This window comes from Vitis riparia, chromosome 12 (assembly GCF_004353265.1).
Source record: "Vitis riparia cultivar Riparia Gloire de Montpellier isolate 1030 chromosome 12, EGFV_Vit.rip_1.0, whole genome shotgun sequence".
NCBI lineage: Eukaryota > Viridiplantae > Streptophyta > Magnoliopsida > Vitales > Vitaceae > Vitis > Vitis riparia.
Genome location: NC_048442.1, coordinates 10,788,596 through 10,860,684, shown reverse-complemented (window position 1 = coordinate 10,860,684; position 72,089 = coordinate 10,788,596). Strand labels below are relative to the sequence as shown.

At 34.2% G+C, this 72,089-nt stretch overlaps 1 pseudogene; it reads right to left on the bottom strand.

The window, feature by feature from the left end:
* Positions 1–22,502: 22,502 nt before the first annotated feature.
* Positions 22,503–57,618, bottom strand: LOC117926713 (annotated as a pseudogene).
* Between the last annotated feature and the right edge of the window lie 14,471 nt (positions 57,619–72,089).

Sequence of the window (72,089 nt, the reverse complement as noted above, 5' to 3'; positions counted from 1 at the left end):
TTCAATTAAATATGGTTGGGGACCACAATTAATCCTTGATGCTATAGGAAGATCAACATGAGAACGTAAACCTTAACATGAATGGGACAAAGCCAATAATAAAGGCAGTGAAGCCAATGCTAGGGCTTTATTTAGTATTTTTAATGGAGTTTGTCCACATGAGTTTTGCAAGATAGCAAATTGCAAATATTCAAAGAAAGCATGGGATATTCTTCAAGCCATTCATGAAGGTACATGATTACTACCAAAAAGTGCTATTTTGTAGGCCTAATTATAATGGTTTTAAGCACCTTTGGGTAGTAATCATATTCATTTAACCCAATTAATTCATTAAGGTCCTTAGTAATTGGTTTTAACCATTTTGTGGCAAGTTTACATGTTTATATCAGCTTATGAATCAATTCAAGCATGCCAAATGATGGAGGAGCTACTTAGACAAGCCAACCAAAGAAGAAAAGCAAAGAAAAGCAAAGAAAAGCAAAGAGAAGCAAAGAAAAGCAAAAGAGAAGCAAAGAGAAGCAAGGAGGAAAACAGAGGACAGCAGCTGTAGTCTTCTTTGGCACTTTTGGAGCACTTCCCGAAGTCCATTTTCTACATGCTATATACCATTTCAAAGCTCAAGAAGTCAAGAATCCAACGCTTTAAACCGTGTACGATTTGGAGCTGAAACAAGGAAGTTATGGCCTTCGGAAGAAAACTGCTCCAGGTGTGCGAAAATTTCGCACACCTTCTGAATGGTGTGCGAATTTCGCACACCCCTCCAATGGTGTGCGAATTTCGCACACCCCTCCCCTGTTTTGCCGACTCCACACGAGATCTTTTATTTTGGATATTTTTGTATAAATTTCCATTCTTCTCCTTGTAATCCACCAATCATAAGATTTCTTAGCTAGGAAGGATGGAAAAGCTTCTCTATTTATACTCCTTTGCATCCGTTGAAACATATGGAGAAATTTATGTAATATACCCATATATATTAAAAATATACCACAGAGCCTTGCTCTGTTTCTCCTTCTCTTCTCTTTCTTATTTTCTTAGTAGCCAAACATCCTTGGTGGATGAAATCCCCAAGGATGAGAGGCTAAAACCTTTTAAGTTTCTCAAAGTATGGATGTTATGTGATGGCTTGGATGCATTCCCATGGAAATTTCTCGCACCCGGAAGGTAAGGTAGTCGTTTTTCATTAATGGTTCATTAATGCAAAGTTTAGTTTTTATTTCCATTAGACAACTTCCAATGGCCAATACTTGATAAGCTTTTGGATTTCTATCCATTAGTTATCTCCTACGAGCTATTGGAAGGTGAGGTTTTCAATTCCAAGTTTTGCATTAATCCATTAGAACCAATTTCAATGGCCATTGAAAGGTGAGTTTATCACTTGGAATGACTTTGAGTTGCCAATATTTGGTAAGCTTTTGGCTTTAGACCATTAGTTATCTCTTACGAGCCATTCAAAGGAAGTCTAAGGTGAATAACCATTGATGAAATTCACTACCATCTGTTTAGCCATTTTAAAGGATTAAAACTTGATTTGCTAAATCCATACCGGTTCGGGAAGCAAGCATCACCATAGTTGCAACCCCAATGCGAGGAGCCTATCCTGAGATTTCCAATTTGCATAAGAGCCAAAGCATAGCTATCCTATCTTTGAGAAACTTGTTTTTACACCCTTTCATTTTAGTCTTTAATGTTAGCTTAAATTAGTTTAAATCTTTCTAAAACATTTACTTCTTTTAAAGCTAACATCCATAAGAAAATCACCTATTTTCCTAATTTGAATATCACTTGTGTTTGCGAAAACCCTTCCCAGTGAACGATCCTAGAACCACTATGCTATAGTAGCTTGGCTACTTTAGTAATAGTATCTAAGGTATAAATTTTGTTGATACGCCTTTAAAGCTAAGCTACCATGAGTCGCATCAAATGGCTCCGTTGCCGGGGAATGAATCAAATGGCGCTGTTGCTCGAGTCGTATCAAATGGCGTCGTTGCCGGGGAAGGTGCCACAAGCACAGTGAAGCAACCATTAAGGGTAACTTGTGATCTTCATCACAAGTTTGGTGAGTTTTCTTATAATTTTTTTTAGTTTAGTTTTTATTTAGTTAAATTTTTTATTCTCTTTTCCTTTTATTTTTGTTTTAATTTCAATTTGTGCATTCCTTGTTGGATTCGAGACCAAGAGGGAACCCTGGTACAAGTTGAAGAAAAGAGCCTTAGTTGAATATCATTTTTTTTTAGAAATGGAAATTCCACATGAAGATCAAAGCTCTCATTATGATCATGAGAAGGACAAATTTGCATACTTATCCATGAGGGATCGGATTGAATTGGGGAAAAGGCAAGTTCAACAAAGCCAATGGGGTAGTGATCAAAGTTCTCAACATCAACCGAAGGACAAATTCGCATACCTATCCATGAGGAATCGGATTGAATTAGAGAAAAGGCAAAGTCAACAAAGCCAATGGGGTAGTAAGTATGCTTTGAATGGAGATGATTCATATGAGCATACGGTAGGGGAGTGCCCTACCATTCCAACTATGAGAGACATGTGCGGTTACCAAAGCTCCTACACCTCAAGCTGGAATAACCATCCCAACCTTACAACCCAACCTCAACCTCAACCATCAATGAGTACATCTTCATTGGAGCAAGCCATTTTGAAGATAAGCAAAGTCATGGAGGACTTTGTAGGTGAGCAACAAAAGATCAACTCTCATCTTAATGAAAAGATTGATAATTTGGAGAGTTCAATAAATGTAAGAATGGAGGAGGTTTATAATGATCTATCACTAAGGATAGAAAAAGTTCAAGACTCCATTGAGAAGCTCACCAATCTCGACATAGCAAGGGGGAAAAGGAAGCTTTCTCCTCAACCCCACCATAACCTTCAAGGAACCAATGCAAAAAGATCAAGGAAAGTGTTGAAGATCGACACTTTGGTGGGGGATTGCTATGACAACTCTATGGACCAACCTTCCATTGAAAATCATAAGGTTCAAGATGATAAAGGGTTACTTGAATCCTTTAAAGCATCCACTTCTTTAGGGAAGAGAAGAGAAACGAATTCCCTTGGACCAAATGGGAAGGATGCCAATTTTGTTTGGGATCCAGGGGGATTTCAGCATGAAGTGGGTGTGTGAGGATGAGCTAAATAGTTCATCTTCTTTTTGGGGTACATGCTATTAGCTTCATTTAAATTCTATGCTTTCTTTAAATTTATGCATATTTTAGTTTGAATTCTTAGCTTTAATTTAGTTTTAAATGTTTTTGAGATGAGTTTTGAAGTGTTCATGTAGGTAGGAAGGCTTGAAGAATGGAGTCTTGGTGGAAACAGGGGAAAACAGGGGAGAAAAAATCAAGTTTCAGCAAATTTCGCACACCCCCTTTTGAGGTGTGCGAATTTCGCACACCTCCCCTACCGGGTGCGAATTCATTTTTGCTCCACTTTTCAAAATTGCATACTCTCTGTCCCTTGTGCGAATTTCACAGGTATGCGAACCTGGTGCAAACCCGGTGCGAATTTTCTTTTTCACCAATTTTCAAAAAAAAATGCTCTCTGTCTTGGAGAACCACAGGAATGCGAAAATTTCGCACACCCCTATTTGAGGTGTGCGAAATTCGCACACCCCCCCCCCCTCCCCTGTGCGAAAAACTTCCCAAAGTTCATTTCATGCGTACTATATCTCGTTTCAAAGCTTGGGAAGTCAGGATTCCATAGCTTCAAACGGTGTGCGATTTGGATTTGAAACGAAGAAGTTATGGCCATTTGAAGGAGCCACACTTTTGCATTTGCGCGGGTGAATAGTGCCCTGTGCGAAAATTTCGCACAGTTTCGCACACCCCTTGCATGGTGCGAAATTTTCAACTTCTTCATCCCTACCCTCCCCAAACCTAAGCCTCTAAGCCTCATTTCTTTACTTCATCATGCCTAAGACCCGGGGAGGCTATGCCACAGCTCCCCAGAGCAGTCAAAGAGCCCCGCGCACCCTGGGATCACACACATGAAGCCTCTCACTCCATTTCTAACCTCCTTAAACCATCAAAGCCCATAGCTCCAACTGAGAGCTCCAGTTCAGGAGACTATGCCATCCAAGGAGAATACCAGAATAGAGGCCAAAGTCTTGATCCAACCCACTCAAAAGGCCACCACAGATACATCAGCTCCACAGGACCCTTCCATTATTTGATCATCTCTTTACTTTTTGTTTTTACATATTATATTAGTATAGACAATTCCATGTTTTGATGTCTTATATTTTGGGATTGGATGTATTACTGATGATACATCATATATAGACATCAACTCTTGTTTAAAACTTGGCATTTTTCTATTTCCTCTACTCACTAACTCTTATGTTTTCTTTGAAACATGTGGTTTCTCCTACATGACCCAAACTCCGTGTCACTCAGGAGGTACCACTTCCTCCCTATTTTTTAATCGCTCTGTCACATTGAGGACAATGTTCAGCTTGGTTGGGGGGAGAGTTGAGGAAGGAAGTTTTTGCTATAATGCTAAGTTATTTTGGTAATTTAGTTGCTTTTTGCTTAATTTTAAAATTTTTTAAGTTTTTATTCTACTCTCCATGGTTATTAAGGAAAAATTCTCAAAAGTAAATGGGAAAAATTAAATTCTTATCTTATTGCCATAGTCTTAAAGTTTGTATTATGCTTACTAAAGTTGATGAATTGTTGAAACTTCTATTGGATTCAAGCTTAGTTCTTCCACTTTAAGCTATCCACACACTAAACACAATAGGTTCCGATTATAAGATGAAGAACTATTTCCCTCTTGACTTAGGAAAATTTTAGACTTGGTACCTTTGACCTCATTTTAATAGTGTTGAGACACCTTATAAAAGGCCAATGAGCCCTTGAAAGAGAAAAAGAAAGAAAAATGTTTACTTGCCTTGAAACCCGAGCAAGGTCCGAGGGGTATATGGTGAAAATCTTTAAAACCTGGTGCCCTAAGCCTTAATTGGTTGGGAGTCACCGACCTCAATGCTCGTTACAAGGGTGGATAGGTGGAGTTTAACATACTGTAGGTGCTTGGGTATTTAAAAATTTATTCTCAAAAGTCCGGGGTGAAATCCGAGGAGTTAGTGGTTGAAAAATCCTTAAAGCTTGATGCCCTAAACCTTGATTGGTTGGGAGTCATCGATGGACCCCCGTTACATGGACAACTTAGAAAAGAATGCCTTTAAGCTTTGCACTCCTACAAGAAAATAATTGTGAAAGAAAAGAGGTGCGTTCTTAGCCTATTGGAGGTTGATTAGTTTGCTAAGCTTTGAAAAGAACTAGGTTGAGGGGAGAGATTAGTTTGACATACTATATTCGGAAACTAATAAATAACACATAGATTTTGTGGAAGATTAAGAGTTGGTCCTTTGGGAGTGGAAATTATTTTGATACTCAAATTTGCATAATGCCCGCTCTTTGCATGTTGTGATAGGTAAGTTATTTGATGACTCTTGTTGATGATTGAGTTTTATATCCTTGACTTGCCATGTGAGAGTTTGATCCAATCATGCCACTCATATCATTTTTTGGAGTGATTTGCATGATCCCTTTTATGTATATTATAGTTTACTTAGTTTTTATCTCCTCCATTGCTAAGGGACTAGCAATGAGTCGGTTGGGGGGTGTGATTACTACCAAAAAGTGCTATTTTGTAGACCTAATTATAATGGTTTTAAGCACCTTTGGGTAGTAATCATATTCATTTAACCCAATTAATTCATTAAGGTCCTTAGTAATTGGTTTTAACCATTTTGTGGCAAGTTTACATGTTTATATCAGCTTATGAATCAATTCAAGCATGCCAAATGATGGAGGAGCTACTTAGACAAGCCAACCAAAGAAGAAAAGCAAAGAAAAGCAAAGAAAAGCAAAGAGAAGCAAAGAAAAGCAAAAGAGAAGCAAAGAGAAGCAAGGAGGAAAATAGAGGACAGCAGCTGCAGTCTTCTTTGGCACTTTTGGAGCACTTCCCGAAGTCCATTTTCTACATGCTATATACCATTTCAAAGCTCAAGAAGTCAAGAATCCAACGCTTCAAACCGTGTACGATTTGGAGCTGAAACAAGGAAGTTATGGCCTTCGGAAGAAAACTGCTCCAGGTGTGCGAAAATTTCGCACACCTTCTGAATGGTGTGCGAATTTCGCACACCTCTCCAATGGTGTGCGAATTTCGCACACCCCTCCCCTGTTTTGCCGACTCCACACGAGATCTTTTATTTTGGATATTTTTGTATAAATTTCCATTCTTCTCCTTGTAATCCACCAATCATAAGATTTCTTATCTAGGAAGGATGGAAAAGCTTCTCTATTTATACTCCTTTGCATCCGTTGAAACATATGGAGAAATTTATGTAATATACCCATATATATTAAAATATACCACAGAGCCTTGCTCTGTTTCTCCTTCTCTTCTCTTTCTTATTTTCTTAGTAGCCAAACATCCTTGGTGGATGAAATCCCCAAGGATGAGAGGCTAAAACCTTTTAAGTTTCTCAAAGTATGGATGTTATGTGATGGCTTGGATGCATTCCCATGGAAATTTCTCGCACCCGGAAGGTAAGGTAGTCGTTTTTCATTAATGGTTCATTAATGCAAAGTTTAGTTTTTATTTCCATTAGACAACTTCCAACGGCCAATACTTGATAAGCTTTTGGATTTCTATCCATTAGTTATCTCCTACGAGCTATTGGAAGGTGAGGTTTTCAATTCCAAGTTTTGCATTAATCCATTAGAACCAATTTCAATGGCCATTGAAAGGTGAGTTTATCACTTGGAATGACTTTGAGTTGCCAATATTTGGTAAGCTTTTGGCTTTAGACCATTAGTTATCTCTTACGAGCCATTCAAAGGAAGTCTAAGGTGAATAACCATTGATGAAATTCACTACCATCTGTTTTGCCATTTTAAAGGATTAAAACTTGATTTGCTAAATCCATACCGGTTCGGGAAGCAAGCATCACCATAGTTGCAACCCCAACGCGAGGAGCCTATCCTGAGATTTCCAATTTGCATAAGAGCCAAAGCATAGCTATCCTATCTTTGAGAAACTTGTTTTTACACCCTTTCATTTTAGTCTTTAATGTTAGCTTAAATTAGTTTAAATCTTTCTAAAACATTTACTTCTTTTAAAGCTAACATCCATAAGAAAATCACCTATTTTCCTAATTTGAATATCACTTGTGTTTGCGAAAACCCTTCCCAGTGAACGATCCTAGAACCACTATGCTATAGTAGCTTGGCTACTTTAGTAATAGTATCTAAGGTATAAATTTTGTTGATACGCCTTTAAAGCTAAGCTACCATGAGTCGCATCAGTACATCTACTATAAAGATTTCTAAGTGGAAAATACTTGCTGCTAAGTTTGAGAATATTAGGGTGCATGAAAAACAAACTTTTTCTTTCTTTTATTCTAAACTTAGTGATATTGTAAATTCCTCACTTAACCTTGGAGAACCTATTCCTGATTCTAAGGTAGTTAGGAAAATATTGAGATCTCTTCTAGAGAGATTTAGACCTAAAGTAACTGCCATAGAGGAGAGTAAGGACATCAATTCCATAAGAGTTGATGAACTTGTAAGGACCATTCAAAATATGAGATGACCCTTCCTAGTTCTCATAAGCCTAAAGACCCTACCTTTAAGGCTTTTGAGGATGAGAAGAAAGACATTGAAATGCCATATGATATAACTCATGATGAATTAGCACATATGGCCAAAAGGAGTAAAGGGGCTATGAAATTCAATGAAAGGTTCTACAAGAACCAAGAATCTGAAAAAAGAAAAAGACTTAATGAACGATCATCTTATATGAAAGGAAAAGCTTCCTCCTAAGGTAAAAAAGTTAAATGCTCTAACTTTGAAGGTGTGGGACACTATTCTCAAGATTGTCCTAGCCCCAAAGATATTAAAAAGTTTATGTAAGCAACATGGAGTGATTCGGACTCTAAAGAGAGTGCTTCTACAACTTCTGAAGATGTAAAGTACGATCCCAATGACATGTTAGCTTTGTTGCATCTATGGAAAAAGTGAATGATACTGATTGTGATAGTGATAGTGATGATGAAGAGTTTACTAATGAACAAAGGGCATAATTCTTTAATAATCTTGTTGATGAGCATGAGAAACTAATTAAGAGTTATATGAAAAGAATGATATCCTTGATGCTCATAAAAATAAGATTGATGTGCTTAATGCTGAAAAGACTAATTTACTTAACAAAACTAGGTTTCTTGAATCTGAACATCATTTTCTCCTTGAGAAAAATAATGCTCTTGCTTAATAGATCAAAAGTAATAAGTCTTCTTCATCTATGAATGAAAATTTTCACTTTGGAACTAAAATGCTTAATGAAATTCTTCATAAATGTAAAATCCATGGGGATGAAAGAGGTTTGGGGTACATTAATAAAGATGAAACTCTCTCTAGTGGAGAAACTGTGTTTATCAAAGGTAAGGATGATGCCCATAACCAAGTAGAATCTTCGAAAAAGACATCACTATGCACATATTATAAGAACATTGGACATCCTCAAATTAGCTGCTACATTAGGTTTCTTGAAAGGTTTGAAACTCAAATGAATAGACTTATGAATGATTTCAATTCCCTTAAAAATAACATCTTCAATAATGGGAGAGGGAATAAAACCAATCATAAACCTAAAATTCAATTTAGTTTCTCCAAGCTACCACCTAGAACTAAACAAGTTTGGTTGAGAAATGATAGATCTAAATGTCAAGTTGTGTTAAATGCACTTAAAGCCAAATATTCTAATGAGTGGTACCTTGATAGTGGCTGCTCTAGACACATGATAGGAGATAGAACCTACTTTACTTCTCTTGAAAACTATGATGGTGGGATTGTTACTTTTGGAGATAGAAACTTAGCTCATGTGAAAGGAAATATGAGTATTATTTTCCATGGCTGTCCCAAACTATATGGAGTTCTATATGTTTAAGGACTCAAGTCAAACCTCTTAAGAATTAGTCAAATATGTGACAAAGATCATAAGGTGATTTTTCACCAAGACTTATGTGAGGTGGTTAATAAAGAGGGAAAAGTAGTCATCACAAGACATACGACTATGGATAATTGTTATGCTATAAATTTGAACTCTAGAACACCTCTTATGTGTAATAGGGCAAAGCTTGATCTTACTGAGCTCTGGCATAGAAGACTACGTCACATAAATTACAAGGACCTTGTGCATTTAGTGAATACTGAAAATGTTAGAGGTATCCTTAGACTTACTAGTGAACCTAAACCCATCTATGGTGAGTGTATGAAAGGAAAACAAACCAAGAGTTCACACAAAAAGGTTAAGGAGACAAGAACCACTAGACCTTTAGATCTTCTTCATATGGATCTTATGGATCCAATGTGAACTGAAAGCAAAGGTGGTAAAAGATATGTCCTTGTGGTTGTAGATGATTTTTCAAGATACTCTTTTGTGAATATTCTAAGGAAGAAATATGAGGCCATAGAACATTTGAAGTCATTATTCAATAAAATACAAGTGGAAATTGCCCATCAAATTGTAAGGATTAAGAGTGATAGGGGAAAGAGTTCAATTATGTGGATGGTGAACTCTTTTGTGGTTCTAATGGAATTAGACATGAATTTTCAACTCCTAGAATTCCTCAACAAAATGGATTAGCTCAAAGAAAGAATAGAGTGCTAGGGTGATGATTCACATGCATAATACCCCCATGCAATTTTGGGTAGAGGCTATTAATACTGCATGTTATATTGCTAATAGGATTTTTCTTAAGCCTAGAACAAATAAGACATCTTATGAATTATGGACTAGGAGTAAACCTAACCTTAAGTATTTTAGGACTTTTGGCAGTGAATGTTATACTCTTAGGGATGGGGAAAACCTTGGAAAGTTTGATGTTAAATCTAAATTAGGTATCAAGTCACCCTCTAAACCATCTCAACACTTTAGAGCACAAGCACATAATCCCTCGTTCTCAAAAGATACTTGAGTATATCCTTGACATAATGCGATTTTCTTATTCTTGTAATCCCTAAGGACTTTAAACCCAAGAATATATTGTGTCGCTTCTAGATTTCAATCTAGAACCAAGTAGACAACCAGATCTTGATTGATGACAATATTCCTACATCATTCTCAAATAGTAGATTGTCATATACCTACAAGATCCTAGAACCCTACCATGCTTCCCTACAATTTCTTGTACACACAAGGCCCTTTGCTATGAAAATATTTGGTTACATCATATGGATGCTAATATCAAGATAAGTGTTTAAGAACACTATCTTAACATCCTATTGCAATATGTCATAAATGAGATACACCGTAATGGGTAGGAGTACTCTGATGGATCTGAATATGGCTACTGGTGAAAAGGTTTCCTATATTCGAAACAATGTTTAGACCTATAACCTTTAGCTACAACCTAGCCACATAAACCTCAACTTTTCATCTACTCATTTGTTCCTCTTATAGACCAACTTACACCTATGGGTTTTATCCCTTTAGGTGCTTCTACAGGAACCCAAACTACATTAAAATCATAAGGATTCTAACTTTGTCTTTGTAACTTTTACCAAAGATGTGCATCCACATCACTTATTGTTTCATCGTAATCTATGGAATCAATCTCACGTTCCTCTAGAATGGCCTCGAAAGACTCTCCCAAATACATGAATCAGTCTGGTTGTTTAACAACCTTTCCACTACAACAAGGCATCAATGTACTAGAAATGGGAATGGTTGGTACCGGATCCATAGTATCTTGTGTATAGTGGGACTATCTTCTACTATGCTTCAATTTATGTCATTGTTTGTCTAATTACATGTCATATAGTCATCATCAGAAATCTGGTATTTATAGTAACAAACACCTTTTGATATTCATGACTATAAAGTAATAATCCCTAAATCATCTTGAATATCCTATAAACAGATACATCTCTTTAGAAAAAGAGGTATTATATAGTCTTTATGATATATCCCCAAAGAATATGGGAAGTAATGAGAAACCAATCATCGATCTTACTATGTCTATCAAAGTTCAATATCTTCTTTCCATTACTCCATTTTGTAATGGAGTCCTTGGTGCACACAATTGGGATATCATCTCATGCTCTATATGGAAATGGTCAAACCTACTAGACACACCAGCTTTATCTAATCGAAGAGCCTTGATATGTTTACCCAATAGGTTATCCAATTCTACCTTAAATTCAATGAATTTATCAAAGGCATCAAGCTTCTTATCTACATATCCAAACCCAGAGTATTTATTAGTAAAATGATCAAATACTTTCCATGCATAAATACAAAAAGGTTCATACACGTGAGTATGCACTAACTCCAAACATTCCTTGGTTCCATGTCCTTTAAAAATAAAGGGGTCTCTTGGTCATTTTGCCACATATATAGGATTCGTAGATTGAAAGATCTTCTAAAATAAAAAAGACTAGACTTAATTAGTCTTTGGATCCTATTTAGATTAATATGACCTAGGCTTTAGAAGCTAAATGTTTGATTAGTGCTAGGTTCTTTCTTTTAGTGAGATTTGACTATTCTCATTACTTGGCAAAATGATAATGGAGTCTCACATAAAAAATGTAATACCTCCCACTAGTTTGCACAACTAACCTTGCAACTAAAGCTAAGGTAAGTATAATCCCATCATGTGACCTTCTCACTTGTTGAAAACCCTGTAAAGAGCTACAGATAGTGGGCCTGGAATCTATCCACCATAATTGGTGAAATCCACCACTATTTACTTAATAATGAGAATACGATGTGTACTTGCCTATCCTTAGGCACTCTGAGCATTCTTTTTCTAGTGTCTTAAAAGGTCATAAAGGAATCAATTCCCATGAGTTTGTTCTCTTGTTCCTTTTCTTGAACTTTCTTTATTTGGTGTTCTTCTTTTTCTTCTTCTTCTTGGTAGAAGAGCCTGAAGAACCTTGACTTCCATATGAACACCCTTCCACTCTTTGAGAATCTTCTTACTCATCCCAAAGGAATTTGATAAGATCTCTAAGCTAACATGAATCTTGGTGTTTATAGTAGTCTTAAGAGCAACTTGTTTAGTTGACTTCCCCTTATCACCAAATAACCCTTGCAACTTTAAAGAGAATATCATAGACTATGGCAATAGACATGTGTTACTTTTGCAACACATTATCTAAAGACCCAAGTATGAAAGACTTAGTCTTTTGACCCGTCTTATGCCACCTTTGATATGTTTCTCTTACTTTATGATAAGTTTGTTCAAAGTAATAACAAACTCTACCAAAATCAACTTCTATGCAATTAATACTATATCCAGATTATTTTTAGTCTATAATTAGGTCCAATTTAAACAAAAGATAATGGGTGACAGGTTAAAGACATGATATCCGTAATACATATAATAAGTACATGCATTAATAAAAGGGACTGAGCATTCAAGGCAAGTTGGTAATTAATTTAGAAAAAAATGTACTACTCTCAAACTACATGTCCTTTTGCAAGGTATCCTAGTATCATAAGAATCAAGCCTACTTTAGGCAGGTCATGACTCTTATTACTAAGGTAGAGACCCTCTCTAATTGATCAACTTACCTTAAACTTTAAAAGTTATCCTAAGGCATTTATCAACATACACTTTTTGTTTAGCCCTTAGCCCATGCAAGTGGGAGCACTTTTTGTGATTCTACCACTTCATGTCTAAGTTAAGCGTGTAACCAAGATTGTTGGCATCAATGTTACCAAGTGAAGAGTTCCATCTTTAGGATTAGCCACTCCCACTACAAACATATATAGTCTCGCCCATAACGGATAGTCCATATCCTTTGATTTCTTGGGCCACACCATCTTTAGGATGATGATGCACCCAAAATCAAGATGGGCTCAATCTTGGAGGCTATGGGCTGGCCTATGGCCCGCTCCCACTTAATATTTTGGAAGAGAGACTTTAAGATAGTTACCAAGTCAATGCCTACTACTTTTTTAGAGATGTGGAGTGGATGTAAACATAGTTTACACCACAACCACATATAGGGGTGCCCAAGACATGTGCTAAAGAAGCAGGCTAACAAATTAGAATCTAGATCAAATGTTTAACTATTTGTAGTTTACCTGAAGAAGACAAGAGGCTATTTCTTTTATAGTTCAATCGATCAAAAGGTGTTTGTTACCATAAATGCTAGATTTTTGGAAGAAGATTATATGGTGAATAAAGAAATAAGAAGTGATTTAGGGTGGTCTAAGACTATTAATGAACCCATTATCATAAGAATAATACATGATTTATGAAACCAGATACCAAGTAAACCTACTTATTCTAGTACACCACCAGAGCCTCGTCGTGGTGGGAGGATTATTCAAAATGAAATAGGTTTATATTCTTGGGAGAGTCTTTCAAGGCAATCCTTGAGGAGTTGAAACTAGTCCCATAAATTATGATGAAACAATGGCTAACATTGATGTTTTTTCATGGAATGAGGCTGTGAAATCTAAGATAGAGTTTATATACTCTTATTAGGTTTGGTCGCTTGTAGAAGCAACTAAAGAGATATAACCTAAATAGTGTAAGTGGATCTACAAGAGGAAGAGAGGAGTTGATGGAAAGGTTGAAACCTTGAAAGCAAAGCTTGTTGTGAAGGGTTATAATCAAAAACCTGGTTTCAACTATAAGGAAACTTTTTCGCCAATAGTCATGCTTAAGTCCATCAAGATACTCTTATCCATTGCGGCTCATTTGGATTAAAAAATTTGGCAAATGGATGTTAAGACTACCTTTCTTAATTAGCTTCTTAAGGAAGATAACAATATGATACAACTATACACAAGGAAGCATGGTGACCCTTGTGGACCCCGTATTTTTCACGATGCATTCCCACTCGATTGGCGAGACTCGCTTTTGATTAAAGTGAAAAACTGATTTTTATAAAAAATTGGAGTCGCCACTTACTTTTATTTATTTTTTAAAGGGAAAAACAAGTAAGAACAAAACCCCTAAAAGGACTCCTGAATTTTTTGGAAAAGCTATCTACGAAAAACCCGAGTCTGAGTTCGGGGATCAGGTTACCTATCAAAAAGGTACCTCCAAAGAGATAGCACCCCTCTAAGCCCTAACAAGGTCTCTACTAGCTTAGTTAAGGGAAATGTGAGAATCAGTCAGTTGATTGAGGATACCTAAGTAGGCTAAGGTGATTTCAAAAACTCTAATAACTCTAACATGCCAAACAAGGATTCAAACCACTATCATAAAGAAAGGATAATACGCATATCTAGATCTATTACTTAAATGCTATCATAAAACACCAAAGTTAGTTCAAGTATTATATTACTCAACATGCATTTTATCAAAGGAAACCAAATGAACATCAAGGCACCCAAAGTCAATATCAAACGAGGATATAGTTCTTAATGACATACATATTCATGGAACTTTAAAATGGGAAGATAGAGAGCATACCTGTGTAGCAAGCGTCAGTAATTCTATAAAAATGAGGTTAATTCACCAATAATAATGATAAGATTAAAGAATAATAAATAAATAAAATAACTAAACCTATATATCTACACTTAGCAATTCTCAAGTCAAGGAAAGTTCACAAGTATGATCAAAAGTGACTAAATTATCAAAAGTCAAGGAAATATCATTAAAAGGGTAGAATATCGGTTCACAAAATAAACTCCAAATAAATATCAAAAAAGGTTATCTCACCAAAATAAAAATTAGGTAACATCTTTAACATGTCTAGATAAACATCCAATAGGCCAAATTAATCGATTATATTCCAATCAATAACAAATTTATTCACAAATGGGTTACTTCACAGAAAAAAAAGTCAGCAAACAATTAGAATAGAAGACTGTATAAAATAAATCTAAAAAAAATACCTAGAAGTTAAGTTTTATCAAGAAATTTTTAGAGAACATCTCCTATATGTATAGATTATCATCTAAGTGATCAAATTAATTAACCAGCCCTCATTTAGTACCAGATTTCATGATGATGATAATAGGTCCAGAATAGAGCATCTTTTAAAGGTATTCAACAATTGATTTTTATAATTAACTTATAGATGTCCTAAAATCACAATAAAATTCACACAACTATATTAATGTGTTTATTTTATATTCAAAATAATCTCAGGAGGTAACACATTCATAACATATTTAAAAATAAATAAACATATCTCAGCTCTAGAAGAGCACTCATGCAGTGGGTGCAAGAATAAAAAAATTATATATTTTATTTCAGAAATTATTTATTAATATTTTTTACATCAAAAATTAAATTTAATAAGTCTATATTAATATAAAAATGTTCAAAGAAATTAAAGAGGTCATTTATTAATTTAATTTTGAAAAACAAGACTAAGTGTTAAAAACAGAGTGAAAACTGAACCTTCTGAAAGGTTGATTTATATCTTCTATTCCAGAATTGCTTTCTAACTCAAGAGAAATTTTAAATTCAATTTCAAGAAGTGGGTAAAAGCATACAAGTTTTGGAAATTTTTTTTAAATATTCTAAAGTTGGTAAAACAATTTTAAAGTTAAAGGGTCAGTGGTTGAGTGAAAACTGGCAGCAAGGAAGAGTTTTGAAAGTAAGCTTGATATTGACCTCTAGTTTGAGGAAGCACCTCTAGATTCCCAAAGGCATCACATATACCAGTGGATTTTGAAGACAATGACTGTGCATTAGATGCATCTTCAGCAAAACATCATCAATATCTTTACCATCCTTCTCCAACCCACTAACAATCATGTACCCATGGTATCTCTACCATGCATCAATACTTGCTAAATGAGAGCAAGCTGGAAGGACAGTTGTGATTGTGACCAAATCAGGCTGAATCCCTGCACCCAGCATCCTATCAAGAAGCCTTAGAGTTCCATCATGATCACCACACTCTTCATGAACAGATACAATCGACTTCCATGAGAATATATCCTTTCCTCTCATCATCTCAAAAATCTCCACTGCATCTTCAATGCACTTGCATTTCCCATACATATCAATCAATGAATTTGAAACAACAACACCTGAATCACACCCCATTTTCATGGCAAACCCATGAATTATTCTGCCATTATTCAAATCTCCCAGCTTCTAAGTGGACCCCAACTCCAGGTGTCTACAAGTTTCAAAGCGGACACTGATCCACATGTGATGATGGTGGTGTGGCATCTAGGGGAGAAAAACCTGCATCTGGAGGAGTATTCTGCCGAGATGTTGACAATGGGTCTGAGCTGGGCATAAACTTCCCTAGCTCCAGTTCAAATATCACTTCACTACCATTAATTTTGGAATTGGATTCAGAGCCCCTGAACTTGAAGTGGATCATTGTTTTGCATTATATTCTCTGTGAACAACCTCTTGACCACCGATTCTTTTTCAAAGTATCCTCGAATTTATCATTCTTGCCACCAGCCTTGTCATCTTCAGCAACTAGGGTTTTCCTTTTCTTTTTTCTTTTTCTTCTTTTTTTTTAAAAAAAGAAAAAAAAAAAAAAAAAAAACCTCCCTTATAGCCCAATATGTGTGTGCTGTGCACAAAATGACCACTTCCTATTTTCATGCATGTAAGTTGCTCTCTTGGTGTATGTGACATCCCTCTCAAAGTGACCTGCTGCATGTGCATGTTAAAGATGCAGCCATGCCTTCCAAAAAAATGAGTGGTGCAATGAGGAGATCCCCTCGGGATGGTGCGGCCTATAGAGATCAAAATCTGGATGTCTGCCCGTGTGTGGAGAGTCTTCTCCAATGAATCTTCTGCAGCAGCTCATGGAGATTCCATCTAGAATGGTGCGTGTTGGAGTATATCTCCTTCAAGGCAGCTATCTCCTTCGTGCATGCTTCTTTAGAGAGGATTTTCAATAGTGCGATTGTGCTATCTTCCAAGGGTAGTCGTGGTGGATCTTCCTCCCCTCCCAAGTGGATTGTATTCTCCCTTTTTGGATGATCATGGAGAGCCTTTTCAATGGGCAGCCCTCTCCAGATTTCTGTGGGTCAAATCCTCCTCAAAATCCTTGTTCAGAACGCTTGATATTTCTCTAAAAATGTCACTCACCAAAAAGCTCAAAATCCCCCCCTTACCTCAAGCATATCAGAGCACAAATCAGAAGATATGATGCAGAAATAGAGACACAAATTTGACATCCAATACGTAGATGAATGGCCCGAAACAAAGCATGATCAAAAGAACAAACAAACAAGAGACTCGGGAAGTGGAAATCCATTTCATGCAAAAATCAATGGGTTCCAAGATCAGCTATACAAACTGAAACTATATCCAAGTTTATCCTCAAATGAAAATTGAAAGAAAATGAGAAAAAAAGCATAACAATATCACATCCATACCTAGACAATCAAACTGTGATAAAAACGAGAAAGAATGAAGAACAAAGTGACAACATAACTCTCAACAAAGATACTTGAAAGTGCTCCCTTTTAGCAAGATTTGCTATGTTCCTCGTCTCTGTCTTCCTTCCTCTAAAAAAAACAAAGGGCCTCCAAATGTGTCTTCCTCCCTGCTTCTGCTTCTTCTCCCCTTCTCATAATCACCTTTTTAAAGAGCCTCTTCCCCTTCTCCAAAGACCAACTTCTCAATTCCAAAAATCTCATTCCACCTTTTCTCTCAAAATCCTCACTTTTCTTTAAAAATCTGTTGTTCCCCGCTTCTGCAAACTCTCCTTCCCAACATGGACTATTGCTCTCCTTTCCAAAGTTTCTTTTCCCAACCTCCTTCAATCCCACTTCAACTCCTCAAAGCACCTTAATTTTTTTTTCAAAATAAATAAACATAGTAGATAAAATATTTAAAAAAAAAAAATCAATATGCCTATGTGTATAATTTACAAAATTATTAGACTCAATAAAATCATTTCACAAGAATATTAATTTAAAATTTTTTCAACAATAGAAATTGTTAAATTAAATAAGAGAATTTTTCAACAATTATTAAATAGAAGCATTTTTCAAAAGTCTTAAAATAGAAAAACAATTCAAAAGTATTAGTTTAAATAAAAGTATCTTTCAAAATTATTAAATTAAAATAAATTTTTTTATGAAATTATTTAGATTAAATAGGAGCATTTTACTAAATTATTAAATTAAATACATGAATAAGATAAAATTATCATAAATGTGTATCTAGTATCCAGAATGACTCAAGGAAGTAAGATATGTAACAGTAGGCTTCCAAGAACTACTATAAAGTATTAAAAGAGTACTTATTCAAGGTATGTGCCAAGGGGACAAAATTGAGGGTGTACAACCCTTCTAATCTTGTATGTGGATGACATACTATTCATTGGTAATGATGTAGAAATGTTATCTTTAGTAAATATTTGGTTATCTACTCAATTCCAAATGAAAGATATAAGGGAGGCCCAATATGTTCTTGAAATGATAGCTATTGTATGATAGAAAGAATAAAAACATTGCATGTTAGTCAAGTACTCTATGCAAAATTCTAAGAAGGGTATGCTACCTTTTAGCATGAAATGCCACTTTTTTAGGATCAATGTCCTAAGATGATTGAGGAGAAAGAGAGCATGAAGGTGATACCTTTTTCTTCCATAGTAAGCAGCCTTATGTATGCTATGTTATGCACTAAACCTAGCATACATTATGCAATAAGTTTAGTGTGTAAATACCAGTCTAATCCTGATCAAGAGCATTAAATAACAGTTAAGCATATACTCAAGTATCTTAGGAGAAAGAGGGATTATATGCTTGTTTATCAAAGCGATGAGTTAGTACCCATAGGATACACAAATTCAAAATTTTAGTTTGATAAAGACTCTTGTAGGTCCACTTTATGTTATGTGTTTACACTTGGTGATAGGGTTGTTAGTTGGAGAAGTATCAAGTAGTCATGCATTGTTGACTCCACTATGGAAACTGAATATATAGTAGCCTCGGAAGAAACTAAAGAAGTTGACTAGCTAAGAAAGTTTGTAATGGAGTTGGGGGTACCATGATTTTACCTAACGCCATGGCATTGTTTTGCAAAAATAGTGGGGTAGTAACACTATCTAAAGTACTAAGGAACCAATGGAAGGGAAAACACATTGAGAGGAAATACCATCTCATTATGGAGATAGTATAAAAAGGTGATATAATAGTGGAGAAGATTGCATTTAAGGATAACCTAACAAATCCCTTTATTAAGACCTTACAAGCATGAGTATTCGACTCTCATAGGGATGTTTATGATGTTAGATGTACTCCTAGTCTACTTAAGGCTAGTGGGAGATTTTTGGGTTTTAAGCCTTGTATAGTGAAACATATTGCAAGATTTGTTATGTAATATATAATTCCTATTCATTCATTGGTATTGTGTGCATTAATAGTTTCTCTCTTTATTATTTTGATGGATACTTAGTCAAATCAATTTGCTTTGTACACAGTTTGGGTGTAAGTGGACACATAGAGGACACAACTATGGGTTCCTTGTAGACTGATACTATTGTTTACAACATTTCATGGACTTGAGTAGTTTAGTAATATTATGGTGTGCTACCTCCTATGTAGGTGGGATGACTTATCTTAGTTTTCAAAGTGGAACTCTAAGGTGGTATGTTAGTGTGTATGGTTACACATTGAACATGACCTATGGAGAACATGTCTATTACTATCTGAGTGACATGTGTTCTCCTAGCTACTATCTTGTAGGAGTCCTTAACCCTAAGAAGTACTCAGGCTAATGTTTGGATTAGTGATCACTTTGAGTCACATACGAGTGAGACCCACATAGAGGTTATATATTGTTGTGATCTTGGGTGACTGCTAATTCAGCATGTAGTTTGTGTATACTCAAGATGGAAGTTGTGATATCCCACTAGGGATAATATATTCCCTTCCAACAATTATAAGGTGCATGATCAAGGTAAATCCTTGGTCAAGGTAATGTCATTTAAATGGTGAAATCAATGTTTTATCCTCTTAAGATATGATAAAATTATTTTATCATACCAAAGGTGAATTTGCAACTCGAAGGTAAAGATGTAATTTATTAGTAAATAACACATATCAATTAAATTATAGATGTCAATTCATTTGGGAATAAATACAAGGATTAGTAGGTTGTGGGATAGCTATTAGCTTCATATAGTTGGATCTTATTAGTGGAGTGCAGTCAATTGACTTTAGTGGTGTGATCAATTGACTATCAAATTACGTTTGATTAATTTTATGGGAACCACAATTAGATGTTTCATTGGTCCTCGATCGAGCTACCTTCATAGGTGTAATTTTTGTGCACGAAATTTGAGACTCTATGGACTTAATTTAGAGATTGGATTTGTTTTCTAATATGGAAAAGCATTTTGGTCTTTTCTCCCCTTAGTATATAAGCAAACATGGAAAACCAAAGTAGGTCATTCCTCTCATTTTTCACCTCCTATAAATTATTAGAAACCAAAAAACAAACAGTTTCCCTTTCGTCCCAAGAGCAAGTCCAACTCAAATCTTGCAAAGCATCATCGCGCACTCAACGATACACCATCGTAGGATAGAATGGAAGATTGTGGATATTGGAGTTATAGTTCATTCTGCACCAAAGACAAGGAATGATCTCATTTTTTCTAGTTATTTTATTGTAAAAGCATAGTAGGTTAGCCACATACTTGGATAGAAATTTTTTATTACCTACCCTATAATTGTCTTTAGATCCAACATTTAAATGTCAACATTTTCTACAACAGATCAATTCCTTTAATTGTAAAATAACATTTTCTCAATAAAATATTTGTTTTATAAGAATATGAAATCATTTCTAAAAGAAAGAATATCCTCTTCCAACAATATTATATCTGGAGCTCAGGAATTTTGATAGAGAAAAGCCAACATGAGTTAGAAGGCCTCCAAAATCATCTACATTTTGTCTATGGTCAAGCCTACACGTTGTTTCCATTCCCTTGTTGATCAATAAACGTCGACAGCCTGCCAAATGGGGTTGTGCATCGTGAAGGTTTGAATGGTTATTTTTATATGTTAATACCTGTTTTATTTCTAATTAAAAAATACCGAAAATAAAAAAATAAAAACCAAAAAGGAGAATGACGTCATTTCCCGCTTGAACCTTAACTTTAGCCTTTAGCCTTTAGCCAGAACTTCATATTTTTATAAGCTTTCGACAGATGGGGAATGTGTACCATAGAATTCTCTTGGAAGAAAAAAGACTATCCATGAACCTAAGAGGGATTCTCTTTCAAATTATATACTAAACCGTACGTCCATGAACCTCCTCGTATTAATATAAGATCATGCATGGACACGACTTCACCTTTTCAAAGATATTCATCCCATGTCCATAAGATGATGTCTCCGAAGCACAGCCTTGAATTCAGAAGCAGCAGTCTTGGCTTTGTCGCCTACTTCACATACATTCCTTATGCTTTCCTCCCTCTTCTCCTCATTCTCTTCCATATCTATATGCACTACTCAAACCCTTCTTCATCCACGTTCAACACAAGATGATCAGCCAGACTCCCATGGACATTTCTCTCAGATCAAGCCTCATCACTGCTATTTTCATCTACTAGCTCATAATTGTCAGTGGCCTTCCAGGTTCGTTTTGGTCTCATGCAGAGCAGCAAGATGAGCACCCAAGTTGTCCAGTAAAAATGAGTCTCCCAACTGCTATAAGCTACTTGGTTGGCATCCAGAAAATGCAGGCATTGATGATATAAAGAGAGCTTATAGACAGATGAGCCTGCAATATCACCCTGATGTTTGTGATCCTTCCATGAAGGAAGAATCAACAATGCTGTTTATACAGCTGAATGCAGCTTACAAGACACTGTCTGATCCCACTCTACAAATGCAGTATGATTATGATAGCGGTTTGGCTGATTCCAGGCAAAAAAATGAAGTCAGATACAACGATGGCGAGATGGGAAGAGCAAATTAATCCTTGAGAAGAGAAGGTCCAACTATAGAATGGTGCACGAGGAGAGAAGTTGGGGGAGCAGAATGAGGGCTAGGAACAGTCAGGAAGAGGGATGTGTTGGTAACTAAGCTTTTAACACTGTAAATGATTTTTACTAAATTTCTATTGAATTTTGCTTCAACTTTGATATGGATTGATCCAATTGACTTACAATGCTTATCACACGCCATAAATTAATATTCAACCACACAGAAAACCTCGAAAAAAAAGGGAAGGTCAAAAACCTAGAGCCATAAAAGCTACCTCAAGGATCCACTAAGAGGAATAGGAGTTGAGTGTACAAGTCTTACCAGAATTAAGATCTACAATCTTCTCTTAGACTTCACCGATCAATTTGCATTCCTCAAATTTGAATTACGAGATCCTCATGGTCTCAATTGGTTGACATAGCAACAAAGAAAACTGCACTTTGCTCTGGTTATCGATTGACTCACCCATTTGCCAGTTTGGTCAGATGCTTGCAGTTTCCTTTGGTGATCTCAGTCCCAGAGTGCATCTATCAGCTACCTGCCAAAACTAGCCTAAATGAGCTTCACTTTCTAAAAGTGGCTCCTGATTACAATCCAACATAAAATATCAAGCTTTTAAATAAATTTTTTTATACAAAAGCACCCATACATGACAACATTATCAAAAAGACTTGGGAAGCTAGTCCATCAAGCCCCTTGATCTAAGTAGATGAGATTAAGGTCTCCTTAAGCCGGTTTTATTACAATTGGAATGGAACTGCCAACATACAAACCTTATATTTCGACTAATATCCACAAATGGTATGATTCTATCTCAACTCATATACAACAAAACATAGGTAGATCTAGTCCCTGCCTTGGATGATCTTCTGCTAGCATTTAGAAGATGTCCTGTAAACATTTTTCACAATCATGATAATTCGGGGCAAAAGTTGAATTAGATTGATTGAACTCATAGCTATGGCACACCTATGTAAATCTGCTTGTTCCAATATACACTTTGCTACAAACTAGCAGCTGAGGCTTCAGGTGTGAACCAAGACAACCCTACAGAAAATAGACAATATATAATCATCGTCAATTAACTCTACCAAATAATATAAATTGGTAGTGGGAAAAATAAAATGAGAAAAAGAGATTATATGCACTTATTTAATGATCTGAATTTTAAAGACACCAATAAAGGAGATACTTATACATATGCATGTGGAATAGCAAAAGCATCATCTGGGACCGGACAATTCTTCAGGATGAAGGCCTGGAGTGGAGTCATTTATAATCCAATTATTAGAGGGGAAGTTGCTATGATTTTGCTCTCCGCGAATTATATCCTTCTTTTGCCACTGTTCCCACCTTTCAGCTAAACCATCACCTTCAAGCATTTTAACCACATCTGACATCTTGGGTCGGTCTGAAGCTGCGTCTAGTGTGCAAAGGAGAGCCACCTGGATTAGCTCCTCTACCTCCTCCACAATGTAATTGCCCTGCAGCTTGGAATCAACCAGTGTTTCCAACTTCTTGTTGTTCAACAGTTCCTTAACCTTAAATTTTCCAAAAGAGCAGCAAATGTACACATAAGTCAGAAATGGGAAATAAGATTCTGGAAAAAGCTTGTGCCATGTATAGGATGTGAGAATGAAACTACTGGAAAAAAGAGATTTAGTGTTAACTGCGAGGATTACATTAAATAAGTGTTTCGGCTTCCATGGAATTGAAGTGGTCAAATTTTGTTTTGGGCAGCATTCAAATATACAAGTTTATAATGCGATATGAAGGTATGGCCATAGTCACCATAAATGAAACAAAAAGGATAAAGTTCCTAATTGAAATTCTAAAATGCCTTAAATCCAGAGTGTCAAGAAAAGAAAAATAGACCCATTCCATGTGGTGAGTTTATAGAAGGACTAAAAGAAAATGAAAGTCAATTTTAAAAGAAGTTCCTGTCAAGAAGTCTATATCTTACCTACCCAAAAAAAACTAAGCCTATTACTAAGCTACCAACTTTCCTAAAAGCTGAGTAGATAAATAGACAGGGACAATAGCATTAGGAAACATATTAAGATTCTCATTACAGTAATAACAAGCTCTGTTAGTTAAACAACTACTTTTGTGTTTTTTTTTTCTGTTTTTTTTGCAAGAGGATAAGCTGGAGTTAGTCACAAATTGGTTAGAGCACTCTTTTCTAGCCCCCTATATCTAGAACCTTCCTACTCACTTTGCTCTGTAGGATGAATGAGAGTGACGTGAGCTTCTTCTTCTCTGCTCTGTTTCTCTTTTGTGATAAAACACTCCAACACAAGATCTCTAGCTTTGATATGATTAAGCTACGAACTTCCCTAAAAGCTTAAGCTGTTAAGATTTAAGCCACAATATGTACTAGGGCAACATTCATGTTACAAACAGACTGAAGAAAAAGAAAATAAATTCTATAGGGAAATTGGTTAGATTGTAATGGAAAATATTGCTGGGATAAGGCAATACGGAGAAAGGGCTTTTCATTTTAACTTTCCCTCCAGTCTTCTCATCACATCATTGGTCAATCCTACATTTACTTCAATCTCCTTAGTGCAGCATAAAGGGCAAGTACGATTACCTTTCTGTAGAAGTTCGTTACAATTTTGAATAATGATTGGTAGGATAATAGGGAAAGATTGAGGCCCCTATTATGGGTAATTTGTGTTCTTCCATATTTGTAGTTTTTTTTCCGTTTTAATTTCTCTCTGTATATTTGTTAAATAGGGATATGTTTATGTAAAAAAGATATAGTTTTGAATGAATTGGAAATATCATTTTCTCAGTTTCTTCATGGTATCAGAGCCTTGTTTGCTTTAAAACCCTAATCTGTCCATGGATGCCCAAAGAGGAAACAACCATGAAAGAGTGTCGGAGATACACTCTTTGATAGGCCCGTCGGTGCATTCGACAACTCCCCACTCCACCTTACTGTTGAAAAACTGAATGGTAAGAATTACAGAGAGTGGGCTCAAGCAATCAAACTCGTTATTGACGAAAATGGAAAGTTAGGGTTCCCTACCGGCGAAACACGACGACCACCTCCAACCGATGTAGCTGCATCCCAGAAATGGCGGTCCGAAAACTCCTTCATCACCTCATGCCTGATTAACTCCATGAAACCATCCATTGGAAAGACTTACATGTTCCTCCTGACGGCAAAGGACGTGTGGGATACAATACGGGAAACGTATTCAGATGCTAAAAATGCTTCCCAAATCTTTGAAATCAAGATGCAGCTTTGGCAGATGAAGCAAGGAGAACGGAAAGTCAAGGAATATTACACCGAGATGGTGGGTCTGTGGCAAGATCTCGATCTCAGCTGCGAAGAAGAGTGGGAGTGCACGGGGGACAGTGTGCGCTTCAAGAAGAAGATGGAGAACTAAAGGTTCTTCGAGTTCCTAGCGGGGCTGAACCGCGAGCTTGATGATGTCAGAAGTAGGGTTCTCAGTCCCCGGCCGTTGCCCTCCATCCGAGAAGTCTTCTCCGAGGTACGGCGAGAGGAAAGCATAAGGAGAGTGATGTTGGATCTCTCCTTTGGGCCTGAAGGCTCAACCCTTTTAACTCATGGGCCTCATGGGTCTCATGGGCCTCATAGGCCTTACACTGTTGCTGGACGTGGGCCTCATGTTGTTGGATCTAATGGGCCAGGCCCAAGACAGTCCAAGAGGACTTATTGTGAGCATTGTAAGAAGTTGGGCCACACCAAAGACACTTGTTGGGCCCTACATGGCAAACCTGCAGATTGGAAGCCCAGACAACCTAATAAAGCCCATAGTCATCAGGCCTCCTCCGAAACCCAGGCAGACAAAACTCCACCAGAAATTTGTCAGTTAACCTCTAGTGTGGGGTTTAATTCCGACTAGCTTGCGAAACTATATGAGCTTTTTTCTAATTTCCAAGCATCTGGTCAGTCTTCTACCACTTTATCCTCTAGTTCTTTGGCAAAAAAAGGTATATTTTTGACAGGACTTAGTACCATGTCTCAGACTACTCCCTGGATTATTAACTCTGGTGCATCTGATCATATGACTAATGCTCATCATTTATTTTCTACATATTCTCCTTGTACCGGTAATTTAAAAGTAAAAATTGCAGATAGTACTTTATCACCAGTTGCTGGCAAAGGGAGTATTCGTATTTCTGAGTCGATTACTCTCAACCCTGTCCTACATGTACCTAATTTGTCTTGAACCAAAATGTCTAATTGCTCAGCTAAATTCCTACCATTTCATTGTGTTTTTCAGGACCTATCATCGGGGAAGACGATTGGCAGTGCTAAGGAACGTGAGGGTCTATATTACTTCGACGAAACCGATGTGCTTGGACAGAGTTCTCCTACTGTTTGTAATTCTACATCTTATCCTAAGGACAATGAACTTTTGTTATGGCACAAAAGGATGGGTCATCCTAGTTTTCAGTACTTAAAATATTTATTTCCCTCACTATGTTCAAACAAAACTTTATTGAATTTTCAGTGTGAAGTGTGTGAACTTGCCAAACATCATCGGGCATCTTTTCCTAAATCTAAGTATAAATCATCCATACCATTTACTCTGATTCACAGTGATTTATGGGGTCCCTCACGTACCCCTAATAGGACCCATAAAAAATGGTTTATTACTTTTATTGATGATCATATTCGCCTGTGTTGGGTATATTTGTTAACTGATAAAACTGAGGTTCGATCAGTCTTCATAAACTTTCACTCTATGATACAAACTCAGTTTCACACCAAAATTCAAATTCTTCGTACTGATAATGGTACTGAGTATTTTAATCACTCCTTGAGCACTTACCTACAAGAAAATGGTATTATACATCAAAGTTCTTGTGTTGACACCCCTCAACAAAACGGGGTTGCAGAACGGAAAAATAGACATATTCTTGAAGTTGCTCGTGCTTTGTTGTTTACATCTCACATGCCAACACAATTTTGGGGTGACTCCATTTTGATAGCCACATATCTTATTAACCGAATGCCTAGTCGAGTTTTATCCTTTATCACACCCCTCCAAAAATTCCAAGAGTTTTTTCCTCATTCGAGACTTAATGCACACCTTTCACTTCGTGTCTTTGGGTCCACTGTGTTTGTCCACATTCATAGACCTAAGCGGAACAAATTTGATCCCAGAGCGCTTAAATGTGTCTTTCTTGGCTATTCTTTCACACAAAAAGGCTACAAATGCTATGACCCAATTTCACAGAAGCTATATGTTAGCAAAGATGTCACATTTTTTTAGCATACTCCCTACTACTCGCTTCAGGGGGAGTCCATCAGTGAAACTAGACTTTCCTTTGACTATCTTGATGTTGCTATGTTTGAATCCACTCCGTGCCTTATATCTAACCCTCCACCTGATACAGAAGGACACTTAAACTCAAGGGAAGATATGGAATTACAAACAAATAAGGAAACACTTGCTTACTCAAGAAGGCCAAAATCGAAGTTCAATGAGACACTCATCTTCGAAGCACTAAAAGAGTCAGAACCGGTGATAGTCCCAACCCCTCGGGAGTATGGCTCCAATTCTGATCAGGTAACAGATGACTTACCTATTGCTATTAGGAAACAACCTCGTTCATGTACTCTCCATCCTATCTCAAACTTTGTGTCTTATAATTCTCTCTCTACAAAGTGTCGTGCCTTTACAACTAACCTTGACAGAATCCAACTTCCTAAAAACATTCAAGAAGCCTTCGAAATTCCAGAATGGAAAGAGACTGTGATGGAAGAAATAAGGGCATTGGAAAAAAAATGAGACTTGGGAAGTGATGAATTTACCAAGGGGGAAGAAACCAGTGGGCTATAAATGGATATTCACAGTGAAATATAAGGTGGATGGCACTGTAGAACGATACAAAGCCCGCCTAGTTGCAAAGGGGTTCACTCAGACTTATGGCATCGACTATACCAAGACATTTGCACCAGTAGCAAAGCTGAACACTATACGAGTTCTTTTATCCTTGGCAGCAAACCTCGACTGGCCACTCCATTAGTTTGATATCAAGAATGCCTTTTTGAATGATGAACTAGAAGAGGAAGTATTTATGATGTTACCACCAGGGTTCTGTAAGGAAGAAGAAGAAACCAGGGTATGCAAATTAAAGAAATCTCTTTATGGTCTCAAACAATCACCCAGAGCTTGGTTTGATAGATTTGCAAAGGTGATTAAGAATCAAGGATACCAACGGGGACAATTAGATCACACTATGTTCTTCAAACAGTCCAATGATGGAAGGATGACCATTCTAATCGTGTATGTCGATGACATCATTCTCACTGGAGATGACACAGGAGGAGTGGAAAGATTGAAAAAGGTCTTAGCCACAAAATTTGAGGTGAAAGATCTGGGTCAAATGTGGTATTTCCTAGGAATGGAGGTCGTCAGATCAAGGAAGGGAATTAGTATTTCCCAAAGAAAATATGTACTTGACTTGTTGATTGAGACTGGCATGCTGGGATGCAAGCCAAGTGATACCCCTATCAAGGCAAGAAACGGAATGGAAAGTGACGGAAAGCCCGTGGATAGAGAGAAATATCAGCGACTAGTAGGTAGACTGATCTACCTTTCTCACATTGGACCTGACATTGCTTTTGCTGTAAGCGTGGTTAGCCAATACATGCACTCACCAAAGGAAAGTCATCTAGAAGCAGTGTATAAGATCCTCAGATACCTAAAGGGTTCTCTAGGGAGAGGACTATTCTTTAAGAAGAGTGATAGTAAGAAAGTAGAGATCTATACAGACGCAGATTGGGCGGGATCAATAGATGACAGAAGGTCTACTACAGGTTACTGTACCTATGTCTGGGGTAATTTAGTAACATGGAGAAGTAAGAAGCAGAGTGTAGTAGCCAGAAGCAGTGCCGAAGCTGAATTCAGAGCAGTTGCACAAGGTATGTGTGAAGGACTATGGTTGCAGAAACTATTGGAAGAACTATGCATTACAATAGAACTCCCCATTAAACTCTATTGTGACAACAAAGCTGCCATTAGTATTTCTCATAATCATGTTCAGCACGACAAAACCAAACATATAGAAGTGGACAGACACTTTATAAAGGAGAAAATTGAAAAAGAGATTATTTGCATGACTTATATCCCTACAAGGGAACAATTGGCCGATATTTTCACCAAGGGGTTACAGAAATCAAGCTTTGAAGACTTTATTGGCAAGTTGAACATGATTAATATCTATGATCCGACTTGAGGAGGAGTGTGGAAGTCCGTTACAATTTTGAATAATGATTGGTAGGATAATAGGGAAAGATTGAGGCCCCTATTATGGGTAATTTGTGTTCTTCCACATTTGTAGTTTTTTTTTTTCCGTTTTAATTTCTCTCTGTATATTTGTTAACTAGGGATATGTTTATGTAAAAAAGATATAGTTTTGAATGAATTGGAAATATCATTTTCTCAGTTTCTTCACTTTCCTACTTTGAGTCTAGGCATATAGTAAGTGTATTCTATTGTGAACCCAACTCAAAAGAACTAGGATATAAATGTATTGGCACCAAGGTTCCACATACAATTTACTGCTACTTAAAGATTTCCATTATTTTACATATAAATTTATCATGCATCACTGGTTTGGCCACAGCCTGTCCTTTCTAATTTGCTGTATGTGCTTCCTCATTTAGAACTTTTAATCCCCATCCATCATTTATAATAGGAAAAAATATATTGAGGACAAAAAATAAAGAACAGAACAGTTATCTAAACCTTCCTTTTATATTTCCCCTAAAACTGCTACACCAAGCTAACAGGATGCTTTTGATTGAAGAAGGAATAAACCCAAGAAACATTAAACAAAGGAAAAAAAAAAATTAAGGCCTATGTTCCACATGCTACTTCATGATGGAGAAGAATATGATTTGCCAATTTATCATCCGTACCACACAAGCAAAACCAATATACAAGAGTATAACCCCTTGCCCCTTTTGCATCAGCCAGTCCATGGTTGGATCTTCTCACAAGCAGCTACCAACACAGAAAAGGCAACATTGGATGGGGCAAAAAAAATTCCCAACCAGATGAATGATGATACCAGGAAGCTAAAATTAGGCCATGATGATGCTGCTGCAAAAGGGATTTGATAAAAAAATGTTCCATTGATATTACAAACTTACACATCCTCTTTCATTTCCCTGATAAATGTATGCCAGAAAAATCCCCATCGTCTCCAAATCTCAATCATGAAAGCTTTTAGTGGACCCATTCGAATGTCCAGAACTACCATCCATCAATTGAAAGCTATCCAGGTTTCCCTACAAAAGGTCAAAGCAAATATAGAAGGGAACCAAATCCTCAGGCGCACTTCCTCAAACCTCATATCAAGCTAAAACTTTGTCCTATAATCATTACTTAATAAAGAACTCAAGCTTGAAGAACGATCTAATCCTTCCTAGTAGATTTCCAAAGGCTTCATCCTGAAGAACCCCCTGAGCCGCAGGTAACTAGTCCCTTCCATCTTTCAGAACTTTTCCACTGAGAAATTTCTCCCAAGCCTCGAATGACCTGCCCTGCAATCCCCCACCAACACACCCCATGTGAAAAAAAGAATAAAATCTCTACAACCACTTACCAATCAAGGCTCCATTAAAAACCAACAAATTTTTAATTCCTATCCCACCAAATTTTTCTGGCATGAAAAAGTCACCCAGTTCACAAAATGTGGTACTTTCTCACCTCTAGCCCAGTGAAAATACCTTCAGAGCTTCTCTAAGCATCTCAAAGGACTATGTAAGGTAAAGAGACATGCTTGAAAAGGTACTATGAATTAGAATGAGACTACTTCACTTAGATTACTGTAGCCCTTTGCCTGATGCTGGCGAATTTGCAGATCTCTCAATCACTGCATTCTTCACTTCAAAAGAGGTCAGCAATCTTCAGTCTCTAATATCACTACTCTTTCTAATATATGGGCAAAATATCATTATCCTGAAGCATGTTGTCCAGGATACCTAATGGTTGCAGCATTGTCCCATATATTCAATCTATAATTGATTTTTTCTTTTTGAGGTATATCAGTGCCATGCCAGAATTTCCATTGAGGGGACTATTGCTGCTGGTTGTTTCTCTCCCTATTTGTGCTTCTATTCACTCCTCTTCCTTCTTGGCTCATGCTTCAGCCTGTGAATGGGTGATTGTTTACTGTTTGAAAGTTATTGGAATACATACTAGTTGTTATTCTCTCAGTGCCTATTGTTATTGTGAGTATTGATGGGTCCTCTACAAACAGTAGCGGGTCCTAGACTTATTTGTGTTTTGGGCGTGCAACAGTTTAAAGATCATTGCCTTTTTTGTGTGTGTGCATGTTCTGATTCCCACTTTGTCTCAGTTCTGGAGAAAAATTTTATGACCCTTATGATAACACCACTTTGATTTTAAGGCTTTTACACTAGGGACAGCAGCCTGAGAGATCCACCAAGTTGTAAATCACATTATCTTGTAAGTATGGATGCGTTTACCTATGACAAGTGTTACGAAAAACACTTGGAATGTTACAAAGTCAAAATTTATCATTTGATTTATGTGAAAAACTGAAAAGAGTCCACTGGCAGAGTACCCTGAACCCTAGTCAGTTACCTAGAAGCAATAATTGAAAGCCCCAACACCCAACATGTGGCAAAAGGACTTCAAGAACTCAAAGAACTACTTAAGAAAATGCATCACTTGAAGTTATAAACTTAAAACATAGAACAGATAATGGGAAGATGGTAAATGCATACCCAACTGAGTAACATAAGATTGCTGGCCAAACGGGCAAGATCAAAAGCCCTCTGCCCAGTGATGAGCTCAAGAAGCATGATCCCATATCCGTAAACATAAGTCTTCTCCGAAGACCTTCCAGTGAAGAGGTACTCTGGGGCAATATGCCCAAGTGTTCCATGTACAGCCGTGGTAACACGAGTATCCCTGTAGTCCATGAGTTTAGCCAGCCCAAAATCTGCAACCACTTCTTCACTGGGGTTATGACCTCTTTCTTTATATATATTGTCTTTTTTCTAGGGAAATTCATTCTCTATCGACAAATGTTGGTATCAGCTATTCTTCAATGTCAATACCACTCATAAAATGAGTTGTTTTCAAGGTTAATATTTTATTCTCATTATTTTTTATAATGAGACCATTATTAGATTCATTAGGATTATTATATCTGGAAAATAATTATACATCAATTTGTAGATGAGTGTGCTCATGCTTCCTCTCTGGAATTCTTCTCTTCTGGCCACTTTCAATTTGCTTTCTTGTTTCTTCACTTTTTTTTCTTCCACCAGCTCTTCTGCAATTTCCCTAGTTTCTTCCTTTTCTTGAATGATTCCCAAACACAATTTCTTAAATGTCCTTGAACAAAGGTGCTTTACTTGTACTATTTCAGCTTTTTTATTCATTTTTGCTATGTTCCCTCTTGTTAGTGCTTTCCTGAATTGTTCACCATCCAAATAGCAAATTTTGTGGCAATTCACTGCCATGCTGATGCAGGTGAAGCATTTTTTTTCTCATCCTTGAGACTCTGGGTGACTCTGGAAATAGGTGCATGAAATAGTACCAGATATCTAATAAAGCTTCATTATAATCTCTTTTCTCATATATATATATCGTGGATTTGCTTCAATCCCCTTTGTCCTTTCATTTTGGTATATTTTTCTGCAGGTTTCCAATCACATCATTGGTTGTCCTATATTTACTTCAATCTTCTTAGTGCTACATACAGGAAATGTTGAACAACTACTACTATGAGCCTAGCCAAAACAAAGTGCCTTCTACTTTGAAACCATACCTAAAAAGTAGGACAAATAAAATGGTAAGTGGGTTCCACACAGGGAAAATGCTTCTAAAAGATTCCCATTGTTCTAAAAAGGAACTTTACCATGCCTCAAGAGTTTGACCCAGCCTTCTATTTTCAACATTTCCTTTCAACTTTTTCTTTTCCAATGAGTGAAGAGATAACACATTAAATTGTCAAAAAAAAAAAGGTAGAGTAGAGCATTCCTTCAAACCGTCTGCCTCTTTTTCCCCATAAATTGCCAGAACAGGGTTCTTTTGATTAAAGAAGGCAAAATCCATGAAACAAACAAACAGACAACAAACAACAGGGAAAAGAAAAAACAAAAGCAAAAACAAAAAGCCACAGAGGTCCATAGATCACATGCTATCTACCAATAATTTGCCTATTTATCGTCCTAATTGCAAAAACACCACCACTTCACAAGGGTATAAATCCTTGGCATCAGCTGGTCTATGATGAGAATCTTCTTATGAACAGCTTCTAGCATTAGAAAGCTAAACTTGGATGGCACACAAAAACCCCAACTGGCAGATGTTACCATGGTAAGATTAGGCCACGACAATAATAACCTAAAAGAGAATTTGAAGAAAGAATTTCCTTAGACTATCTAAAGACTAACACATCCTCTCATTCTCCTGATAATATGCCAATAAATGCAAGCTGGAAAACTCTACACCTTCTCCAACTCTCAATCATGGAAGCTTCTAGAGAACCTGAAATTCTAATGCCCAGAAACTACCCTCCATGACAATCATCAGCCAGGTTAGTAAAAAAGCCTAAATAAGCTTGATATACATTGTTGGTCCACCAGCTAATAGCTTAAACTTTTAGGAAAATTAGTTGCTTATCGGGGTATTAAAGTCTTGTTTAGTGGGAGATCATGAATTCAATCCTAGACACATGATTATTCCCCACCTCATCAAGCTCTAAGGAACATTTGTAGCTTAAGAAACTACATTTTCCTATCAACTATGAACAACATCCCTCTCTTTGGAACTTTCCCCTAAGACACTTTTCCAAAGCCTATTTTCTATCTCTAACCACCATAATAACCCTCCAAAGCCTCTTTAGCTTTATTAGAAATAAAAAAATTCTAGTCCTAGCCCAAACATGTTCTTTAGTGTAAAAACAGTCGCCCAGCTAAAAATGTTACATGCTACCTGTCTCAACAGCAAACCCCACCCACACAAATAAAAGTATCCCTTTAGATCTTCTCTAACAGGATCATGGATAGGCAAGCTTGAAATGAACTATGAATGAGAGTCTACCTCCTAGATAAATATGGCCTCTACATGACACTAGCTGCTAATTCTATCTCTATCATTGGGTTTTCTTATTATTTATTTATTTATTTATTTTTATATAGGTACTATCATTGAGTTCTTCAAACCAAAGAAAGGACAAAAATCTTATACCCTATGTAATAGAGTTTGCCCAATTATCATTGTCTTGTCCGAAAGCACACTGCCTAGGGTAAATGTTGGTTGCAATGTTGCCCCCACATATTGAATCTCACTTACCAGATCATTGATTCTTTCTTCTTGGGATCTTATCAACACAATAATTTCTAATACTGGCAGTAGACTATTGCTTCTGGTTGCTTTTCACCCTGTTTTTTATTATATGTAAACCGTGAAAGGTTTTTGGATAAACTTTTATTTATTGCACTTTTTTAGAACACAGGCTACATCCGTTTAAATAACCAGGAAATAGATAATTCCTAGGCTAAAAATAGGAAACCTAAAATGAATCTGATTCTAATCCTAATCTGAATAAAACCTTTACTATGTACAAAAAAACTAGAATTCAAATAATTCCCCAAATCAAGGAACCTATCCATTCTAAAATTCCTCAAATCAAGGAATCCTATCCATTCCAAAATTTGAGTCCAATTTGAACTAGTCTAACCAAACTAACTTTCCAACACTCCCCTTCAAGTTGGGGCATAGATGTCTATCATACCAGTCCACATTATTTTCAAAGTTTTCTCTCGGAATCCCTTTAGTTAAAACATCCGCAATCTGGCTTTGGATGGCACATATGTCAAGCATATTTCCCTTTGCTCAATTTTTCCTTAATGAAATGGCAGTCCACCTCAACATGTTTTGTTCGATCGTGGTGGACTGGATTGTAGGAAATGCTTATAGTTGCCTTGTTGTCACAATACATCATAGCTAGAGGATGAATTCTAATCTTTAGTTCTTCTAATACTCTCTTGATCCACAAGACTTCACAATTCCATGAGCTATTGATCTAAACTCAGCTTCAGCACTACTTTTCGCTACCACATTTTGGTTTTTACTTCTCCATGTGATGAGATTTCCAAACACAAATGTACAGTAGCCAGATGTTGACCTCCTATCTTCTATAGACCCTACCCAATTTACATCCGTGAAGGCCTCTATTTTGAATTGGTCGTGCTTTCCAAGTGAAGTCCTTTTCTTGGGGTTCCTTTGAGATATTGTAATATTTATAGACAAAATTCATGTGTGCTTCATATGGAGAATGCATGTACTAACTGACTGTACTTACTGCAAAAGCAATATCTGGCCTAGTGTGAGAGAGGTAGATGAGCTTTCCACAACCATTGTATCTTCCTTTATCAACTAGATCTCTTTTTTAGCGGGTCTATCTTGTGTCTTACACCAATCGGAATGTCGCTAAGCTTGCAACCAAGCATCCATGTTTCCTTGAGTAAGTCTAAAGTATACTTTCTTTGAGAAATAGAGATTCCATTTTTATTTCTAGCAATCTCCATCCCTAGAAAATACCTTAGTACCCCAAGGTCCTTCACCTCAAACTCCTTAGCTAGGATCTTCCTCAAAGCTTCAATTTCTACATGATCATTGCCTGTTAAAATCATATCATCAACATAAATGATGAGAACAGTTATTTTACCCTGATCAGTAGATTTGTAAAACATGGTATGATCTTAATATCCTTGAAGATAGCCATATTGTTTTACTACTCTTGAGAGTCTTTTGAACCATGCCCGGGTGATTGCTTGAGACTGTAGAAAGCTTTCTTCATTAACAATTTTATTGAAGCTTTCTTGTTCAAGTCCTAGTGGTACATCCATGTAAACTCCTCCTCTAATTTCCCATTGAGAAAAGCATTTTTTATTCCAGTTGTTGAAGAGGCCAATCATAGTTTGCAGCCAAAGAGAGAAGAATTAAATTGTGTTCAGTCTTGCCACCAATGCAAAGTCTCTTGGTAATCTATCCCATAAGTCTAGTAATCCTTTAGCAACAATCTTGCTTTATACCATTCCACCGAGCCATCAGATTTGTATTTTACTGAAAAGACCCATTTACATCCCACAATTCTTTTACCTTTCGGTAGGGTAACAAATTCCCATGTTCTGTTTTTTTTCAAAGCTTTGACTTCCTCCACAACCGCTACTTTCCATCTTGGATCACCAAATGCTTTTTGTACATTTTTGGAATTTCTATGGAAGAAAGAGGGGCAGAAGTAGAAAAAGATGAGGATAATCTATGATAAGAGACAAAACTAGATATGGGATGAATGGTACAGATCAAACACTTTTCTTAAGTGCTATCGGGAGATCTAAGTCGCTAGGCACTGGGTCTACAGGAAGTGAGGAATGTGAGAGTGATGAAGAATTATCCAAACCTGATTCAAGCATTATCTCCGATGTGGCTTCATGGCAAGGCATGAGTGTATCAAGTACTATACACTTCCTTGAGTAGACTTTGAACTGTGGTGTAGACTAGGCTGTTGGTGGCAATGCTTTATCTTCCCCTGCATTTGACAATCTGTTATGTACTGGAACTATTGTTGGGTTTGATTGAACGAAAGGAATGGATGGAGAGATTTGAGTAGACACCGTATTGGTTGCTAGGAGTGGACTAATTTAGTAGACACTGGACTGGTTGCTAGGAGTGTAGGAACTGGAAAAGAAGATTGTGGAATTTTGCATGACGAAGCTTCACTAGAATTCTCCCTTGAATCAAAGTGTAATAGGGCTACTGTTCAAAGAAGGTTACATCTATAGAGATGCATAGTTTCTAATTAACAAGATCAAAACATCTATAACATCTTTTAGTTGTTGCATATCCTAAAAAAAAAAAGCATTTTATAGCCCTAGAATCAAGTTTACCATGATTATGTGAATGGACATGTACAAAAATAGTGCACCTGAAAATTTTAATTCATAAATCTTGGCAAAATCGAGAATCAAGGAATGAAGCAAGAAACAACAATGGGAATTTTAAAATTAAGAACTTTTGAGGGCATCGTATTGATCAAATATGTTGCTATAAGAATAGCGTCCCAAAGTATTTTTCTAACTTTCATTGAAAATAATAAGGACCGAACAGCTTCTAAGAGGTGTCTATTCTTTTTTTCGGCAACTCCATTTTGTTGTGGAGTATCTACACATGATTTTTGATGAATAATCCCATTAGTTGATAAAAAGTCTCTAATAACAACATTTATATATTCACTACCATTGTCGGTTCTAAGAATTTTAACGGACGTTTGAAATTGATTTTTGATCATTGAATAGAAATTTTTGAAGGTTTGAAAGACTTCAGATTTTTCTTTAAGGAGGTAAACCCAACAAATTCTTGAATGATCATGATGAAGGTAATGAACCATTTTGCACCAATTAGAATTGTTACCTGAGATGGTCCCCAAAGATCACTATGTATGAGAGTAAAAGATTTAGAGGGACTGTAAGGTTTAGCAGGAAATACTAATCTGGTATGCTTTGCCATTTGACACACTTCACATTGAAAATTGGACAACCTTTTATTTTTGAAAAGTTTTGGAAACAAGAACCTAAGATATAGAAAGCTAGGGTGGCCCAATCTATAGTCCCACAACATTATTTCATGATCAAAAGGAAAAGATAAAACACTGCTACCAGCAACAATGGCTTGTCCTTACACAACTTCATGGTCATCAAAATGGTATAAACCTTCACACTCACATGCACTACCAATCGTCCTTCCCAAAGCTAAGTCCTGAAAAACAACACTAGTAGATGAAAATTTAGCTACACAATTGAGATCTCTCATGAGTTTACTAATGGACAATATATTACATGACAAATTTGGGACATGTAAGACTAATTCAAGAGAAAAAATTTTTGTCAGAGAGATGGTTCCTTTTCCAGCGACCGGGGTATATGACCCATCCATTCCTTTTCCAGCAACCGGGGTATATGACCCATCCACAATTCGAACTTTCATATTACCAGCACATGGCACATATGTTGTAAATGAAGTGGATGACCCATCATGTGATTTGTAGCTCGAAATCAATGATCCAAGGTTTATAAGAATTGGCTAAGGCACTGAATGGGTATTGAGTTCTACCTGATTGTGCTTGAGAGCAAGATGGTGAGAGATCAACATTTGGTGAACCTGAGATTGACGTGGATGCAGTTTGTGGATTAAGGAGATGTTGCAAGACCTCTAACTACTCCTTGGTGAATGGTGAAGGGCTGTTTGGTTGTTAGGGTTTTCAGATTCACTATGGTAGGCTTTGGAATCACGGTGGGTCTCGGTTTCTCCCAGCAGGTGGCTTTCCATGGATCTTCCCAGCACGTATCTTTTATATGGTCTCGTTTCAACAATTTTCACACCAAGGACAATCACCCTTTTTTCCTAGTTGCTGGTCATTTGGTTGAAAAGCCTCCTCACCATGAATAACTAGGGCAGAAGTCTCAGATTGGCTAGATTGTTGTTCTCCCAATGTCATTTCGGCCTACTCTTTTCCCGTCGCACCTCAGAGAAGATCTCCCTTACAGATGGTAGCGGTTCTTTTCCCAAGATTGGCCTCGAACCTCATCGAGTTCCTTATTGAGTCCTGCCAAAAATCAAATGCCCTTTCTTTTTCGAGAATCTTGCAATAATGGGCATTATCTTCAGCACACTCCACTCTATATTAGAGAATAAATCAAGTTCTTGCCATGCATTTAGAAGGATATTATAGTATTGTGTAACACTATGACTACCTGTTTAATATCTTTCAACTTAGTCTTAATTCAAACATTTGGGTAGCATTACCTAGATCTGAATAAGTCTCTTGGACTTCATCCAGAGGTCCTTGGCGGTAGGAAGAAAGAGGTAGGTCTGCCCAATAGCTGTCTCCATGGAGTTGATTAACCAGGCCATTACCAATGGAGTTCTCAGAATCCAGGTTTGGTACACATGATCTTCCGGCTTGGGTGCTTTGTTGGCACCTATGAGATAGCCCAACTTTCCTTTTACTCTGATGAACAGCTTCACCGATTGCGACCATTTAAGAAAATTACATCCATTTAATTTATGGATCGTAATTTGCAGGGTTGGATCTCTATACTGCCTGGATTTGTTGTTGGAACTTGTAGCTGTGAAGTCCCAGATGAGGCATCACATTCCTCCCTGTGAGTGCACCAGTCATAGTAGTCTTCACCATCCTTCTACTCTTTTTTTTTTTCTCTAGCTTTGATACCATAAAACTGTGAAGGTTTTTTGGATAAACTTTTATTTTATTGAACTTTTTCAGAACACAGGCTACATCCGTTTAAATAACCAACAAATGGATAATTCCTAGGCTAAAATAAGGAAACCTAAAAACAAATCTGATTCCAATCCTAATCTGAATAAAACTTTTACTACGTACAAAAAACTAGAATTCAAATAATTCCCCAAATCAAGGAACCTATCCATTTTAAAATTCCTCAAATCAAGGAATCCTATCCATTCTAAAATTTGAGTCCAATTTGAACTAGTCTAACCAAACCAACTTTCCAACAATATGACTTGTGTCCAAGCCAGTGTTTATTGTTTTGGAGCCATTGACACAATGCTGTTTGTTCTTCTCCCACTGATTGCAGAGTATGATTGGTCCTTTACAAACATTGACTGTATTGAGCTAATTCATCTTTCAGGCTTTCTATTGTTTGTAAATTAGGACCCATTTTCTATATTTGATACCCACTTACTCTCTGGAAAAGACTTCTGTGACCCTTATGGTTACACTGCTTTGACTATATTCTTTGCCATAGTTCACGTACATAATTCTACTCTTTTGACTAGCTAGGAGCATACAGCATAGGGAATTCATGTTAGACAGAGACTGTGGTCCAGTTCAGAAACAGTGCAACAGAATCAAAAGAAAAAGGAGATGATGGTTTTGGAATGAGGTGCTGTGCAATTCTGGAAGGTTGTACTGGTTCCCAAAGAAGATGGCTATGAAGATGTTAATGGAATCCTGATGTGAAGGAACCCTACGAAATTATTGATCTCAGAAAAAGGAGTCGATGTAATCATTGTCTGCGCAATTTTGCTATTTCTAGACCTAGGATCACAACTTGACAGCATTATTCTCCATCCCCTTGCCATGTATTGCCTCCAAAAACCTCCTACAAGTTCATTGTAGGTAAAAGGAGTAAAATGTCATGGATTTACAGTGAAAAACATAATGACTATTGAATTTCAGAGGCAATACAAATATGAGTAGAGGAAAACTAGATAATCCATCTGATTTACCTAAAAATACATAGAATTCAAACTTTCAGTTTTTAAAAGAAAAAGGGCCCACTGTATAATAATTGATGGCTCAAGACCAGTTTCTAGTATTGAAAACACAAGTACCTTGAAAACTTGAAACCATGGTTTTGAGTTTTGAAATGTTTCTGTCAGTGTATAAAAGCTTCTGATTTTTTTAGGAATCCAGAATGAAACCTAGAAGCAAAACAGAATCTATTCATTTTTCTCCAAAATTCACCTAAATTTTGTAGAAACACAAATTTGTGGAAACGTATGAGATAACTTGAGTTAATTTTCATACCATTTGAAAACACGGCTTTGCCATCTAAAGTCTTTCACTAAAATCAATAGAAGAACAGGAGTCTGAGAGGTCTCTGAGTTGTGCATCACTTTAACTTGTAATTGTAACAACATTATTTTAAGCACTTGAATGACATCAAGTTTGAAATGGAGGGAAAGTATGGAACAAATTCACCTACTTGTAATCTCTGAATAACCCACCCCCAATATTATAAACTAGAAGCCATAGCTGAAATCCCCAACACCAAACAAATATCAAAGAAGACTCAAAAGTGTTCAAAGAAGTAAATAAAAGGATGCACCACTAAGTTATAAACTCAAACTATAAAAATCCTCAAAGGAAAGATAGTAAAAGCATACCCAATCAAGTAACATAACATCATCATCATTGGCAAGCCGAGCAGGATCAAAAGCCCTCTGTCCAGTGATAAGCTCAAGAAGCATTACTCCATATCCAAAAACATCAGTCTTCTCTGAAGACTTCCCACTGGAGAGGTACTCTGGAGCAATATGCCCAATTGTGCCACATAGAGCAGTGGAAACATGAGTATCCTTGTAGTCCATGAGTTTAGCCAGACCAAAGTCTCCTACTACTGCTTCAAACTCTTTGTCCAACAATATGCTTGCAGCCTTCACATCACGATGAATAATCTTAGGGTCACAATGATCATGCAAATAAGCAAGCCCCCTTGCTGATCCTAATGCAATTTGTTTCCTTATTGGCCAATTAAGAGGTGATTGTCCATCAGCTCGCTCTGCAATAATGCATCAATAAGATCAGAAGGGAAAAAAAATTATATGGTAAGTAAAGTTGGCCACAGCTCTTAAAATAGATCTTTGAAATTTTCAACCTTTTGATTAGTGATATAGCCCACTCATACTTTTCAAACTTCAGCCAACTTCAATATTTTCAGACAATGTTTAAACATGAAAAAGACATTACTCTGTAGTTTTCACATCAAACCAGATTCCTAGGAGTTAGTTAGATTCACACGTAGAGTTATGCATTTTTACATGAGTGGCAATGCTCAGGGCTAGAATTCACACATTTGCACTTGGCATCGACAAAGGTAAACTACCATTGCACCAGACAAAATTTAAATTATGTTGACAAGGTTTTAGGTTTCATTTTGAATTTAGACAAAATCAAAATGACGCAAAGGTCAAATTTAAAACCTTCATTATATATCAAGAGTTGGTATACCATATGGATTGGCAACCAAAATGTCAATGGAACAGATGGCATCAAAGGAAAATGAAGTTTCGTTTATTTTTGAAAAAATAAATCACATGAAGAGACCAATAACCAATACCTCTCAAACATGATGCAACACTTCCATTAACCATAAAGGGATAGACAAGCAACCGTTCTGTTGGTGTCATGCAAAAGCCACGTAGACGAAGTAGATTCCGGTGCACAGCCATGCTGATCATTTCAACTTCTGTCTGAAATTGCAGTTCCCTTACCATGAATGCACTCCTTTTTCAGTCTTTTTACTGCCACTAGAGAACCATCAGCTAAACTTCCTTTGTAAACTTTACCAAATCCACCTCTGCCCAGAATGTTTTTGTTACTAAAATTATCCGTTGCAACTTGTAGTTCACGCAGGGAAAACCTTTTAAGCTGCCCCAAATGAACTTCTGGATCCTTTTCAGCTGCAAAAGAAATGAAAACGAATGAGAAGTGAAAATTAAGTAACACTTCTTATTGATCATTTTAACCCATTTTCACTAAAACCACCAACCAGGTACATCAGAAAAGTGCTCCTGTGGTTTCCTTCGTAGCCACCAGGCACGTACTATTCCAAGGGCAGCAAACAGAAGGCAGAACCAGCAGCAACTCCTCCAGCAATAGCTCCAGTGGCACTGTTTTCTACATCAATGAAATCCAAAAAAACATAAATATAGTATTATTATTTGTGATAATCAGAACATTTGAACATTAACTGAGAGAACCTCTAAATAATAAAGCAATTCATTTCTTTTCTAGAGTGAGTTATAAGGTGTTCAAGAAAAGTTAGATTCTAATTGAATTTGATAACTCACAAGTTCCTGTTTCTGAAATTGATTAAGTCCAATCCACATTCTCTAAAAGCTCAGAAAATAGTTAACAAACAGCAATTTAGGCCAAAGAAACACAAAATTTTCAAGAGAAACAATAATTGCTCAAAAATGATACTATTATTCATTATTATTTGTGATAATCAGAACCTTTGAACATCAACTGAGAACCTCTAAATAATTCTTTTCTAGAGTGAGTTATAAGATGTTCCAAGAAAAGTTAGATTCTAATTGAATTTGATAACTCACAAGTGCCTGTTTCTGAAATTGATTAAGTCCAATCCACATTCTCTAAAAGCTCAGAAATAGTTAATAACCAGCAATTTAGGACAAAGAAACACCAAAATTTTTAATAGAAACAATAATTGCTCAAAAATGATACTATTATTATCATTATTATTTGTGATAATCAGAACATTTGAACATTAACTGAGAACCTCTAAATAATAAAGCAATTCATTTCTTTTCTAGAGTGAGTTATAAGATGTTCCAAGAAAAGTTAGATTCTAATTGAATTTGTTAACTCACAAGTGCCTGTTTCTGAAATTGATCAAGTCCAATCCACATTCTCTAAAAGCTCAGAAAATAGTTAATAACCAGCAATTTAGGCCAAAGAAACGCCAAAATTTTTAATAGAAACAATAATTGCTCAAAAATGATACTATGTTGATGAAACTAAATAAACCATCCTCTGAAGTGATTTTCTTATATTCACATTCATCAATTATAAAGTTTCTCTCTGCTTATTTTCAATTATATATATCAGATAAAAGGAAAATAAAAAAAGATGGATGAGTTACGAAACTAGATAAAACTCATGTACAGGATGACTTGACCAGACAAGGGGGTAGAAGACATGTCCAATTGAAAGTGAAAGGAAAACATAGCAATGAAAACACAGAAGGGTCCAATATCAGCAACAACTTTGAGTTGATACTTTCTTTTAATCAGATAACTTGGACTTAATACTAGTTAAAAACAGAAAATAATAATGACAAACCCGAAGAAGTTGTTGGTGTTGGAGAAATTGGTGGAATTTGGTTTAGGTCATTATTGTTAAAACTGCAAAATTGCAACACAGCAGTTAGCATACGGATTAGATAGGTCACCCAATAGACTATCATAAAAATGACATTGCACCCAGTTTACCTGCTAGAAGTAAATAATGAAAACGAGCCGTTTACTGGTATATCTCCTCTTAGGTGATTGTTCGACAGATCCCTGCATCCACATAAGAATATTATAATGTCATATACTTGCAACAAAATCATGTCATTGGAAGCAAGGGGAAAAAATAGCTTTCTCTGGATAGAACATCAACTTGGTACTCACAGGACTTGCAGTGTCATAACAGTAGTTAAAGACATTGGAATAGTTCCTGTCAAGGAATTGTTGTTAAGCCGCCTATTTCCATGCAGACAGTTTACAAAATAAACACTGTTAGGTTTCATAATAATCATTGAAAAGCAAACAACAAACAAAGCAAAGACACAAAATCTGTTAGACAACCAATTTTATTGTAGCATTTAGGTCCACAATGTATATCATGTTTTTAACACCCTCTCTCACATAGGCAAACAGCCTCTTTTGAACTTACATGTGGGCCCAATAAATTGGGGAAATAAAAGTGTGATGAGGCTCAAACACGAGATCATGCACACATAAAGACCCGAAGGCAAACAACCACAATCAACCTCTTTTGACCTTGCATGTAGACTTAATACATGTGGACTCAATAAATTGGGGAAAGAAAAATGCAATGACGCTCAAACACATGACCTCCCACCAAATGAGGCTCTAATACTATGTTAGATAACTAACTTTCCTAAAAGCTTAAGCTTGTAGGATTTGGGTCCACAATATATATATCATGTTCTTTAACACAATCAACATATACTTGCACAACAAAGAAAGCATAGAACTAAACAAAACTCTTTGCACTATGGTTGATGTAGGACAACCCTAGGATGGTTGCCTACACTCAAAAGTAGGTGGGCTAGGGTTTTGATTTTTGAGTATAAGGGGAGGAACAAGGAATAAAGTTTATGGTAAAAAAATAAATAAAATAAAATAAATAGAGAGAAATAAGAAATGAGGAAGAAAAAATGGAAACCTTAGAGTCCCACTAAGGCCTTTCAGGAATCTTACTTAGAAGAAAAATTAATGGAGTCTCACCATTGAGGATTGCAACACTTGCAATGAATAAAACATAATATAATTAATATCAATCAATTCATCCCTTTTATTTACATTGATTAGACTATTTATAGGCTTCTCTAAGAAATCCAAAGTTTACTCGGACTCTAATAACCTATTATGACTCTAATTCTAATTATAACATCCAAAGTCTACTAGGACTCTAATAACCTATCATGACTCAAATTCTAATTATATTATGACTTAACTAGCTAATCCTAATTTGACTCCAACAAATACTAATCATAATTCAATCCTAATTAATATTAATCCTACTTAAAGTTTACTTAGGTCTTCCTTTTCCTCCTTGAATAGACTCTAAAAGGCTTTCCACCATCAATTCCCCCCCAACTTGAAAGAACTTGACTCTAACAAGTTAAATGCTTGATACAATTCATAGAGATCGGGGTTAAGCTTTTGAAAATATGTTGTCATAATCCATGTATTTTTAGAATGTGGTTTGCCTCACCATTTCACCAAAAATTCTTGGTATCCACCTTGTTGAGTAGACACACGTTGATCATTGAGAACATACTCGATCTCAAGACATGGGATAAGAGTAGGTGGTAATTGAAGATCCAATTCTTCACTTGCCTTATTTTGATGGCATGGTAGATAAACAAATCTTCCACATTAGATATTGGACTAAAATGCAAGTCTGAAGTGAGTTCTAACAAATATGCATTCTCACCCAATCGCTTTAGTAACCGAAATAAACCCATTTTCTTAGCTTGAAGCTTTTGATATGTGCCCGGATGAAATCTTTCTAGATGTAGATGAACCATTACTAGATCACCTTCTTGAAACTGAATATAACTTTGATGTGCATCTATTGTCTCCTTATAGTTCTCATTGCTGATTTTGATTTTTTTCTCGTATCTTTTCAAATTCACGCATAATAAGCACCCTTTTTGGTTGTGCGTCCTTTGACTTCTAAATTGGTGGGGCTTCTTTCATTAGACAAAAGATCTTCTTAAGCCCATTGTGTATGAGAGTACATGTATTTTTTCAACCATCATGTTAAACTCTTCTATCAAAAAGGCAAGGTATTCCAAGTAAAATATGACTTACTTTTATCGTTAAGACCTCACACCATACAGACTATTCAAAGTCCTTACCAAAAAGGAATGTTACTAAGTAGCAAAAGCTTACCAAAATAGAGGTGTCATTAACCCATGTTACTCAAAATGGATTTGGAAGCATCTCTATTTTAAGGTTTAGCTTTTCAACGAGTTCTTGCAAAGTTATGTTCAAACTGCTACCTCAATCAATGATCATGGTGCATAATCTCCCTTAGCAAGAAATACTTGTCTGGAAAATGCTACTATGTCACCAATCTTCTTCTCCTTTTACCTTTGAGACAACTAATAAAGGTCGTATTGCAAGACTATGTCCTTCTGCCATACCATCATAGTAGTCACATTATTCACTAAGTTCATTTCATTGTGGGTTTATTCTTCCTTTGGGTAACCCTCTAATTCAGATTTTGGTTCTTAAACACAAAAGTGTAAACCTTTGGTTGGGCACACAGTAGCATGATGACCATGCCCACCACACTTAAAGCATAAAGGAGTCATAGTTATTTTTGTCTCCGATGTTCATTGAAGTTTTACCCTTATTAGCATCTCTAGTAGGCACATGTGAGGCTTGTTTATTATTGCCTTCACTATTCACATGATTCGAAGTTTGGAAATTTGTGGTGCCTAAAGGTTTACTTGTTGTCCAGTTGGAAAAAGTGCTCCCAATTTGTGAATTTGGATGCCTGGAAGCTTGAAACTTTAGCCCTTCTTCTATTTTGAGGGCTAGTTGATAAACATCGTCTATGGTATAAGTGTGTGCAGCTATCATCTCAAGTTGAATCTTCATTCAAAGTCCAACTTTATAACGGGCTGCAAGTTGAGCATCACTTTCCCGAACTGGATTTCAAATGCTCAACTCATGGAATTTATCTGTATATTATTCAACGAACTAAGTATCTTGTTTAAGGGAAAACAATTTTGTGTACATAAGTTGTTCATAATCAGTTGGGAGAAAGTGCTCCTTCATCTTCAACTTCATCTCTTCCCATGTGTCTATAGGTGGTTGGCCAATTCTATGAAGTTGATTCTCAATATTATCCCACCATAGACATGTTGCTTCTTTCAACTTTGCCTTCACAAAACAAACTTTTCTATTTTCGGGCATTGCATATCAATCAAAGTAATCTTCCATCAACACAATCCAATCAAGAAAAGTCATTGGATTTAATTTCCATAAAATTCAGCAACTTCAAGGTGTACCTTTTTTTGTCATATCATCTTACTCAAAGAGTTTGCCCCTTCTTTGATTCCCCATCATAAAATTGTCTTGTTCTTCGCGTGATCGACTTGGCAATTGTCTAAACTGATTACTTCTAATCTCATCTTCAATTGGTTGTTTTTCTTTACTATTTTCTAATAACTTCATGATCTCATCAAGTTTGCTATTTAATTGTATTATAGCATCTTGATGGGATTGTTGTGTGGCTAAAATTTCCTCCAAGCGAATTGTAGCGGCATCTTGATTGTTAGAAGTTTTTTTGGAACTCATGATTGCATAAATTGGTCCTCTCCTCAATTGCATATGCCTTCAAGCCAAGAACTTTTACTCTAATACCAAAACCAAAGTAGGACAACCCTAAGATGGTTGCCTACACTCAAAAGTAAGTGGGCTAAGGTTTTGATTTTAGAGTATAAAGAGAGGAACTATGAATAAATTTTATGGTAAATAAAAATAAATAAATAGAGAGAAAGAAGAATGAGGAAGAAAAAATGGAAACCTTAGATTCTCACTAAGGCCTTCTAGGACCTCACCTAGAAGAAAAATTAATGGAGTCTCACCATTGAGGATTTCAACACTTGCAATGAAGAAAACATAATATTATTAATATCAATTAAGTTATCCATTTGCTTTACATTGATTAACCTATTTATAGGTTTCTCTAAGAAATTCAAAGTCTACTAGGACTCTAATAATCTATTAGGACTTAAATTCTAATTATATTATAATTTAACTAGCTAAACCTAATTTGACTCCAACAAATACTAATCCTAATTCAATTCTAATTAATATTAATCCTACTTAAAGTTTACTTAGGTCTTCCTTTTCATCCTTGAATAGACTTTAAAAGGTTGTCCCCCATCAGTGGTAATGAGTTCTAAGGGAACCAATCAACAGTTATCCAAACAATTGACTCTTGGACCACATTAGGTTGTCCAAAATAGATGTTTACTCTCCAAATGGTTGTATGGATTGGTTGAAAAAGGGAAGGAATAAATACAATAAACTAGACCTATCAATTTGTAATATTTTCTCTATCATAAAATACAACTAGAAGAATGTATGTCTTGCATGTACAAAAGACAGTCACACCACCTATAGAGAAGGAAAGGAGGAATGGGAACTAAACAACCTACTAATAATTTCTATTTAAGTTTACACCTATGCCATATTACAATTTAATGCAAAAAGTTAGTTATAAGGTATAAAAGTGAACAGAGAAGACGCTTCCCTAAGATCGTATAAATAAATGAAGATTAAATTTGTACTTAAGAAATCAAAATAATAAAAATGCAATATGATGTCTCAACCACAATGGAAATAAAGAGCTTCGAATTTCTATCAAAATAGAAATATACTATACTAGACTCCATATGATCAATAATTTATGCTAATGCATTTCTTAAAATTAAATACATGTGTATCAAATTTTTTATCATCATGATTAAATGAAGCAGAGAACAAACCCAAAATATATTTTTTAAATGCAATTGCCCTAAGTACAAGCATCTGAATTATCAACGTTAAACTAGCTTATTAGGAGCAATCCTTTTAATTAGTAGACACAAAAAGAAATATGAAGGAAGCTAAATTAACTGGAAGGTAAGACAATTTAATGATCGAAGAAAGTTCCTGAAGGATGTGTATTCATACAGGAAACGTAGTTTTGTAAGCTTGTCCAATGTGTCCGGAATTGTACCACTTAAATTGTTCATGTAAAGATCCAAGCTCACCAAGTTTGTCAAATTCCCAAGCTCCTTTGGTATTTTTCCACTTATGTTATTACTATAAAGTTCCCTGCCATAAAAGTTTAATTTTGATCATTCATGGATCAAAAAAAGAAGTAAGAAAAGCATATTCCAAGCATTTAATTTTTATTTTTATTTTAAAAAAAGGCATAGAACATCCATAACCTATAATTCAACATATATAACAATAAGCAGAATCAAATGGCCAAGTCCAAGGGGTAGATAATATAAACTTGAGACTCAAAAGGCATGGATTGAATGACTAGTGAATGTATATATATTCAATATTTGCAATAATGGATCATGCAACTAAAAAAGAAAAGCATGCAACAATGGCTTCACAACAAAAGCAATTGAATTTCTACATCCATAACAAACTACATGTAGACCCTCAATTTTCTCCTCCATGTACATAGGATACTAGGTATATTCTTGTGCTTCTCTTATGCCCTATTAAGTGCTTTTTCAATACTCCACAATAGTTCCCAATGACCCATTGCTATTCATGTAGCTTACTTGCTTGAGCCACTTTGGAGACTCTGGTTGAGGGATTTATGTTGCCCTTCAATGTGACCATTGGCAACCTCGAGTTAGATCATTGGTTCTTTTTCCTTGTTCTCTTAGGTTAACCCTTTTAGGACAATATATTTAGGCATTTCCTAGGACACTATGCCCACTTAGGCCCATCTAGGCTCCCCTATGCCCATTTAGGCACCTCTTTAGGTTAGATTCCACTTAGTTCACTGAGAGATTTTTCCATTTAGATCACTTAGGCACATTTTAGGTAATTCCACCCAACCCACTTAGGTTCACTTATAAGAAAGATTCTTTAGGCTTAGTGCACTTAGGTTTGTTTTTTGAATTGTGATTACATGATTATGAGTTTAAGTGAGTATTTGGCTTAATTTTTTTTTGTTTTTTTTTTATTGCTTGGATTGAATTTTCAATATTTAGTCGTGAGATTTCAACTTTTCATTTTTTTTTTATCATTAATTACACTAGATTAACATTTGAATTTTGATTATAGTGTTTAATGTCTATATTATTATTATTATTTATTTCTTTACTTATCTATTTTTTTATTTACTTATAAATTTATTTATTTGTTAGAAAATTGCATGAGGTTCAATTTTAGTTTTTTTTCCAAAATTGCATGAATTGATATTCAAATTTCCTTATAAATGGATATGAGTTATTTTATTTTTATCGGGTTTAAGTATTTAGATTTTAAGTTGTAGGCCTAGGCTATTTTATTGGATTTGGGTTAGTTTATTTTAATTGGGTTTGGGCTATTTCATTTTTAGATTGAGTATTTAGATTTTAAGTTGTGGGCTTGGGTTATTTATTTTAATTGGACTTGGGTTATTTTATTTTAATTGAGCTTGGGTTATCAGTCCTCATTTTGGGCTTTATTTGTTTTGCAGGGGCCCATGAGATTTCTTGGGGAGGAAGTCTTGAAAACTATACTCAAAGGGCACATAAGCCCTAAGCAGGGGGGAGGATAACCAAAGAGAGGCGAGGTACTGCTACTTTGTTTTTTAGTGTTCTTCTCTTACTTTTCTTAGGGTTCTTTCTTTCTTTATTGTATATCATTGGTGAGTGAAAGTTTTTCCTTATCATGTATTTACCGTGGGGCTATCCATTTGTTTTTTTATACTGTATTCGTATCTTGGAGTTGCCTTTGGAGGTTTGGAGAGTTGGGATTGATTTAGGGCTACATTCAGGTAAGTTATTTCTTCCTCGTCTCTTTATTTGTATCATGTTTTTGTTCCTTTTAGGATTTCTTAGATTTATCTTGTTTTACATTTATTATATTTGTGAGCATTTTAGTAGTTGAATATTTTATCCTATATTTTATTTAGAGCTCTACCAATTTAATTTATTTATTTATTCATTATATTCTACATTTTGTATGTATATACATTTGTTTAAATTTTTCTGCTCATCTATATGTTTGTCATTTTTATTTATTATTTTGTTGATATGTATTGACATATGATATTATATGTATTATATTTTATTTCAAGTTTGCTATATTTGTGTAAATTTTGTCCTAAATTTTCTATAATTCTGTTTATGTTAATCTTGTTGTCTCATATTTCATCTTGTTTTAAATTTCTGTAAGTTTATGAGGTCTTGACTTTCCTTTCTTCTCCCTAATTTCTTTATTTACCGCATGTTTAGTCTCTTCCTTGTCTTTTTCTTCTTTTCCATCACATGCAGTATACATGGCTATTAGATCTTTTGTCGATTCTATACTTCTATTGCTACATTGAATTCTTGTAGTCGAAGAAGCATTTATTACTTCAATGTCGTCATTTCTGACGTCACCATTCCATCGCATTTTGCAGATTGTAATAACTTTCTTCATCAAGGTTTTCCTAAAATAATGTGTCATCTTTGAGGTAAGAAGATGGTTCTAGTAATTCTATAGTGAGCTCGATTATAAAATCTTGTTCTTCAAGGGTAACAAAAGGTTTTGGAACAATAATGTGTTCTAAAGGTTTATTTCTCCATATAGACATGGTTTTTGTTTCTCCAATGAGATGAAATAATTTATTTTAAGTTGGTCTAAGATCATAAATTTGAAAAGCTTGAAAACAAGTAAAAGATTCTAAAAATTCATTTGAACAGGTCATTTCCCATTCTAGTTCTTATTGAGGAATAAGCGGTTCTTTATTGTGTTTTATATAAACATGGTGATAGGCTGGTACTATTGATCCATTGGTTTGAAATAAAGTTGGAATGGTTTTAAAAGAAATGTCGATCTATTTTTCGGTTTTGAAAAGATAAGCTAAAATATTTTTTAGTTTTTCTAGAAAATTTGTAAGGATTTGAGATACATGGTTCATGAAAATATTTTTTAAAATTCCCTAATCCATAAACTGGGGTACAAGATAAAAAAAAAAAAAAAATCTTTATTTACAATAGACATATTCACATAAACTAAGTATACAACAAATAAAAAATCAAGGTCATGATATGCCATATACCCTATTTTTATTTCGACATTTTGGTTTTAAAATGTTTGTATAAAAGTTCTTGATTTTTAAACACTTTTTTATATTGGGTTTGCAAAAAGAAAGTTTTAACTAAAGAGTAGTTATCAACTCCAATTAGGTTTTTAACAAGAAGTTTTTCATATTGTTTAGACAAAAGAGCTGATTTCCTAATTAAATTAAGCATTTCAGGTTGACTATCTAAACAACTGGTTGACATTGTACTGGTTTTCAAATCTTTTATCAGTCTTTCTTGATTTTCTTGGATTTTGAGGTTTGAAATTTTTGGGTTTTTAAAGTAATCAATTGGTTTTGAAGGTTTTGTAAATATTGGGCTAAAGCTAACATAGTTTTTCCATAAGCATATTCTAAATTTTGGTTTGGAAAACTTTGTGGTTTCAAAGACCAAAAATTATCTACTATAACATTATGTTCTTTAAAAAGGTTTTGAGAATATAAAGAGTTAAACCTTAAGTTTGGATTCAATACTTTGTTCAGACATATGGTTTCCTATTGAAAGGTTCTAGCTCTAGTGGGTTTTCTTTGAGCCATGTTCTTGTAAAATAAAATCAATCATTAGTATCATCAACATTATTAACAATTATTTGTCTACTTAACCAATCTACTAATATATTATCCTTTCCCTTAATATGTTCAAATTTAGGTTTAAAATCAATTAAAGAGTTTTGAAACTTTATCCATCTTTTGGTGGACAATTTTGAAGAGTTTTTATTTTCAAAAAACTTTTAAATGTTCTCACAATCAGTTCTTAAGGTAAATTATTCTTGATTTAGAAATAGTTGAATTTTTTCTAAGACTAAGATTATTGCTTCTACTTCTAAGTCTGAAAACTAAGGTTCTTTTAATAATCATTGAAAGTTCTACTACAATATCTACAAAACTTTTCTTCTCCAATATTAGTAATTGCTAAAAGCATGCCTCCCCATTCTATTTGACTAGCATCAGTTTGAACTATTTTGTATTCGCTTTCTAACTATTAGAAACATAAAATGTGAAACACAACCAAACAAGCTCTTAAAGTTCATTTCTCTATGTGAAACCTTAATGTTGGGACAGAATCTGTAACCAGGAAAAATATGAATTCTTAATGTAAGTCATGAACACATAAGAAGAACAAATGAGAATATTTATCCCTTGAAACTTGATACAACCGAACATTAAACCACATGCTTCTTTATTGAAGAAATTATTATTATTATTATTATTATTATTATCATTATTATTGAAGTAACCAATAGAATTGTTGAAGTTTATTTTCCATTCTAAGGAGCAAGGCTATATATTTCTACAAGAAACTAAAGTAAAGCTCATAAAAATATAGGAGAATTGTGTTTTCAACCCCGCTAGGTTGGGTAATTGAGGTAAGGTCCTCCTATCACTCGTAATTAAACCAAAAACCTAATGAATGAGTAAAAATTGAGAGGAAGGATATTGTCTTTAAGAAATCCCTACAAAACCCTTGACTATTAAATGAAAAAACTAACCAATCACCTCACATTTCTCATTCTCTCTTTGACTCTTTTACCCTTCTCTCACCTATTTAATAGTGGAACCAAGTTGAATAATTTTTCTTCATCAAATTGAATATGAAATATGGTTAAAAATTATTATTACCAAATGCATTTTTGAAATGAATAACTTTTAAATGCCTTATCAAATATTATTCTTTTTTCAAACTTACATAATATATAATAAATATTATTCTTTATTTCAAACTTATATTATTTCTCATATATATTAAATAATTTTTAAACACCTCATAAAATATTAGTATTATTTGTTTGTTCTAACTTGTAAATTATATATCATCAAATATTTTTTTTATTTTTATTTATAGAACATATAATAAATACTTTTTAAATACCTCATAAAATATTATTAATTTTTTTTCTAACTTGCAAATTAGACACATGGTGTTTATTATTTCTCATATTATTTTGAAAATAATATAAACACTCACATGCATATATGTATATATATATATATATATATATATCTATTAATCAAGAAGACAATATTTATTTGAATAAAGATTTAAATATTTAAAACCATTAAAATAAATATTTTCTTATTAAAACAATTTTTTCAAAGTAATAAGATAAAAATCATGCAATCTTCAAAACTATAATTACAACAAATATTTTTAATTTTAAAACTAATTTCATAATTTAAATTAATGATTTAAAAAAAAGAAAAATGTTATAAAAATAATTTTTGTTTATTTTTAATTCCATTTAAATATGATTTTTTTAATCTCTATTGATAACAATGAAATTATGTTTATAAAGACAAAATAGTAAAAATATATATTTCATTTAGTTTACTTATAATGAACAATTCAAACACAATTGATTTTAATTTTATTTCCTATGTGTTAATTTTTTATTGGAATGTCTTAATGACATATTTTGGTAAAAAAAAAAAAAAAAAAAAAAACTATCAATAATTGTCTTAATGTCAAACTCAAGTTGTTTAAAATCGTATAAAACCTATTAGGAGTCTTGTACATCCTTGTACACTTGGCACATTTTCCTTGTACAGTTAGTGTAATATCATTATATAATGACACAAATTTTATATTTCTCCTAAGTTATATGTCCAAGTAGGTGTACATAGGTGTACAATCCTTGAGTGACAAGGAAAATAAAAAAGTGGTTTGGAATTTATTAAAATCATTCACAAAGGATAATCTTGTACACCTTTGTACAATTAGTACATTTTCCTTGTACAATTAGTATAATACCCTTGTACAATGATATGAATTTCATATCCCTTCTAAGTTATGTATCGACGTAGGAGTATTTAACCATATTTCCAATGGTTTAGTTGAGAAGATGGTGGATGACGTAAGGTTAAATTTTTTTTTCCCCATATATCATTATTGGGGAAAGTATTGGAATTGTCATGCGGGAATTAAATAAAGTGCATGAAATATGTGTACAATTCATGAGTGATAAGAAAATAAAAGAATGACTCATAATCGATTATAATATTTCACAAATGGTAGTCTTGTACACCTTTGTATACTTAGTACATTCCCCTTGTACAGTTAGTGTAATACAATTGTACAGTGGTACAATAAATAAATAAATGATTTTTTTTTCATATAAAAAAAAGTACTAAACAAGGTTTTCAATTTTCATTTTTAAAAATAATTTTCATTTTTTAAAATAATTTTCATTTTTTTAATTAAACATATTTTTCAAAAAGAGACAATATAGAAAATAAAAATTATTTTTAAAATAAAAATAAAAATAAAAAATAAAAAATAAAAATAAAAACTAGAAAAATATTTTAAAACCAAACTCAAATATAATCTATATAATTTTTAACTACTTGTTTTCATTTAAAATAAGTAAATATGTCTTTCAACCATTTTATATAAGAAAAATTCAATTTTACTATGTATTGATATAATCCACTTCTAAAATTAGGTCATATGAAAATATTTTAATTGAATACTTAAATAAAAACTCTTCATCCATCCTTTTTCTTTCTTTTCATTTTTCTTATTTTAATAAATTTTCAATTAATTCAAACCATTAAAAAAAAAAATCCTTAGTAAACAAATTTGTAACATTTCATATAACTTATAATTAAAAGTCATGTTCAAAAAGTTATTAAAATAAAGAAGGAAGAAGATTAAAAAAATTAAACTTTTTATTTTATAATAGTAAAAATTTAAAATACTTTTTAGTATAAAAGAAATTAAAATAGTAAATATATTTATTTTAAACAGTGTTTTAATTATTAAATTATTTATTTCTAAAATGTAAAAGATAAAAATAAATGTAAAAGATAATTTTTATTTATTTAAATTAATATTTTTTTAGAAAGTATTTTCCAAAATAGTCTTTGAATCATTAATATAATTTTTGCTTATTTAAAATTTAAAAATAAAAATAAATATTGATTTTTCAATTATTTATAAAAGAGTTTAAACAAATAATGAAAAAACTAAAAATGGTTAAATAAGAAATAATAGTGGCATGTGAAGAGTAGTAGAATAAAGACAAAAATGAGTTAAATGGGTATTTTTGTCAATTACTATCTTATATCCTTGTAATCAATTATGGGTGGTTGGAGGACTTTACCTTAATTATCAAACCTATATGGTTTGAAAACACAATTGTCCCTAAAAATATTACCACATATCAATGAGGAATAAAAACACAGAAATGGAAACCTTGCAATTTATGGCTTTGGCTGTAATGGGGGGAAAAGCGATCAGAACAGATATGGCAAACAACTTTCATTATAAAAATATGACTCACAGATATTGCAAATTTGTAAGCTGACCAAGCTGTGGAACCAGTTGACCGGATAAATTTACATTTTCAAGATCACTGTGAATATACAGTTGGAAAAATGTCAATATAACAGCCGAAAAATAACATATAAAGACAACATTGACTCCAAATGGCAAGAAACATTATAACTTGTTGCGTTTGGGTGAAAAAATCTAACAAAAGTAAGCATCTTACACTCTTGTAACACTATTGTGACTGTTGCATGTAACATGATACCATGAGCAAGGATTGACAAGGGTAGCATCCCAACTTTGCAAAACATTGTTAGGATCTTCTAAATTTGACTTCAACGCATTCAAAGCATCACCTGGTTCACATGCATGAGGCAAACATCAGTCTGCAAGTACTTCAGACTGAAGGGAAATTATATACAACACTCAGGCCTGTTCAGCAGAATAAAGGGAAATTTGGAAACCAAAAAAAAAAAGGGTTCAGATGGTTTTTTTTATTAATTAAGATGAAAATTCAGCTGAAAAGGTGAGGAATTTCAGAGCTTTGGAAAAAAAACATGTATTAAACATGAGGAACATGTTTGCAAATTTTGGATTCAACTTCAAGTTTTAGACAAGTGCATGTTAGCAAACACACACAAAGAAACATAAAAATAAGTAAATAAATAAAAATTAAAAAGGGAAATACACATAAATTTACAAATTACAAGTCTGGTCAATTGACCAAGCAAGTTATTTACTAACAACTACCTAAAAAACTAGCCTTGCCACAAACAGGTCCCAAGGAAGTGGTTTTAAACTGCAGAAAAAGCATTGCCAAACAGGGCTTTAGTGTATTGCAACACAATTCTCAGCAACCAAACAAAGTTGTCAACCATGGATTTTCCAAATTCGATTCTACAGCAATCAATACCAAATATCCAATAAAGAAAACAAACAAACAATGCATCCCATAATCATCTCCTAAATCAATTAAAACCTCCAAACCTCCCTCAAATTCACTAAAAAAGGATGAGAGAACACACCTTCGGCATTACCAGAGACCCTCAGAAACGCAGAGAACACTAAAATCAAGGAAACAAAAACCGAACAGAAAATCCCCAGCTCCATAACCGCCACCTCTCCGCAGCTAGCACCCCAAACTCTTCATCAACCACCCTCTCACGCACAAGCACTTTGTGGGTCAACTCAAGTCAACACTCACCCAACAGAAAGTTTCAGAGCAAAAACCCCCGGAATTTCCCAGGAAAGGGAAGCCATATCCTTGAATTTGAATGCGTTGGAGAGGATTGGCGGTGCCGCGGAGCATAGAGGGAGAGTTTGGTTACACTGGCCGAACAAACAGTCCCAGATGAAAAAGTCCGGGGATTTCCCGGGAAAATGAAGCTATATTTGTTGAAGTTGAATTTGCAGGAGAGATTTGGGGGAGGGGGAGGGGGAGATAGGAGAGTAGTGGTTAGCAATGGCGGAGAGGGAGAGTCCAAGGGGGCAATGGTGGTGAAGGGTGGAGGAAATGGTTGGAAAATTGAAAGAAAATGGTTGGGAAAATGAAAGGAATTAAATAATAAAAATAGTGGTATTGAGTGATGTCTCATAAAATAAAATAAAAATAAATAAATAAATAAATAAAATAGAGAAAGAGAATGAGAAGAACCTGGTCAATGACGCCCACCTGTCATCAGTCACGCACTGCCGCCGCCTTTATGAGAAAAACCGACACCACCCAGAAGCCTGACTTAGTCATCACTCCCTGCTGTTCCACAGCATTTACCCACTCACTCACTGCCTCCACCAAAATACAAAAAGTTTTTTTTTTTTTTCAAAAAATAATACATTTTACATTATTATTCCCATCACCTCTTTTACCATATTGCCCATATGGCATGAAACCATAACCAGTATCTTCTAAAAATCCATCCAAACAACTCCTGGAAGATGGTATAAATTTGTTTCCCGTATTAAATGGTACATCGTTGTTACCACAAAACGTATTAACGGTATGTTTCAAAACACTTTTTTTTATAATTTTTTTTTATACAGAACAGTTTATTGAAAACTTATTCCAAAAACTATTAAAAGCATGTTTGGAACTATTTCTAAAAGTAGCTTCTTTTTACCAAAATTTGTTTTTCAAATTTGGAAAAACACTTCTTAATAATTTTTTGACAAAGAACAAATTTTTGAAAGCTTGTTTTGAAAACATAGAGAACATATTTTTGTTGTTTTTAAATGTTATCACTTATTTTTTGAGATCTATTTTAAAAATAATTGTATAAATCTAAAAAAATATTAAACATAAAATACAAAGAAAATGTATTTTTAAGAAATATTTAAAAATACATGAAATAGATTAAAAGCATTCTAATTTCTGAAACAAATTTTTGTTCTAAAAAATATTAGAGAACTATTTTCAAAAACTGTTTTTTGAAAATATTATCACACTAGTCATAACATTTTTAAATGTTTTGATTTTTTTCCTAGAATTTATTAAATTCATGTGATTAATATAAAACTACTTTTAAAGTTTTATTAAATATAAAAGAAGTTTTGTATAAGCTAAAATAGAACTTTTACAAAAATCAAAATTCTCCTATTTTTTTTTTTTATTATTTTTTTAAAGTCATGAGCTCTTTGAACAAAATTAGTGAACTAGACATATAAGCTCTTATTGAGCTTAAAAAAGAATTTTTAATTTCTCATGATTCAATTAAACATCAAACATGTTTTTGATTACGGAGTAAGCTATAGGAAGTGATTCTATATAATGGAATAGTATATATATATTTACAAGATAAAAAATATGTATACCATAATTATGTTTGAGAAGCATTTGGGAAAGTTCTCATGGTATATAGTATTATTCTTATCATTAATTTATCATAATAATAATAATAATAATAATAATAATAATAATAATAATAATTTCAAAGCTTCATCCAAGGTATTTGTTATTTTGAAATATTTTGTGAAGTTATATACACAAATTTTGTTTTTTAGAGAATTATTGGTAAAAGTTTAATTTTATTAATTTCGAAAATGGGGACAATGATACTATTGATTAACGCTAAAAAAATGCATATCTTTTATATCTAAGAACTTATTTTTAACAAAAATTGAATTATACTTTCAAGTATTAGTCTATTATAATGTTTTTTTTAGTTGCATTAGGAGTTGCACAAAGGATAGAAGTCATTAGTTTCTTGTAAGTAGATAATTTGTCTATATTCAGTTCATGGATTTGGGCAATCCAGTAAAGGTTGTAGTACACTACTCTTAATTGGAATGAGACTTGTCTTAGCTGTCGGGATGAGTTTCCAATAGTGAGCACACTAGTGTATATGATGCACACTAGACAGAACCTACATTGAATCATGACGTAAAACTATCAATTGTTATTGAGCTTGCGTTGAAATCAACATGAGGCTTTGACCTATAAGTGAGATACTAAAGTGGTCATATATTCTTATTGATCATTGTTGATGAAGGCTAGTGGTAATAGGTATTCTCAATAGAGGCACCATGATATCTCATAGGATTGAGACAATGTGTCCCATTGGGTGATCCAAAGGAAATGTGATCACGAAATCTATAATTGTAGTACTTCCTTTAGTGGAATTTAACATATGCTTCTTAGAGTTAGAGTATGCTAGTTGATCACAAAATAAGTAAGATATGTAACTCAAGAATTTGATAGGTGATCTTGGTAGGTGATAGCATTACCTTATTAGGTTACAAACACTAGTTTATAGGGAGTCTACATACAATGGACAATAGGTCACATACCCAAGCTTTGTCTCGTTGTTATTTACATAAGGGTTCTAGAGTGCAGTTGATTCTCTTTAGTGGAATGTTGAATCAACTTCAAAATTGGATTATGAGGGAGCTAATACTCCTATGGGTCCCTATAGTTCCCATTCTGAGCTCATATACCATGATGACATGGTTTATAATGGTTGGATTGGTTCTCAGTTCATTTTTATGCATAATGGCATTTTGGTAATTATGCAAGGTTCCATAGGGGATAATAAACAAGTTCTTTGAATTGGGCTAATCAATTAATTAGATGACCTTGTGTGGCTAATTAATCAATTAAGACCCATTTTGAGTTAGATCAAGTGACCCAAGCCTTGGTGGCTTAAGTCAGTTAAGCCCAATAGGGGAACCTTATAAATACCTCTTAGGGATTAGGATTCCCATCACTTTTTAGTGTAAAAGTCATCTTCCACCTCTAGAGAGAGAAAGAAAGAGAGCCTAAGATTCTTTCTTTCCAAAACCCACACTTTGGAGTGTCAAGATCATGGTTTAAGTCATTGACTAGAATATCATGGGTGTATGAGACCTATAGGCATATTCTTCACCGCTAGGAATTGATCCGAGAATATCCAGATCTAGGTATGAGTTTCAAATCTCTAGATCTTTATTCTAAAATGGTTTTTGAAGCCATTTTTTTTCGTTATGTTAGATCTAAAGATTGTTAAGAATAGATGCATGCACCCTACGAAATTCAGGGATAAGGAATTGAGAAATTCAAGGTTCCCAACAACTGGTATTAGAGCCCTAAGATGGGTTTTTTCATGTCAGATATGTTCCCAAGGTGTGCTAACTCTATTTTGTAGGGTATTCTGATTTATCCCATGGCCTTAGGGATGAATGTCTGTGGGCTTTCAATATAACATGATGGTTATAATTATGATTAGATTCTTTGTTTTCTCTAGATTAGGTTGTACACCCCATAAGGGGTAAATGATTTTTATTTGATTGTAATAATATTTTCTTTTCAATAGATGAGTTATAAGCTCCATTATAAGAGCATAAGAATTTTGATTATTGTAAAAATTTCATTTTTTTATATCCATTTATGGTGACCCAAGAGAAAAGAAAGAATCTTGAAGTTTCTTTTTTGTAATCCTATGGTGATTTAAGAAAAAAGAAATATTCTTGGAAGATCTTGTTTTGAGATCCATGGGAACACAACGACATCAACTTTAACTTAAAATGGGACTATCTCCCATGAGTTTATTAGGGTAAGCCGCATATGGTTTTGAAGCTTGGGAATTTAGAGTGTCAAGATTGTGGTTTAAGTTATCGGTCGAAATATCTTGGGTGTATGAGACCTTCAAGCATGTTCTTCACAACTAGGAATTGATATGAGAACATCTAGATCCAAGTATGAGTTTCAAATCTCTATATCTTTATTCTAAAATGGTTTTTGAAGCCATTTTTTTTCCAATGTGTTAGATTTAAAGATGGTTAGGGATAGATGTATTCACCCTACGAGATTTAAAGATAGGGAATGAAGAAATTTAGGGTTCCCAACAACTGGTATCAGAGCCCTAAGGTAGGTTTTTGTGTGTTAAATCATCTCTAGGGCATGCTAACTCTATTTTATAGGGTATTTTGGTTTATTCCATGGCCTCGAGGACAATTATATGTGGGTTTTCAATATAACATGATGGTTATAATTACGATTGGATTCTTTGTTTTCTCTAGATTGGGTTGTACAATCCATAAAGGGTAAAAGATTTTTATTTGATTGTAAGAGGTTTTTTTTTTCCCCCAATAGATGAGTTGTAAGCTCCATTAAAGGAGCATAATAATTTTTATTATTGTAAAAATTTTAGTTTTTTACATTCATCTGTGGTGACCCAAGAGAAAAGAAAGAATCTTGAAGTTTCTTTTTGTAATCCTATTGTGATTTAAGAAAAAAAAAAAGAATAAATATTCTTCGCAACATGGTGGCATCAACTTTAACTCAAACTTGAGACTATTTCTCATGAGTTTTTTGAAGCTTAGGAATTCAGGAATTCAATGCTTTAAATGGATCACAATTCAAAGTTGAAACAAGGGAGATATGACCAATTGAAGCAAGGTTGCACAAAGAGCATGATAACACAATGATGTTGACTTTGACTCAAAATTGGGGCAAAGTCCCATGAGTTTCTTAGGGCAAGCCATATATGGTTTTCAAGCTTAAGAAGTTGGGAATCCAACACTTTAAACGATTTGCAATTTGGAATTGAAACAAGAGATATAGTCGATTGAAGCAAGGCTATGCAAAAATCAAGTTGTTTTAGGATTAAGTTCAGGCCAAATTGTTTTTGGTTGTTTAGGCATTTTCTTAGGCTCATTATTTTGTGGTAATTGGGTCTTTTGGGGTTTTTCAATTTTTACTAAACTTAACCTTTGGCTATAAGGCTATTTTAGTAATTTGGATTTTTTCCTAATTTTAATTACCAAATATGCAATAAAATTCATAAAGGCCATGAGAAATATTTCTATTTAATTATTCCCTTGTTTTTATTATATGTTATCTTTATTAATTACATATGTGACCCTAAATAATAATGGTATTATTAATTAGAAATAAATTTTTATGAATTTTTCAAAATTAGAAAACTTATTTAAATTGGAATGTGCATGGTTAGAAAATTTTATTTTAAGAAAAAATAAATTCGAAAAGGATCAAGAACTTTATTTACCTTTTAAAATTAATTTTTAGAGATTTTAATTTTATTTAAAATCTTCTCAAATCTTTGAGATCTCTAAGAATAAAATACTTCTTTTAAGGAAAAGCTTTTATTTTCCAAATCTTTATAAAATAATATTTTTCTTATTTTGCATAAGATTTTGAAATTAAAGAAAATAAGTTAATTTTGGAAATTAAGATAGATAATTTATAATTAAGAAAGTTACCAAAATAAGTGTTTAAACTATTAGCCTAATGGTTCTCCTAATTGTGTTTTGATGATAACAAATCATGGTTAAGTTGCTAATTGTTTTGAATTAAAAAGAATTTTAGGTTTTAGTTAAAATTCAAAAGGATATTCAAGAAATTCATCATAGGACCCAATGGATGCAAGATCAACACAAATGGAAGACCCTTTAATCATAGGAAATATATGTAAGATGAATGCATGGGTGCACTTAGGATTTTCATATCTTTTCATGCATCTTTAAAAACTTGGTTTATGCATCAAAGTTAAATTTCCATTAAAACCCGAGTTTTAACATATGAACCTTAGGCAAATCATTCAAATTTTGCATATTCATTGACCTAAAGACCTTACTTAAGTGTTAGAAGTAAAAAAAAAAAAAATAGAAAAAGATAGGTTTTTGAGCAAAAAATAGTGAACCAGTCGAGGCACTAGACAATCGACTCAACTGATTAAGGTACCAATCAACCGGTTACACTTTCCCAGTTGAGGTCTGGTCGAGAGATGCAAAAATCTTCTATTTTTTCTAGTAGCCTTGCATTTTTCGATTGATGGTTATGCTTTCTTGGTCGAGGTCCAGTCGAGGCTTAATGGTCACCTATCATGCATTTATTGTCTAACAACTAGTCAATTGGTCAACCCCTTGCTCGACCGGCCGAGGCTACTTTTTGGCATTTTGGCTCCCTAGGTTAGAAATCTATAAATTGAGAGCTTCACTTCATTTATGAGCATAAGAACACCTGCATTTATTTGTTTACCTACCTGTTCTTCATAAAAAAAACTCTCATTCTTTCCGTAGTGCATTAAATCTCCATTTGCATATTCCTTAGTGCATTCTTGTGATTCTTCCTAGCATTAGAGTTGTATTTGAGCCCTTGCTGAGCTAGGTTGAGAGATTTAAATTTTTTATTTGAGTGTTAGAAGTTCAAGTGAGTAAAGACTTGAAGGGATTGTGTAAGAGCTCATTGGAGTTAGAATCCAAGTGTAAAGGTGTTGGAAGCTCAGTTAAAATTTCAAGTATAGTGGAACCCTCACTCGTTTAGGAGCTTGAGGAGAGTGGACGTAGACAAGGGGTGTCGAACCATTACAAAATCTGAGTTTGCTTTTTTTTAACCTTATTTCTTTATATTTGTGCTATTTTGCTTAAATATATTGTGTTTGAAAAAGATTTTTTTAAAACCCAAGTCACATCCCCCCTCCCCCTTCCTCCCCCCTATCTTGGGTATTTTCCCAATTAAGATTATTCTTTATTTTATTAATTGGTATCAAAGTTAGGCCTCATGTTTAAGACTTAATCGTCTAAAAGGAAATGACTAATCCATCAAGCTTATCTCACATTGAAGGTTTTGCAACCAATAGACCTCAATTTTTTACGGGAACTGATTATCCCTATTGGAAAACTAAAATAACTTGGTTTCTACAATCAACCAATTTAGACTTATGGGATGTCATTGAAGATGACCCAACTATTCCTTCAAGACTAGTTGATGGAGTCACGGTTCCAAAACCCAAACAAGAATGGGATGAGCTGATTCATGCCTAATTGGTGTCTCAGCTGATTTGTGTCCAGCTGGTGCTCCTTGATTGAGGGATTAATCAACAAAATTTATAACTTATTTCACCATATACTAGGGTAGCAAAGACAAAGCTACTATAGCATAGTGGCTCTAGGATCGTTCACTGGGATGGGTTTTCACTTCACAAATGATATTAATTCAAAGCTGAATTGGTGCCTTTTCATTTCAAGGTTAGCTTTAAAAGAAAACATAAAGATGTTTGAATGAAAAAGGATGGTTTTAAGCTAACCAAAAATAGTAGTAATTGATTTTACTTACAAAGAAAAGTGTTTCTTGGAGTTTAGATCACTGGGCTCAGATTCCTTGTACAAAAAGGAGAGTTCCGGTCACTTGTTTCTTTTCCTCGCATTAGAGAATTAACATATAGTTCCTTCTCCAACCGGTGTTGTATAGATGCTTCCCATTAATGGGTTCAAGCACTAAATCCCTCTCACTGATGCACCTTGCAATGGCTCATACCTCTCACCTAGCACTTGCCATTCAAGGTGATCTTTAACCTTGGATTACCCGTCAAAAGCTCGCAAGAGATAACTAATGGATGTCTCCTAAGAGTCTAAAAGCTTACCAAGTGTTGGCTATTCTAGGAAATCCTACCTTCAAGTCACCTCCCAGAGGCTCGCAAGGGGTAAACTAGTGAATCTCCATGGACGGAGATCACTTGCCTTACCAAGTGTTGGCCCAGGTGATTTAAAGGCATTTTAAGTTAACTAAAAAGATAAAAACCATCAACGGGTCACACTTTCTCTTCATTAAGAACTAAAACAACAAAACTTCCAATTTATGCATGTGGAAACTTACCCGGTTACCTTAGCTCCAAGAGACAAAGAGTCTAGCCTCTCATCTTCTGAGAAAACATCTCAGAGAATGTTTGGCTAGCAAGAAAATGAAAATGAAAGAGAAGACAAGAATATATAGGAAAAACAGAGCAAGTGCTCTGTATTTTACTTCCTTCCCAAAACTGTACAAAGGATCCCCCTGGAACCACCCTTAGAACAAGCTCCTCGGGCTCTCCTCAACCTCATATTGCTTTGGTGATCAAAAAGCTAACAAAAACACCAAAACTTACACAATTTGATTAGAATTGATTGAAAGGGGCCTTAACATGCTAATTGGGTTAAAAGGCACTAACTACTACTCAAAAGTGTTAAAAAGGATTAATTAGAAGCTATCAAATAGCACTTTTTGAGTAGTAATCACTGTTCCACCGAGACTTGAACTCGGGTTACTGGATTCAGAGTCCAATGTCCTGACCACTAGATAAAATAAATTTCCAATTAAATGTTAGAGTTGTTTATACTTTGTAATGTGCTATAGATAGAAATGAATATAATATAATTTGTCATAGCAAATCGGCTAAAGAAATTTGGAAATTATTTGAACTAACTCATGACAAATCAAGTTACAGAGTTAAAAATCAATTTACTTGTTTATAGTTATGAATTATTTTTTATGAAAGATAATGAAACTATTGTTGAGATGATCACCAGGTTCACCGATATTGTAAATGGTCTTGAAGCCTTGAGAAAGACCTACAAGGAATTGGAGAAGGTAATGAAGATCTTGAGGTCACTTCCATCAAAGTGGGATGCAAAGGCCACCGCAATTCAAGAAGCCAAAGACTTGACCAAGCTACCTTTAGAGAAGCTCATAAGGCCATTGATGACATATGAGATCACTTTGGCAAAGAAGCAACAAGAAGGAGAAGAGAAAAATAAGAAGAGCATAGCTTTCAAGGCTACAACTAAGAAAGAAGAAGTTGAAGAAAAAAAAGAAAGTGAAAAAGATGAAAACTAAGCCTTCATCACAAGAAAGTTTAACAATTTCACGAGGGGTGAAAAGTTTAGAGGAAGAAGACTCACTTCTAGAAGAGACTCCTCTAAAAAGAAATCTTCACCAATGGTGAAAAGAAGAGATGAAATGAGAAAAGAGACTTGGTGTGCTTCAAATGCAAGAAACCGGGACACATTAAATATGATTGTCCTATCTACAAAAGTGAAGCTAAGAAGAGAAATAGGAAGATAATGATGGCAACTTGGAGTGATAGTGAAGATGAATCCTCCGAAGAAGAAAATGAAAAAGAAGTGGCAAACATGTGCTTCATGGCAATAGATGAACTTGATGAGGTAAACTCTAACATTAGCTATGAAGATATACATGATTCTTTTGAAGAGTTGTATGAGGATTTTGAAAAACTTGGTTTGAAAAATACTTTTCTCAAAAAGAATGTTCACCAACTTGAAAAAGAACTTGGATAAGTAAAAGAAAATTTTTCAAAATTTGAAGATTCTAAACTTATCTTCAAAAAGAGAATGAGATTTTATGAAAGAAAAATGAATTGTTGATCTTCTCTCTTTCAATCTTTTCTTGTGGACAAAAATCTTTTGAAATGATCTTAGCTAGCCAAAAATGTATCTCTGAAAAACAAGGGCTAGGATTCAAATCCTCAAAGAATTAAAAGTATTTTAAGAACTATTTTGTAAAGGAATTCAGAAGAGCAAGTCCTTCCACTACTTGCAACTTTGGTGGAAGAGGAGGACACATTATTAGCACATTCTCTCTAAGAAAGTGTTCTCAAAAGAGTTTAAATGCAAAAGATGAGAAGATTTGGGTTAAAAAATCCAAGGTCACTAACACTCAATGACCCAAAAAGATATGAATACCTAAATCAACTTGAGTTATGTGTTGTAGAGTTCAAAGAAAGACAAGTGGTTCTTGGATAGTGGATGCTCAAGACACATGACCAGAGATAAATCCAAGTTTGTCTTTCTTTCAAAGAAAAATGGAGGATATGTTACCTTTGGAGACAATGCAAAAGGAAAAAATCATTGGTCAAGGCAACATTGGTAATGACACATCCTCTCTCATTGAAAATGTTTTATTAGTAGATGATTTAAAACATAATCTTTAAAGCATTAGTGAACTTTGTGACAAAGGTTTTAAAGTGATTTTTAAAGCATCTCATTGCATTATCAAGGACATTCAAAATGATAAAACCATTTTCATGGGCCATAGATGTGATAATGTTTATACTATAAATATTTCAAAATATGATGGTCATGATAGATGTTTTTCAAGCATGCACAATCAAAGTTGGTTGTGGCATAGGAGGTTGGGACATACAAACATGGATCTCATTTCACAACTTAACAAAAATGAACTTGTTAGAGGCTTTTCCAAAATAAATTTTCAAAAAGACAAAGTTTGTGAAGTATGTCGAGTGGGAAAGCAAATCAAAAACTCTTTTAAAAACAAAAACTTCATTTCCACTATTACTCCACTTGAGTTGTTGCATATGGATTTATTTTAACCTTTGGGACACCAAGTCTTGGAGGAAAATCTTATGCTTATGTTATTGTGGATGACTTCTCTAGATACACATGGATGTTGTTTTTAAGCCAAAAGAATGAAACCTTTTATGAGAATTCAAAGTTTTGCAACAAGGTTCAAAATGAAAAAGGTTTTGCAATTATTTGCATAAGAAGTGACTATGGGAGAGAATTTGAAAATATTGATTTTGAAAATTATTGCAATGAGCATGGAATTGACCACAATTTTTCGGCTCCTAAAACTCCTCAACAAAATGGGGTAGTTGAAAGTAAAAATAGAACTATTCAAGAAATGGCAAGAACCATGCTAAATAAAAACAACTTACCAAAATATTTTTGGGTCGAAGTGGTTAACACCTCTTGTTATGTTTTAAATAGAATTTTATTAACGCTCATACTTAAGAAAACTCCCCATGAGCTTTGGAAAAACAAGAAACCCAACATTAGCTATTTCAAAGTCTTTGGGTGAAAATGCTTTATTTTTAACACCAAGGATAACCTTGGAAAATTTGATGCAAAATCGAATGTTGGAATTTTCCTTGGTTATTCAACTTCAAGTAAAGCTTTTAGAGTTTTCAACAAAAGAACTATGGTTGTAGAGGAGTCCATCCATGTTATTTTTTATGAATCTAACAATTCTCTCCAAGAAAGAGAGAGTGTTGATGATGATTTAGGTTTGGAGACCTACATGGGAAGATTGAAAATTGAAGATAGAAGACAACAATAAGAGAAGGAAGTGGATCCTAATGAAGAAAGATCACCATTGGCTCTACCCTTTCTCAACAAGTGCAAGGTGAATCAAGTCAAGACCTTCCTAAAGAATGGAAGTTTGATATAGGTAATCCATCTAGTGGGGTAAGAACTAGATCATCTCTTAGAAATATTTGCAATAATCTAGCTTTTATCTTTCAAATTGAGCCTAAAAATATAAATGATGATTTAGATGATGAAAATTGGATGATTGCTATGCAAGAAGAGATAAATCAATTTGAAATAAGTGAAATATGGGAATTAGTACCAAGGCCTTCAAATCAATGTGTTATTGGAACTAGATGGGTTTTTAGAAATAAAATGGATGAAAATGGCATAATTGTTAGAAATAAAGCAAGGTTAGTCACCCAAGGGTTTAATAAAGAAGAATGTATATATTATGAAGAAACCTTTGCCCTTGTAGCTAGGTTAGAAGCCATTAGGATGCTACTTGCCTTAGCATATTTTAAAGACTTTGTTTTATATTAAATGGATGTGAAAAGTGTTTTTTTTAATGGTTTTATAAATGAAGAGTGTATGTTGAACAACCACCCGTCTTTGAAAATTTTAATTTTCCTAACCATGTTTTTAAACTTAAAAAGACACTTTATCATTTGAAACAAGCACCTAGAGCATGGTATGAAAGATTGGACAAATTTATTTTAGAAAATGGTTTTTAAATGGGTCAAATTGACACAACTTTCTTCATAAAAACCAAAGAAAATGATATGCTCTTAGTACAAATATATGTTGATGATATCATTTTTGGTGCTACTAATGTCTCTTTTTGTGAGTAATTTGCTAAGTGCATGCATAGTGAGTTTGAAATGAGCATGATGGGAGAGCTCAACTTCTTTCTTGGACTTCAAATCAAGCAACTAAGGAAGGAACCTTCATCAATCAAGCAAAGTATATTAGAGATCTTCTCAAAAGGTTTAACATGGAGGAAACCAAGATAATGAAGACTCGAATGAGCTTATTATGGACCTGCATTTTTCATGTGCATCCCCACTTGTTGGTGAGACTTGCATTTTTAAGTGAAAAAACTATTTTTTGGAAAGTTGGAGTCGTCACTTATTTTATTTTATTTTAAAAGGGAAAATAAAATAAGAAAGAAAAACCCTAAAAAATATGACTTCATAGTTTTGGAAAAGCATGTCTTCGAAAAGCCCGAGTTTAGGTCTAGGGATCAAACTACCTATTGGGAATGTGCCTAAAAGAGATAGCACCCCTCTAAGCCTTAAAGAGGTCTCTACTACCTAACTTGAGGGAAGTATGATAATTAATCAATTGATTATGGATACCTAAACAGGTTAAAGTGATTTTAAAATTATGTTAATTCTAGCATGCTAAATGAGGATTCAAATCACAATCATAAAGAAAGGATAGTATGCGTACTTGGAATGCTTCTTAAGCGTTATCACAAGATATCAAAGTTAGTTTGACAATGTAGTACAACATACCTCATGTATTCAATCCATTCAAATAATCAAGCAATCAATCAAAGCAATCAAGACAATATCAAACATGAGAGTATTCATACACAAAGTTTGCATATTTAAAAAATTAAAAGAGAAGAGGTGTAAGGGACGTACCTGGATAGCACACATAACTTACAATGCGCTTGCATATAGCTAGAAAGGGTTAGCTCACAAGTATTAACAAATAACTATGACAATAAACCCTAATATACATGGTATATATCCAACTCAAATGAAATGGTTTGAGTCTAAAGAAACAACAACTATCACATAAGACATGCATACAAGTTCATTGTTAAATTTAAATTAATGTTCAAGATAGCTATAAGTATCAAAATTAATAACTAGGACAAAAACATGCAGCAAGGGGCAGAACAGTTGCATTCACTTAAAAAATCCTAAACAAGTATCTAAAAACATTATTTTGCCATGAAAAAAAATAAAATCGAATAGCATCCTCATTATTTCTACATTAGAGAATAAAAGCCAAAACCAAGTCAAGATATGCCAAACAATACTAGGTTAAAACATAAGTTAAACATTATACAGAATTTCCAGTATGCTATCAAAATTGAAGCTTTCACAAAACAAATGTTAAAAAAATATTTATGATGCGAATTAAATTGCAAAAAAAAAAAAAAAAAAGAATTCTAGGGAACATATACTACATATCTAGTCTATCATCCATGCGGCCAATCAATCATTTAAATAACAAATTTAAACAAAAACGCCTAAAATTTCCAACAAGTCCAGAACTAGGCAAAAAATAATGACATGCATATAATAAATTTTTAAAAACATGAAAAGGTCTGCTAAAATCATACAAAAAATCACACACATCATTTAAAGTGTCTAAATGACATAAAAAAATAAAGCTAGGGTCAGAGAGCACTCAAAACTATTTTTAAAATACACAATCTCATTAGCTGTCCAAAATCAATCATGTATAGTAGATGCAACTTTGAAAAAACATATCTCTCTAGAAAACATATATTTCAATATTGTAGGTGTCAAAATTCAATTTTAGGAAGTTAAAATTTTAGGAAAAATATCAACACATTACAGAGTCATCTAATTATTTATTTTCTCAAAAACATTTCAGGTGTCCAGAATTGGGTGAAAACAAAATCACCTGAAATACTCATTCATATCTTCCATTTCAAAATTGTTTTTTAACTCAAGAAAAGTTCTAAATTCATGTTCAAGATGCTAACACTATCATACGATCATTAGGAAAATTTTAGAAACATCATAAATAGGTCAAATCAAATTTTCTTTTTAGAGATGCAATAAGTTGAACAAGCTAATGATAAAAGGCTTTTAAAAAATGATTTTATGTAGGGATTCCACCAATTCCCCAAGTGATATACATAAATCTAACCTATGGATTCCCATCTATTTGGGACTAGAAGCTTGGATTCATGTTTGACTCAAAACTAAATTTTTATTGAAAATAAAAAGGTGCAAACTGAATGAGATATAGTTGCATTTTTTTGAAAAAAAAAGATTTCGATCCTAAGGATCCTAGATGAATTTTTAAAATAGATTTTCAAGGGGATCTTTTGAGAAAAGCATTTTCTTTTAAAATGAAAGAAATTAATTTGAAAACAACAAAATATAAGGAACAAAATACCAAGCAAAACAAAAGAAAACAAAATCGCAAAGTAAAATTTTTTACAACTAATGAAACTAAAGTGGTGAGATAGGGACCAATCATCATTATTTTCCGATGGCCTCTGAAGATTAAATTTGACAAAAAAAAACTACTAGACCAATAAACTATTAATATTTAGATCAAATAAGCTAATAAAATATCCATCAAGAATTAGCAACTAGGATTCAAGAAGCACATAAATTAAGAATAACAATTAAGAATTAGCATAAGATCAACTCAAGACACAAACACCATTAGACTCAAAAATAAATTAGGACTATATTAAATCATAATTAAACTTTATATAATGGGATTAATTAAACTATTGTATTAAAATCACAAACACATCCAAAGTAAAGAACAAATTAAAACTAAATTAAATTCTAATTAAAAACATGAACTTTATTTAATATGATAATTAAACTAGTGAATTACAATCACAAACACATCCAAACAAAAATTAAAATTAAAATTAAAAATA